Here is a 72,089-nt window from a genome sequence, read left to right on the forward strand (position 1 = left end):
CAGAAGTTAACAGATTGCGCCTGCTAATAAGCTGCACTCGATGTTTCGATATTCCTAGTATGTCTAAAAACTGTTTTTGGCAAACCTGCACGTCATGGTGTCCACTTTCCACTCTAAATCTAGGGACAAAATATCTGTTTGTACATACCCGTTTGACTAAATGTTCGGCAGGACCAGGATTATTGTTACCTTTACGATGACTAGGCCCAGGCCTGGTTGGCGTTTCATTGCTAATGTATTTCAACAGGAATGCATCCTGTGTTATTTTATCACAAGAAGCATAGAAGGCCTGATGAAACTTTCGTACGTCTTGCATGTTCAAAGTGTCACATTTAAACACAGATTTCTTCTTTTCATCATGATTGCACCTTTTAAGAGTAGGCAGTTTCTTAGAGACATGTCTTTGTCTCTTCTTAACATTTTTTCTTCCACTTAGTATGATCTCTTACCTTTTTACGGCTTTCCTTCCCACACACACTTTTAATCACTCCATCCCTTCTTACTTCATCTTCCAAAATTATATTTGTACTCATTTTCACAAATTAAAATTAAATCAAAACTGTTACCAAGCAAGGAATAACCTACAAACCAAACTGCACACTTTTCAATGATCTCAAGCCAAGATAAATAATACAGGCACAGAGTGAAAGTCAGTGTAGCCAACTGAAGAAATTAATGAACTTTTGAAAAAACATTGGTGTTACTATAAAAAGTGTAATAGATATTGTTGTATTAAGAATTTTTGAAAAGCTTACCAGATGAGTCAGTGCACATTTTCTGCTACATCTAGCTAGTTTTGTAACTGACCCTTATAAATGTGCCATATTGAAAGCCAGGAACTAGCCAGTTTTGAAACTGCTTATGGCATTTGCAACTGGGCAGTTTTGGAAAAGTTTTCAAATGCAATTAGACCGGTTTGAATCTGTATCCAGTTTTCACATTGAATTTTAAAAGGGAATTACCTACTTTTGCCACTTGAAAACTATTTGGACATGCGCAATTCAGTCTAATGAACATGTTTCAATAACAATCAAATCTTTTTAAATTTTGTCAATTAGCCGGTTTTGGAATTGGAATCCTCAAATAAAGTAATAAAAAACTGGAAGTTGAACACTACTATATTCGTTTTCGTCACTGAGAAACGCAAAGCGAAACACCCGGTACAGGAGATCTCAACAAACTTTCACTAACTGAAACATCCGGTACGTCAGACCGGTAGAGTTTTAAAAATCGATAAGTAACGGTAAAGGCCTCGTGTAAAACTGAACAAAACCGGGTTGTTTGAGACGAGTGGTGGGAGGGGGGAAGCTACTGGGACCGTCGAATAGATTTGATAAGCAGTATTGCCAACAAGTAGAAAGAAATTTCCCAATTGCTACCTGAGACCGGTGTTTCGGTTAAGGTGTTAGACCACGCTCTCCTTGCAGTACTTCCATCGCACAACACAACACGAAAAGATCAGACTATATAGAACACGATGCTTCTGGTAAGATAGACTAGCATCGAATAAGATATAGAAATGGGGATCAGTTAAGTTACGTTCAAAAGTTGAACTTTGACCGAAGAGGAGTGTAGAGGGGGGACTCGGACTTCTTGTGAGAGTTTCCTGTGAGAACGGAAACTTCAGGAATTTCAAAACATCCTGTGGGAACCATAGTCCAGATTTTTTCCAAGAGGTTTATACTTAAAAATAAAAGTCGAAAAATAACAAAGATAATAATTCAGTTATCATCATGGTTATTGAAATTGTTACTGCTACTTTATGGGTAGTTGTTTTTTAATATATTAATTATTTAATTAGTTACATTTAATACCTGTTTTGCAACCATAGGCGTAACTTGAATAACCTAATCTGGGGGGGGGGGGATTTCGATTTTGATATAATCTGAGGCTGAGGCACGCCTCCGGGATATGGTTAAATTCCAAGTTAAGCAGTCTTCTGAGAGTATGTTATTCTTATTTCTGCCTCCCAAAACGGTTACAACTTGAGTAAAAATTATAGGTGACCACCTGATAACATATAAAGATAAGATGACAACATTATTTTATAGGGGCTTTCGAAAATTTCTATATCTTAAGAATTACAAATCACATCCTCTATCTTTTCCCTTGATATTTATAGATTATAAAATGGAATTCTTGAATATACATCTTTTACTTGAGAATTGTAATATATTTTTATTCTAATTACACGTAATAAACATTTCAATGAGGGTTTTTTAGTTAAACTAATAATATACTTTTTATTGAAGATATTAATATCAATATACGGGTTAAGGGCACTTCACGAACACAAAACTATTCAAATTTCATGAATAATAACGGGTTTATATGCTCATTAATACCAGCAGAATAACTGACCCGAGTAAGTCTTGTTTGGACCGCATTTTTATAAAATCCAAAAATATAAATACATTTAGTACTGCACATGATGTCTAACCGATCATTGTGTTCTAGGTTTAAATATAATTAATAAATCGTATAAGCCAGATAAAATCAATAGTTTTTTTTACACGTAATTTTAAAACAAAAGTGGATTATTAGGGTAAGTGTGCCTTACTTGGGGAGGTTTTTTTTCAATCAACGGAAGTCAAAAAAATAAAGACACATTCATTTCAATAATGGTGTGTTTTACACATTGGATTATTACCCATCAGTCTTTCCTCATCCAAATCAAATATAATTATATTTAAGTGGCTACAGTAAAAAAACGAAAAGTATACAATTTCCCAAAATTGGGCGCACATGTTCCTAATTTGGTGAGGTATTAATTTACCATATAAATAAATGGAAATATAGGGACTTTTAAAGGAAAAATAACAAAATGTATGTTATATATTTAATGCAAACTTTGGTGTTATTTGATACAAACAAAAATAGCTTTTTGTCTATTAACTTATGCAAAAGAACTAATTTTGTAATAATTAAGCAATCATACCACTAATTAAACTACGGTTCAAAAATGTAAAATGAATTGAAATAATTTTGACAAATTTTGAGATTTATACAAGAACAAAAAATAAGTAGTCTATTACAATCTTGACATTTAGGCATAAAATTTATTTCAAATTTTACTTCCTTTTTGCACAAAAATCACACACGAACACTGCCTTTACTACGTTAGCACAGTTAAAATGTGACAACCGTGAACACGCTTTGCAGCGGATCCAATCTTCTCCGTTTCTGTCCTCTGAAAACAAACCAGTGCAGTATAAACATTCTGCATCGCCCTCTTCGTAATCATCATCCGCAGAATCGTCAGCAAAAACAATCTGCTCCTCTTCGTCAGATTCGCTTGAAGAATCCCACAGCTAGCGAAAAACTTTTTTCTTCATAGGCCTATCTCCCTTAGGTCTAATAGCACTTTTTTCACAGGTTCCTTTGTAACTTTTTTTATTGTCTTCTAACGTTATCACACTTTCCTTCTTCACTTTTCTGATTGGATGTTTCCTCTTGTCATTTTTCTTTGTTTCATTCTTCGCTAATCCAACAAACTTTTTTTACGATTTTTAGTTTCTGTTTGGATTATTTTTCCAACTTCTTCCTGTTCTTGTTTTCAACACATTTTGTATGTGGAGTGCTGGTTATTATTTCTGCTACCTGACTGCGAGAATGTTTTTTTAGGTCTTGCTCACTCATTTTTGGAATTGGAGAAATGTCTGACGCCCTGACCATTGCGATAGGCGAAGGTTCACTTTGCATATTTACATATTCCCTTTGGATTGTAATACACTTGTAGAACTATTGCTGCATGAAGGCAAAAGTGGATCAATCGAGTGGACTTCAATAGATCTATTAAGATCCTGATTCGGAACTTGATTGGTGGTGTTTGTACTTGCCGATTCAAGTGCGCCTACAAAATGCGGAAAGTCTTGTTCTCCAAAAATGTGCTTGTTGATTGGGTAAAGACCGCTGTTTTTGAAACCATTAGCAGCATTCTGAGCAGTCGCAGCTTTTAAATATGCGTTACCAAAAAGTTCCCCTACTTGATAAATAGTTACCACCCTTCCAACATTTCCCCTAAGCCAGGTTTCAATTTCTTTGTCATAGAATGTTTTTAGGGGTTTTATGAAAGCAACGTCTAGTAGTTGCATTCTATGAGAGCTATGTGGGGGAAGGCTTACAATTGTGACGTTGTTGTCTAGGGCTGTAGTGATGACATCCAGGTTTCTGGTGTGATTAGTGTGACTATCAAGCACCAGTAAAACTGGATCGTCTGCAGTCGGTTTCACGTGGCTGATAAAATGTTGCATCCAACGTGTGTATATTTCAGATTGAATCCACCCTGAAGGATGACAATCGTACAGGTGGAGTTCCATTCATAAGCTCAAGCTTCATATTTTTTCTTGGGAAAATAATTAAAGGTGGGATGTAGTGTCCTGTTGGGCTCATACATGTCACAACCGCTATGAGTGCGCCTCTCTCAGCAGATTGAAGGGAAGCTACTCGACTTTTCCCTTTTAATGCAACTACTTTCGTATGTTTGCTTTGCACTATAGTTATACCCGTCTCGTCACAATTATACAAGCGAGCCGGATTGTTCTTGATTCTTTTCAAAACTAGGCTCATACAAGTTAAAGAATCGTTTAACATCATTCGGATTAAAACCCTTTGCTCTTGCCAAGGAAAGTCCTTGCGGTTGCCTTACGGACAACCGTGGATTTCTTTTGAAAAAATTCTTTAACCACTTCCATCCAGCTTGTTCATTCTTCTTTGAAAACGAAGTATTAATGTTGTTTCTTATGGCTAGTTGGTATGCCATTGACTTAACATCCTTAACGCTTAGTCCATAGAATCTTCCCTCCATAATTTTACAATATTCGACAAGATCTGTCTCTAAAACTTAAGCAAGGGCTTGTTGTCTTCCAATAAGCTTGACTTTTTGGTTGTTTTCGGCTAACTTTACATATCTTTCTAGTGTTGTTTGCGGAACATTATATATTCTGGCTGCTTTAAAGCTTCCCATTTCTTTTTTCCTCACCACATCCACTGCTTCTTTCATCCTTTCTTCGTCCCATTTCTTACGAGGAGCAATCTGAAAACGAAACCCCCTTAATTTAGTTTTATTTTAATAACTACTCAATTTGGGGCTCCTCAAATTAGGAAAAACCACGTTGCACCATTCTAACCTAAAAACTGTTTTCTGAACGTAGATGAAACTAAATACAGTTATAAGAGGAAATACGCCTAATCATGCTCTACAATATTTTATCATTAAAAACGCACAAAGTCTTACCTTTTGTTCTCCAGATCCACTATATAGCTTATAAATAATAAAACTTTTACACCGCACTAATACTTGTTGATGTTATATCAAACAACCACTTTTTGACTAACGCAGTCGCTCTAGCGGGGTGTTAAGATACTATAATAAGCAATAGTTCTGGTTTTTTATGAAGATGAAATCGGAAAAGATTTCTGGAATACTTAAGAATTTGGAATAATAATTATAATATTTTAATATTTACAAAAAACAATCCAAATTTAACTAACACAAGCGACCAAAGTATTAATTTTAAGCTTTTGTATGCATATATTTTCTTGATCGGGGTAAAAATATCTAAATCAAATATATTACTAGAAATGTTGTAAACCGGAAATAGACGCTGCTTTTCATGTACGTTATCATTCGAAACCTACATGTGTACATATTTTCTTGATCGGTGCAACAACGTAAACTCAAGTATGAAACTGTAAATTAATTAGACAAGAAGTGAATTTAAACGGCTGAAATAGATACATTTTACCACATTAACTTTTCAGCCTTACGAAAGTATATTTATTTTTTTCGACGTAATAAAAAGGAAAACCAAATTATGGCATTTGAAGTATCTTAGACCGGAAATAGATTACAAGGGTCATTAGTAGACGTTTTGACAAAAGTACGGCTTGAAAACCAACATATGTGTATATTTTTCTTTATAATGACAAGGCAAACTGAACTGTGTGAAATGTGGGAATAGGCGCTTTTAGACCGTTCGTTGGTAAAAAGGCCGTAGACCGTCTTTGAATTTCTTCGTATACATAGTTTCTTAAAGGGACAATAAGACTAAGTCAACTTAAACACTGGAGATATCTTTCAACGGATGTACATTAAGAGGGCCGGAAGGATATGTATTTGACCAAACCAGATTTCTGAGGCCTGATTGTATTTCCTTGATGGAAAGAGGCTCAACTGTGGCGTCAGAAATGTAATTTAATTAAACCTAAAATATATACTTCGACTCACGCAAAACCTGAAATAAGCCAGTAAAAATGGTATTTGACTTTTAACAAGGGTTAGTAGTTCTAATGTCAAATGAACTGGCGAAGCTGATGTTCTTCAAACTAAAGAGTGAATAAACTACATTTTTTATGGCAAAACAAAAGGCATTATACAATAACCATGAAGCCTAGATGTTCTAGAATCACATAGTATTCGAATAATCTCGATATCGCTATTGACAATCGGTAATATCGGTAGAAAATTACTGTGTTGCGTAAACGTCAGAAATCTGACGCAAAACACTCGGAGGGTTAAATCTCTTAACCACGGGCATAAAAATTATAATTACTAGATATATGCCTACATTTGAGTGAAAAATTGTCATAAGACTTTATCATATTACATCATAAATTATTTCATTAAAAAGGACGCTCTTAGACCTTGAAAATTGCGTGCAAATCCGTAGATAACTGTAACAAATATAATAATAATTGAGGCTGTAGGTGCAATAAGGGCCTCTCGTGCAAATATGTGTTTTGAGATATATAGCTTCAAAGTTTTGCCACTTTTCTAATAAAATCTAGCAAATTGTTTGAAAACTGTGTTCTTAGTGTGTATATTAATCAATTCATTATAATTATATTTATATACTTTTTAAATACTTACACATATTTAAAATATTAGGAAAAAAGGAACACGCACAATATTTCATAGGCCCGTTTTACGAGAACATTATTTAGTTTGTTCTTTACAAGAAGGGCCTATTAACTTAAAGAGTCGAAGTACATTAATTTGAACTATGTATGTTGATATTGAAACACAGGAATTAAAATAAAACATTTAATTAGATAGTTTAGTTTATTTTAAATTAAACAAACAAAAGCTAATCCAGAAACCTTAAAACATTGTATGAAATAAAAATGAAAAGGTATCGTACAATATGCTACCATATAGAAACATTTAGTTTCACACAACAAGAGATAGTCAGTGCATAAAAAAGTCTTAATATATTTACAGTATCTTAATCACTGCACATTTCCAACTCCAGAGTCATTTATTTCTTCATCTTCAGGTTGAGCACTTTTAGTAAAGAGGGATTCAAAAAAATCTTTATTTTCATCTTTGAGGTATGGATGAAGATCTCTTACATCCTTGATTTTGGCTTTTTTTCGACACCTTCTGGAGCTATATCTAGAGTCAAAGCATCTGTAATAGGCCTATTAGCTGTCATAAACTGAAAAGGCTCATACATAGGGTGGTAGCTCTTTGATGCTGCAACAGTTCCAGTAGTCTTATACACCAGCATGCAGTAGGTCTGTATTTTGAAGGGAGTGCCTTTCTTAAATGGTGTTTTTAAGAAAGAAATGTTGAGTTAAACCTTTCTCCCAGTCAAAAATAATTGTAGGGTCATGAATAAGTTCAAATGGCGATGAGTTAGCTCGGCATAAAAAAATTTTTGAGAAGTATGGGTGCATAGTTTCTATGTATTGTTTACCTTTTAGGCTAGATTTTATCACACCACCAAAGTTTCGGTCGCACTGACCAAATGAGTGCCCGCGAACAGGAAATAATTGAAGCACTTCAAGGTTGTAAGTTTTGGATATCCAAGAACAAAATTTCATGACTGTTATATGTTTATTCTGTCCACCAGCAGCGTCGTTCAAAAAGCACAACTTTATTCGTGTTGGGATACTTTTCAATCTTATTTTTAATAAAATTGAATAAAAATGAAGTGACAGTGTTAGGGCCTTTTTTGCCTGAGATTATAGAAATGTGTAAAATGTAGCAGAGTCATCGTTATGACAATGTGCATTAAATACATATAACCAAACTAATCGTTTATAAAACTGTTTACAAACATTAAGTTTGGGTAGTGGCAAATTTTGCGCATAGTCAAATTCTATAACTAGATTTTCTGTGTCTTCAGATTTAGACAAAGCAATATATTCATTTTTTAATGCCTTGTGTTTTTCTGCCTTTCTCTTGTGAACCATATACAAGGGACGACAAGGATCGTTGTTATTCTTCTCAAGCTTGACGTCACACTCCTTACAGTAATCACAGATATCTGATTTAGGTGTTGACCCGTATTTTCAGTAAAATATTTTCCTAAAGATCGATAGATTTGTTTTATATTTAAGTCAGGATTTTCAAAATATACACGGTTGGACTTAGTATAATGACTGAGTTTGTTAGGTATACTCTTTAACCCTTTGAAGCACGTTTTACAAAAAATTAATATTTTAGTGATTTTATATTGTTTCCCTATAGAAATAACCTTTGTAAGTACAGTACATTTATTTTTAGATTTTGTCAATCATAATTTATATTTATTTTTGAGGTGGTTTCACTGCATAACCACTATGCAAGTACGGTCTTTGGGTGTATGCAAATAAAATTAAATTTTCTCCACCAACTTTTATTTAATACAATCAATAAATGACTATTCTAACAATCCAAAACTGATTGTGTTGATAATGTTATTATTACTTCATATGTGGACACTTTTTATTTATTCCTTTCGGTGATAGGCTCGGAAACAATCTTTTAGTTCACTCAAACAAAGGGCAACACCACACGTTTCACATACCCATTTCGACCGATGAACTTCTTCTTTGCTGGAGCATTGAGCACAACGTCGAGACGTTCCTCTTACTGGCATGTGTGCATTTTCCGTAAAACGAAGTTCTTGTGGAACCTTTGGTTTGTAGTTGTTGATTGGAGTTGAAGAACTTCGTCTTCCTCTAGTTTCTCCACGAGGTACTCCCAGAAGGGCTTTTGACACGCTTCTCCTAAACTCTTTTAGTGTCAGTGGTTTTCCCTGGGATAGCATTGAAAATATGATAAAAGAGTTTACTATGGTTGTGTCCAGAAAGTGCCAGAAGATTCTGTGCCACCACTTTTTGGACTTGCGATCTATTGAGTAGGTAGATTTCAAACATGTCTGCCTTATCGACATAGCCCATGTGAGCATTGTAGTCCTTTACTAATATAGGGCATGGAACAGCTACAATTTCACCGTTTGCCTGTTTTCTGTTTACAGTTGTCACTTCGTTAGGATTGTGGTAATTAGAAAGAAAGTAGATACCTCTCTTGTCTTTCCATTCGACAGCTACAATTCCAGTCATAGTTGACATGAAGTCATGTTCTCCTTGATTCATATGTTTCCCTTCAGGCAAACACTCTTTTGGAAAAAAATTGTCTGTCAGCTCTTGTTGTACCACAAGCTTGAATATTGTTTTTCTGTAAGTAAATCATTAGATTGACTGAGCTAAAAAAATTGTCACAATATATTACATAATTCTTATTTTACTAATTCTTCAGTGAGTTCTGTTACTACCCTTTGCCCAAGATTCTTTTCAACTATTCCAGCCCTTTTACCTTCGTAGATTTGAAATTGGCTGATAAAGCCTTTTTCATCAGCCCTCACCCAAACTTTGTACCCACGTTTGGTTGGCTTATCTGGCATATATTGCTTGATTCCACTCCGACCTTTGAATGGAATCATGCTCTCATCAATTGATTGAAATCGAGATGGAGCATAGCATGCTTTGTAGGTTTCTTGAAGCTTGTTTAGGAGAGGCCTGATCTTATATAGTTTGTCATAATTAGGAGAATCTCGTTCGGGGCATGTCATTATTATTGTTTATATGTAAATTTGTTAAAAGCCAGCCAAATCTGTTCACAGACATGTATGAAGATATGTAGTCATCTCTCAAATCTGCCTCTGAAGACCAGTAATCACGGTAGGAGGGAAGTTTTTTTATTCCCATTAGGATATTTAGGCCTAGAAACACTTTCATTTCTTTCCTTGTTGTTGGAAATCTGATAACGCCCCCACCTATTTGGGTAGCGTAAACATTGGTTTCAAACACAAGTTTGTCAACTAGATCGTCGGGAAAAAGAGCTGAAAACACATCAACTGGGGTTGAAGCGTCAATTAGGGGACCTGTGCGTTCATTGAAATCATACGACTTATTGGGTAAGTAGTACTTTTGATACCACGTAACATTATCTTTGTAAAGTCTGTTAGCCAAAGGCTCAGAGTCCTCATCAAATTGAACGTCCATAGGCTGATTTTGAACGTCCAAGACTGCATTACCTTCGGGAATGCCAGGCTCTACCCCCTCTGCACTATGATTATCTTGAAAGTCATTTTCATTAATAATTAAAATCGGGATTTCATTACCTTCAGCTGTTTGGGCTAGGTCCAAATAATCTACCTCTAAGATTCCATTTTCTGCAACTGTGTATATTCCTTCAGCAACATCCGGGTATACTTGATCTTCGTCGTCCTCTGATTCAGGGTCAGATGGGATGTCTTCAGTTTCCGCCAGCCAAGCCTCTATGGATTTGTTCTCCATGGTTATAGTACCCCCTGAAATCAATAAGCAGTTGTAAAAAATGTAATAAGTAGTTTTATATAGTAAAAATAACAATATAAAACAGGTTTAGCAACTGGTACGTAGTATAAACGACGGCCGACCCCAAATGCATGGTGGTCATGTGGTGAAACCACCACAATAACGCCTAATATTTATTCGCCTGGCATCTCAAATCTAATTATTATAGTTTATATGTATATATTTAAGTACATTTTTACTGAAAATATATGTTTGTACTTACCAAAAGTGATCAAAGCACAAAAGAAATACAAATATGTCACACTCAGTCAAGGCATGGACTCTTCTTTCACCCAGTCGTGGCAAACAACGCTCCTGCCGGGATTTGGGCGAATCTAGTGGAGCGGTTACGTAATTTGCCGCTAGAATGCGTCCTAAATCACTTCTGGAAGGTGGTTTCGTATATGCACCACTATGCGGGAAAGGAATAGAAATAAAAACATAGGTGGTTTCACTATGATGCCACTGTGCTTCAAAGGGTTAAGTGATCTAAAGCCAAGGCCCAAACATCACAGCTGATCTTATTGTGGCTGTCATGTTTTCCTCTTTTTTAAAAAAAAGTATGTCGCTTAACTACCTTATCTTGTACAGTGTGGCGCAGAGAAACGGGAAATTTTTAAATAATCATAATAAACCAATGAATTGTACAAACAACTTTTTAATGCTTAAAATGTGTTAGGCAAGAGTGAAAATTACATGAGAAATGTTGGAAATAAAAATAAAGTTAAAGTCACTTTTAAAAAATAACATCAGTTAAGTAAGTGCTGTCGATTGCGCCTAACACATTCATTCAATCGATTTCGAAAACTTATCATTGTGCGACGCAATGTGTTCTCTGGGATGTTGGTGACGTGTTCTTCAATCTCAGTCTTGAACTCAAGAAGATTTATTGGCCTAGTCCGGTACACAACGCTCTTTAGATGTCCCCATTGAAAGAAGTCGCATACTGAGAGGTCTGGAGACCGTGGAGGCCAAGTGACGTTAGCGTTCCTTGAAATTATGCGCTCCCCAAACAAACGCATCAATGCTGCCATTGACAGATTGGCAGTGTGTGAGGTGGCTCCATCCTGTTGAAACCAGGTTTGCTGAATGTCAATATCTGGAAAAGCATGAAGCCGTGGAGCAAAAAATGTCTTCAGCCAGGGCCGTGCGCAGAATTTTATTTAGGGGGGGGGGTTCTATACTTATTTTATGAAATAAAAAAGAAGAAACTTAAATAAGTAATAGATTAAAAATTAATACGTATGGAAAATGAGTTTATTATAAAATTGTAAAACTACATACTTTTAATACATTTGTAACTCATTCTTTAAACAAAGTAAAAACTTTTACAAATAAAAACATATGTGATCTACTCTTTCAATAAGTTGATGCGTCGAGGTACAGAAAAAAATCTAATACTGAGTTCACATCTACTTCAATGTCTCGATGAATGTTCAGTGATGCCAATCCGTTCAATCGATTTTCACTCATGATAGAACGCAAATAATTTTTCAACCTGCGTAATGTTGAGAAAGAGCGTTCGTTTGTCGAAGTTGTTACTGGTAGTACAGCCATTACCCTCAAGATTTTATGGACATTAGGAAAAGCATCCTCATTGCAGACATCAAGAGCATAGAGAGAATTTTTGATTTTGCGCGTAAACTGACGGCGCAATAGAGCATAATTAAACTGATATATGGAAACAATATGATATATCCCAATCTTAAAGGGGGGGGGGTTTGAACCCCCAAAACCCCCCCCCCCCATGCGCACGGACCTGTCTTCAGCATATGAATGTAACGTTCAGATGTGACAGTTACAGTGGAACCATTACCATCCTCGAAGTAAGGTCCATTTTTTTTTTTTTTACATTCCAACGGCAACAAGCCAAAGTACAAGCGGGTAATACACATATATAAATATTTACATATCAACTGTAAGAAAGAAACAATGGGTTAAATAACAATAATGTTGACAGTGATAACAATCTAACAAAAACAACAACATAAATGATTAAATATAACAATTAATAGTACAAGTAAATAGTAACAACAAACGGCATAATACATACCAACAAAGAAGTAAACTATTCAGGAACACAACAATCAATATGAGGGGTAACAAGCATAACAATGAAATCAATTACCATACAACATGTGAAGATTAGAAATTGTGTTTCTACACAGGACCGCGGAGGGATGCCAGCACTCTTCTCCGGATGGTCGAAGCACTGTCGTGAAAAAGATCGACAAGGTGGCAGAAGTTATTTCCCAGCCTCATCATTCGGGCGAGGGGACCGTGAAAGTCATAATCCCGCCGAGAGTGACGCCTGCCGAACAGATCACGCGACCGAGTAGCTGAAGGAATGCGGATATCCACTTGTGCGAGGAGAGAAGGACAATCAAGCAGACCATTCAGCAATTTGGCAAGGAACAGGACATCTGCAGCCTTTCGTCTGGCTAGGAAATCTGGTAGGAGTAGCTCGTTCTGCAGATCCGCGAGAGGAACTTCCCTGAATTGATGTCCCCGCCTCGTTCCCACCAGCCTTAAGAACCTCCTCTGGACAGCCTCGAGTTTCCAGATGAGAGTCAAGCGGTAGGGAGACCAAACGGGGCTAGCATATTCCAATAGTTGCCGCACAAAGGAAGAATAAAGCGTTTTTAAAACAACAGGGCTGGTCATGCCACGATTCGACCTTGAGATGAGACCCAACATCCTGTGTGCCCGTCTGCACAGATCATCCACGTGAGCGTTAAAGGAGAAATCAGCAGAGAAGGTAACACCCAAGTCCCTCACCGTGAACACTCTATCCAGAGCTCGGCCATCCAAGGTGTACTGGAAATAGCGTGGATCGCGCAACCGACCAAAGGACATCACAGAGCACTTGGAAGAGTTCAACTTCATGTTGTTTGTATTGCACCAATCAAGGACACTATTAAGGCTAGTCTGCAAACCTTGCAAAATCCTCTGGGTGAGAGATTACTGTGAAGATCTTGACATCATCTGCGAAGAGAAGGGCCTCTACTAGCAATTATCCCTCGACAAGGCACTGCAGACTATACAGTAACTCTAAGGCTGTGTAACGAACTTTGATGAAGTTCACCGGGATTTCTGCGAGCCCAGTAAAGCATGTTCTGCTTATTGACATGTTCATTTAAATGAAAGTGGGCCTCATCAGACATCCAAAGATTTTCAAGGAAATTAGCGTCCTCATTGATTTTACTCAGTAGCTGTTCACAAAATTGTAAGCGTAACTCACCGTCATTTGGTTTTAGAGCTTGAACAATCAGAAGCTTGTAAGGATGAAACTGCAGGCCGTGCAATATTCTTTACACACTCCGACGCTCAAGTCGCAATTATGAGGCGATTTTTCGTACAGAACGAAGTGGACTCCTTTCCACAGCGACTCGCACTGCATCAACATTTTCTGGGGTTCGAACAGTCACTATACGCTCAGGAAGTTTTTTCTTTAAGACCGAAACAGTCTCTTCAAAATTCCGAACCCATGATGTTATGGCATGTGAAGAAGGAACTCAACCGCGGGGAGGAATATCATAATGGCGTCGGAACACTCGTTGTGCAGCTGTTACACTGTCGCCATTTTTTTAATACGCCCTCACGGCAACGGCACGCTCCGCACCACTCCACTGCTCCATCTCAACTAAATGACCGTTACTACTTGGTATCATGACTTCCGTCCCCCACTCCTACGAGCCTTACAGGTGTACCAACAACAACTTTAAAATTTCCCGTTTCTCTGCGCCACCCTGATCTTTTTATTAGGGAGTTAAAACAGGCTTGTAAGTAATAATCGACAAACAGGTTTTACAATACCACGATCATTTAAGGTGTAATCCCAAGTTAATTGCCTATCAACCTTAGCATTTAGTCATTTTCTTGACTTATCGACAACGTGTAACTTCATACAGCCTGCAAGAAAGTTATCTTGAGATTCCTTTATTTGCCCATTCTAAAAGGGGTTGTAGATATGTTTGTGTTAGGCTATCAATTCTTTCAAAACACTTTTTGTTGTAACAAGATTTTACAACAGAAAAGTCTTTGACGGCTACAGGTTTTCTTACTGTGAAGTGATACGTGCCCTTGTCCAGTATTTCTCATTTCTTTCGCTTTAGTGCGATTCCAGTTTTCAGGACTCTTAAGTTTAAACTTTGCTCCTTTTTTGATGGATGAAGCCAATACTGTGTCCATGTTGTTAGTGTAACAAAACAAAATATATTTTCAGTCCAGTAAACAATCCACTCACATAAAACTACAGTTAAATCACCTACTTAACCTCACATTTAACTTCAAAACAGCACTGAATACAACATTGACTAGTACACATTGGGTCTATGAAAGAAGGACCTATAATGCAATTTGGTAAAACACGTGTACCAACCGTATGAAACAAGATAATGATTTTTGTACACATATATATCAAAGTATGGAGAAACCAGTTTTGAATTTTCCCAAAGAAGATCCTATACTCCCATAGGCCCTTATTGCATCTATAGCCTCAATTTCTGAGAGGGCCATAAGAAACTGTAAGTAGCAATCTGGCTCGTTCTTTGTCTCCAGATCAACGAAGTTTTTAAAAGTATGCAGCCTTTCATCTTCGTCAATGTTTTTGAAGCACTTGTGTTTGCACCTATAATAAAACATAAAAATTAATTGAGCTTAGTAATATAATGCAGGAACTCATCAAAGACATAGCAATGCAATAACTAAGCCTAGACTACTAAACTATGCTGACCTAATATATTATAGAGACGTTAGGTACATATATTTAAGTAAAAATGTTCTTTGGTTACTTACTTGTAACTATTTCCAGGTGTTCTTTCAGAAAAAGATTAACCAGAATAGCTTGTATAGGCTGATCCAGATATTCTAGCCTTCTTTATAACTTCACTTTTATAATCATCTTTGTTAATCACTCCCTTTTTCCTCTTCTTCTGTTGAGAAGTTTCTGGTTAATTATTTATATTAACTTCCTCCATAAATGAGGAGCAAACTTTCAAAACGTGTTTTGTCACACTCCTATGAACGTTGGCAAATTGCAAAAAACCTGTAAGTAAGTTATTGTGTCAAGTATATAAAGTGGTATATGTTTATTCACACAATGATACAATTTTAAATGAATATGAAGCAGTAAAAGTCCAAAAAATGTTGTAGTTTAGTTTAAGTTTGACTTCAAACGTAGGACAAAACGCCTTTTGAACGAGCAATATGGAAAAACCACATTTTGAACATTTGGAAACCGGACAAAACACTTTTTTAACACTTCATATAAAGTAAAAAAGTAAAGTAAATGGTACAAATAATATAATTTTTTTTTATTTATACATTGTTGTTCCAGTAGTAGAAAACATAGCAAAGTAAAATTATTTAAGTACCCTGTAGGAATTCACTCATTGAAAAGTTACTTAACATTGCATAAAAAAGCTTAAATCCTGACAGCAACATCTTCTTTCAAACATTCACAAAGTTCATCATCTTCATTACCTTCTTCAGTATCTACAACACTTTCAGAGTTCAAAATATTTTTGTAAAAATCAAACTGATCTCCTGGTAAAGTTTTTGCACTCAGGTCCGAACACGACACCTAACAGTTTGTTTGTCTTTTTTTATCATCACTTATACAGTGGTTGAGAGGAAAGTTTTTGAAATTTCACGTTCAAAATGGCTTCATCTTTAACACCTTTCTTGTATAATGACAAATAATTCACATTCTTTTGGAAACGATAGTGTTGTAGTCTCTTAACACCTACGGTTAACTTAAATGTCCGTGTGACTGTCCCAGTCTTCTTACAATTTGCTTTTCAACAATTGCATCCCTTTCGAAAATTATTCTTTTCATGTTGCTAATGTTCTCCAAATTCTTAAAATAATTTGCTAATGTCGATTTGGTATAAAAAATAAACCAATCTTCACCATGCTGTTAAACATCTCCAACAGTTTTTATATAGGGCAACATACTCTTCCTTTGACAAGATTATGGGATTCTTACGAAGGATTTTTTCAACGCGTCCAAAGACGCGGTCAGCCGATAAAAAAGCTGTGCCCTTTCACTGGAAAGTACATTGTTATATCAGTCAGTTCAGTTTTAGGTTGATGCATATAATATGAAAGGGTTTGTACTACAATATTGTTCCTATTTTGCGCTCCACAACCATCGTAAAATAAACGAAGCTTGGTTTTTCCATGGAAGTCCGAATTCTCCAAGTAATTTAACAAAGCAGAACTAATTTCGGTGCTCCCTTTTCCACCTTGTACATCAGTCCATGTGTAAAATACTGGATATTTTTTGGTCAAGTCCACTATTGCAAATGCATAAAAATTTATTTGGCGTAGATAGTAAGCCTCTTGAGCACATGACCTGGGCAAAGGCTGTATTTGTTGTAAATCAAAACATAAACTTACTGTATCTTCAGGCTCAATATTTTGAGCGTCATAAAAAGCTTTGGCTCTTCTCTTATGTACAGTTTTTTCAGCCATAAGAATATTTTTTTCGTGAGAATTAGGAGGAGCTCTTTTTATTTTCTCTTTTAAAAGTAGACATGTACTACAGACGTCCGATGCTGGAGTTCGAAAGCCAATATTGAACTCGTTAGTAAAGACATTTCTGAACATAGCAAAGGAAACTTTAAAACAAGATTCCTCTTCACTTAATGTAGAAAGATATACCTGATGGAGTTTTGAGATGCTACACTGGCTGTTTAAATAAACCCGTTTAGATTTTTTTTCGATTGTAGTGGCTCTCAGTGGATTTCAAAGGAGAAATAAATGCACGAACTTTCTCCTTCTTATGAACACTTTTGTGACTTTTGCGGTCTCCGCCTCTATTTTCTGCTATAACTTTCAACCGCATTGATTTTTTTTTTGTTATATTAGACAACCTTGTTCTGCCAATTTTTGTAATATCCAAGAAAAAACTTTTACAAACAGGGATCCTCTTACCATTTACTGCAGAAGGAATGAAATATGTTGTAGTAAATGCATGTTTACCCTTGAAGTTACCATCACAATCTAGGTTTGCAACTGCTTTTCTAGGTCTACGCCTTTTGATATGGCTGATCTGTACTAGATGTGAAACAATTACATCTTGATGAAGTTTTACAGGTTGTTTATAAATCTTTTCCCTAATTAATTTAGCATCTCTAGGTCTAATGTTTTTACACTGCAATTTCCTGTTATAATGATTGCAAGGGACAAATATATTAACTCCTGAAGGAGTAGAATACCTTTTGGTTTTGGCAGCATCAACTTTTCTTGCTATTTTCTTCCTTTTCCTGCATCCACTGTTAATGGAACCTAAAGGAACACCACCATCCAATTCATCAATACTAAATTGATTTTCCATGCCTCACAACTGACTCTTACCTCACAAATAATTGATCACTTTCACTAAAATAATATGCTCTCCAGATCAAAATGCACATTAACCTCCAATTTCACAAATAAAACTGGTGTATGGTCATGTGACTAAGCTAACCAATCAGCTGCACTGTATAAGCTGGTTTACACGGGTAGAGTTGAGGGTGATAGTAGAGTATCTAGTAGAGTAACTCTACCCGTGTAAACACTCACTAGCGGCTAGTATCTAGGCAAGTAGCTAGTAGGTGGTAGAGTAGAGTTACTAGCAACATGTGACAAAGTAGCTCTACTCTACTTCCCCCACCACTGGCCAAATGTTCACTTTCCTCCACACTATACTTGTGTAAACGTGATTAGTCAGTAGTAGAGTAGAGTTTCTAGTAGAGTGAAGCTGTCTTGAGCTGTATTTGAGACTTGTATTGTTTAACTTTCGTGTGTTCAGGCGTGTTCTGTCGTTCTGTGTGAATATGAAGTTTACTGAAGAGCAAACTTGTAAACTCATGGAGTTGTACCATGAATATGACTGTCTGTGGAATCTCGGTACTATTCATTATAGAAATCGAAACAAAAGACAAGCCGCAGAGGTGGAAATCGTACAAAGGTTGGGAATTGCTGGCTTTGGAGTTAACGAGCTGAAGCAGAAAATAAAAAACCTCAGATGCACTTACAACCAAGAGTGCATTAAAATACAGAAGTCGAAGAAATCTGGATCGGGCTCTACTGAAGTTTATGTACCTAACCTAAAATGGTTCCCTGTAATGGATAACATAGTTAAAAGTGCAAAAGGAAATAAAAAAACTGAAGACTCTGTGGTGAGTAAACATTGTTTTAATATATTATATACTACACAATACATTAATAAACTAATATTCTTTATGCATACTTAGTAACAAGCAAGATCAAAACACATTTTTATACTGCCATGGTACAGCTCTTCGCTGCTAAAGTAATCTTTTAAATGGTTTCTCATTTTTTTTAGCCATTTTTGTTGACTGAGGACCACCATAAGGCTCAAGATTTCGTAGTTCACCAATTTATTGCCGCCAATTGCCAGGAATTACAACTCCGGTATCCAAATTTTCACTTTCAACTGAACCATGGGCACAATATGTCGCAGGGGACGTGTGTGTCAGTCAGTTATGAAGGCAACATGAAGCGCTAACTACTTTGTTTACCGTAGTAGTATGCACTGACAAGGGTCGCTCAAAAACCCGAAAACGGCTGACCAGTATTCCAAATGCGTTTTCAGAAATTCTTCTTGGCCTACTAAGCGGTAATTGTACATTTGTTCCGTAACAGTAAGGCGTCTTCTGTATGCAGTGTAAGGTTTCATCAAATAATTTTCAACGGAAAAGCGTCATCCCCGACAAGAAATAGGCCATCAGGTAATAAATTTTTTTCTAATGCTTCGTACAGTCCACAATTTTGAAATACACCTCCATCAGAGTTTGATCCTTTAAAACCCACATTAATATGCACAAAGCGGTACTGGTGGTCAACTTCAGCCATAAGTACAATGCTATTGCTTCCCTTGTAGTTAAAGTATTCACTACCAGAATTGGAAGGAGCTTTAATTATAATGTGTTTTCCCGTCTATAGCCCACAACAGTTTGGGGAAGTTCCAACTTTTCTCGAAACCCTCAGCAATATGTTGCCATTCTTCTTTATTTGGAACCTGTAACAAAAACAAGAAATTAATGAGACTATAATTATTATATCGTTTTATTCTTTTTCAGGAATCTTTTATACAGAAGACCCAAAACATAGAGGAAAAAGAGCTTGAGCCAATTATCGATGACCCTGATTCCAATTTGGAGTCAACAACTCAAACACAGGCACAGCCCATCCGGGATATATTTTCCGTCAAGAGATCGGCATCAGAAAAGGCCAAGAAAAGATTAAGAAGAGAAAGAAGCTGATGCAGTACAGAATCTCCGTCATGTCACCGAATCTGTATATGAAAACGAAAACAATACAAATGAACATGACGCATTTGGCAACTTTGTTGCAGCTAGCCTAAAAGTATTACCAACGGCAAAAGCATTGCTAGCTCAAAGTGAAATCCAGGGTATTTTAATGAAACACAGATTAAGTATTATCTCTCAAGAGAACACATGGACGCCTACTTCAACTAATAGCTACTCAGTCAACGATAGTCGCCCTTCAACAATCTCTGGTCTGGTATTTATCGACCAAGGAGGCATCCCTCAGGAAGTAATTTTGGAATTTGACCAAACTGATTCCATTGAAAATGGATGTAATATTAACAACACCACTTCTGATGTAATTAAACGAGCAATGGAAATGACCGAAAACTGAAAATGTACCGTCTACCAGTTCAATTAATTGTCAAACCGTCAATTAATTATCAGTAAAAGTGTATTTTGGAAAACAAGATTTTTATTTAACCCAATTGGTACATGTTTAATTTTCATTAAGTTGCCTAGTTTATTGGATTACAATACCTGAGGACGTAACTAGAGTTAACAGAATTTTTTTTCTTATATTTATCACTATTTTAATTATTTTTGAAATAAACTACATCTATAAACTTGTATTGCTACTTACCTTTATTGAATCATTGAGTACTTCGGAGATCGCTTCACAAACCTCTGGCACAAATTTAGAAATTGCTGGTATTGAAATTCTAAAGAAATGAGATAGGCTCCTATAGTTGTTACCCGTTGCTAGAAAGTTTAATGTAACCTCGAGTTTTAACCTAGAAGGTATCGCTTCACGCATCATTGTGTCTTCCCGTTTAATTTTGTCACTAACCATGTCCAACAGTTCGTTAAATTTTATTGGCGTCATCCTCAAACATTTCTTGTATTCTTTCTCATCCTCCATGGCTAGCTATGTTAACAAGAGAGAGGATGCTCCGTATGTATTCCTTCTTTTAAGCCATTCCCTGACCCATTCTGTTCGTTGTCTATTTGCCTCATCATCTATAGCCTCAGCAACTTCTCTTAGAAGCACATTTAAAAACCTAGGAATTACTGATCTAATTAATTTCCTTTTTTTACAACAAAACTCATTTTGAGGAATTTAAAAAGAGGCACACACTTTCACTATCATCAACACTCTACTGTGTGTGAACAGCGACTTCTGTAAATCGGTAGAGTGAACAAGATAGTGGCTCTACTAGATACTCTACTATTACCCACAACTCTACCCGTGTAAATATAGCTTATGGCTCACTCTGATTGGCTGTGGGACAAAACATGCTTTGACCTAAACTGGTCAGAAGACAAAACACTTTTTGATCGAAAGTGTAATATTTGGACCTTATTTTATAATAGGAGAGAGTTTATTTTGAATGATATTGGCTTGAAAGACCTTCCTTGAAGCAAAACAATTACTTCTCAATACATAACTCATTTTTTTATTTTCGGGACAAAACGTGTTTTGAAAGTTTTCTCCTCAAATAAGCAATGTTTAAGTGTATGAGGTAAAAATATATGTCATTTACAACACAAATAGCCTGTTATACAACAAACATAACCTAAATGAACACGGCAATAGCAGAATAGAACAGTGATGTTGAGTAGCCAGCTGATTGATGCGTCACATCTGTTCCATAGAGAAACAACACAAGTCCTGGACGTATGTTGTTCCCCTAATCAACTATTTTCCAAAGGACACTTGAAATAGGCTTTGGATGTGTAGGACTTATGTTGTTTTCTCAATGGAAATGTGTAAAATAGCCTTATACTCAAGGAATCAACAATAAAATCATTTTTGCCCAAAATGGACTTATGTTGTTTCTCGAAAGACCTGTCCAAATAAAAATATAGACTCTATTTTAAAGACTCAAAAACAGGCCATAAGAATCATTTTAAGATTGGGTCATAGTTATTCAGTTTAAACAACATTTTTTTACATTAGGAATACTGACTGTGTATAGTCTTTACGTTTTTGAAACTGTTTTAAGCATAAAAGAAACATGTCATAACCATTTAAAACTAGGATCTCATCATCAATATTCAGCAAGAAAACAAAAAACAAGTTGTGCTTAGAAAAACATAATTTATAATTTTATTGTAAAAAAACCCTCATACATAGGAGCAAAATTGTATAATAATCTGCCTTCTAGTATTCAATGAGAGCCACATTTAAATAAATTTAATGTCCTTCTGAAACAGTATTTAATAAAGAGAGCCCTTTATAGCCTGGAAGAATTTTTTGAGCCGTGTATAATACTTACTTAACTTTCTTTAACTTAATTAGTCACATTTAATATAGTTTACATTAGCAAAAAATAAACAACTTTGATATTTTGATACACTTAACATATAAATAAATAAGACAATATTAACTAAATAAAAAGCTAACTAACAATTAAAAAATGCATTATCTACAGTTAATGCATTATTACCATTAAGACTACTTTTATATTAGATAACCGGCACCATATTTTGATTAGGTATTCTATAAATCTGTACATTATGTGACACAATAATTTTGACACTATTCTATGTACAATACCTGTACTGTCTTATGAATAAAGAAGTTTTGAATAATAAATAAAAAGTTAATATCAAAATTATACTCCAGATCGCGCCAGTGACGAATTTAAACCATCTAATGCATTTTAAATATTATTTAAACACTGCTATGTAACCAACCTTAATGAACAAAGTTATGAAGTTTTCACGTAAGTTACTTTAAACTGGTAGGCTTCCATGACATTGTGATATGGCATTTTAACAATGGTTTTTTTAAAAAACAGAGAATTGAACACTAACAAGCCTCAACAATTCATTCTTTCCCTGGCTACGAAAAAACGCTCCAAAAAACTTTGGAATGTTGCATAACCTTAATAAGTATTTCCCTACGTATGTATATTTTCTTCATCAGGACAACAAAACAAACAACTATGTCCCTGGAAATATTTTAAAACTCATAATAGATTAAAGAAAACCGATACGGGATTTTAACCAAAGTAGATGTCCGTGAACTGCATAATCGAACGTATCTAGAATTTTATCGAAAAAAATATTGCAAGCTGAAATGTGACATAGTAAATGAATTTAAACGATCTGGAGTAGGCACTTTTTAACCGAAGTAGGCTTCTCGGTCCTACGTAAGTATATATTTTTACTTCGTTAGTAGAACAAGGTAAACTGTACTATAGTCCGGGAAATATATATGAACCTGAAATATACGATAAGGACTGGAAATGTACGCCTTTTGACCGAAATAGGTTTCCGAGACTTGTGTGGTCCGAGAATTGTGTTTTCTTGATCGGGATGACAAGGCAGATTCAGCTGTGACGTAATGTATATACTTAATTAGAACCAGAAATGCTCTTACACGTGTCGAACATGATATAATAATTAAGTTAAACTCTGATACTATTTAACACGAACTTAAATAATATCTACCTGATGTATGCCTACTTATGTTTTAAAATTTTTATAGGACTCCTATCATATAACATCATAATTGCTTTTACTAAGTAATATAAGGACTTCAGTTCTAAACATTGCTTGCGAAGCCGCGGGTAACAGCTAGTTAATTATAATACATCTTTATTTACTGAAATAAACACATGAATATAACAAAAGCATACAGTTACACATAATAAAGTAATATATTACTAAGACTCCTCTTTCGTAAATACATTACATAAAGTATAATAAATAAAGGACTATTTTCAGTAGTCTCATACTAAACTTTTTTGACAATATGATCAAAGCATTTAATAGTTTGAAGCCGAAGAATATGGTTTTCGAAGATAAGGCATTAGAGTTGTTGGAATCATATCTCTCTTGTCGTAGTAGAAATGAAGATTAAAAAACAAATTTTCATTAAATCAGCTTTTTCATCATTACAAACAATTCGTTATTAGTACCTCAAATTTTGTGTTATATAACAGGACTACCACAAGTAACCACTGATCTAAATAATGCAATATATCTATGCTGATGATGCTAACCTAATAGTAATTTGAGGAAATTGACTATATAGAGAGCTCAGCACAAGAAAAATCTATTATCGCTTAACAAATTCTTTATTGAGAAAAATCTTCTTATACATGGATCAAAATCAAATTATGTCTCATTTTGCGTAAAGCGTTGTAAAACTAACTGGGAACATAACTTACAAATTAACAACATAAAAATACAAGAGATGAAGAAAAACAAGTTTCCTGGGACTTATTATTGACAAAAATCTAAGCTGGGATGATCATATCATTTACATTAAAAAAATTCCTCTGGACTATATGCAATAGTAATATGTAATAGTAACAAATGTGCAGGGATAGATTCTACTTTCACTTTTTCTCCTGTATCCGAAAGTAAGGTAAAGGAGTTGATGAACAGTATCACAAGTACTGCATTTGGTGTGGATGGAATAATCCATAAAAATGGTTAGAGGCCTGAGTCCCTTTAACATTGGAGCAGTTTGTCACCTGGTTTAACAACACGCACACAGATATAATAAACAGAAAAATACAGTTGGCTACAACTCCAATACTAGAAAAGGTAAAAGTACATGAAAAAACTGTTGTTATTTGAGTAAAAATAACATTATGTCTACAACGAGTACAACATAAAAACAATAGATAAAAAACGTTAGGCCTATATATCAAATTACGATTAAGACATTTTTATTGTTTTTTAAGATAATCCTACAACGGGAAAAACAAAAATACCATAATAATAAAACGTTACTTTTCAAATCGTGATATACACCAAACTATACAGTTATAACAACTTATTGTTGTTTTAAAAGCTGGTTTTACAACCAGTAAAAACAGATACGAAAATTGAAAAAAAAACGCTATACTGGTATATTTTAAATGGTACAAACAAAATTACAGTTTTAACGTTATATTGCTTTTTGTAAGAGAATTCTACAACCAGTAAATGATACATTTAAAATATTACAAAATAATGCAGAGATGTAATTGAATATGTATTTTACTTACAGTGATAAACTTACACTCTTTTGACTGGGAGAAAGGTTTAACTCAACATTTCTTAAAAACACCATTTAAGAAAGGCACTCCCTTCAAAATACAGACCTACTGCATGCTGGTGTATAAGACTACTGGAACTGTTGCAGCATCAAAGAGCTACCACCCTATGTATGAGCCTTTTCAGTTTATGACAGCTAATAGGCCTATTACAGATGCTTTGACTCTAGATATAGCTCCAGGTGTCTTGAAAAAAGCCAAAATCAAGGATGTAAGAGATCTTTATCCATACCTCAAAGATGAAAGTAAAGATTTTTTTGAATCCCTTTTTACTAAAAGTGCTCAACCTGAACATGAAGAAATAAATGACTCTGGAGTTGGAAATGTGCAGTGATTAAGATACTGTAAATATATTAAGACTGTTTTATGCACTCACTATCTCTTGTTGTGTGAAACTAAATGTTTTTATATTGTAGCATATTGTACGATACCTTTTCATTTTTATTCATACAATGTTTTAAGGTTTCTGAGTTAGCTTTTGTTTGTTTAATTTAAAATAAACTAAAATAATTAAATGTTTTATTTTACTCCCTGTGTTTCAATATCAACATACATAGTTCAAATTAATTTACTCTTTATGTTTATAGGCCCTTCTTGCAAAGAACAAAACTATGTTCCTCTATGGCAGTTCACCTATTCACACACGTTTTCAGAGCTGCTTAATATTTCATTGAAATTTTTGTAACTATACATAATTTATGAAGTAAAACATTTTAATATGGTGTGAAAGGATCTGTTTTATAAATATAGTAAAAAGGTTTGTACTTAGAAATACCGTCTACATTGATAGCAGAAGAAAGTTTTCTCTGGTACCTTTTGAGGTTATAAGATTGAGGTTAGACATTACAGTCTTCATTACTTTTTTTTTTTTTCAAAAGCTTTATTTCTGGTTCAATTACTACAAGTAAATAATTATACACAGAAGTTTGAATCATAGAGAACAGAAGAACATAGAAATATTAACATTAGTGGGTTTGCTCCAATGGAGACACCCTATAACATAATACAGTTAACAGAAAATAAACAATAAAATTAGTACTTGACAAACAATGTAAGTTTCAAATTATAATAAAATGTCTTGAACAAGACGTGCTTTCAGTCTTCTGTTGACAGTTCTTTGGCCAATGTTAAAATGGACAGCACCTGTTGATTGGTCCAGAGTTTCTAGAAATGTAGCACTTAGTTTTCGGATGTAGTCACAGATGGTCGGAATTTCTAATTCATTATGAATCTGTCGGTTTCTAACAAACCATGGAGAATTTGTTGCTATTCCTCAAAAACTTGTTTTGGAATACTTGAAGTTTGTTCATTTTTGATTTATGGAGGCAAGGACCCCAAACTGGACAAGCATAAGTTAAGAGGGGTCTGAATATTCCTTGGTAGATTAAAAGAGCGCATTTAAGTTTAAGAGATGATCTTTCTATTGATAATTGGGTACATTTGTGCCAATCTTGTGTTTGCTTGATTTAATTTTGAATTTTATGTGCTGTTTATAAGTAAGTTTAGAGTCTAATAAGACACCCAAATATTTAACAGTTCTGTCCATTTTCATTCCATGGTATGATGTTATCTTGAATTTCTATATTCCTTAAGGGATTGAATTTTCTTAGCGAAAATATTTTCGCTTCACATTTTAGAGGGTTAAGTGCGATTTTCCAATTAACGAACCAATCCAACAGTAGGTCTGTATCAGTCTGAAGCATGTCAACTGCTGTGTCAATGTCTTGATGTTGGGAAATCAAGGCAGTGTCATCAGCGAAAAGAGCAAGCGTAGAATGAGCTGGAATGGGTAGGTCATGCATGAACATATTAAACAGGATAGGTCCTAAAATTGAGCCTTGTGGCACACCAGCCCGGATCTGTCGAACAGTGGAATGAGTAGAATTTATTTTTACTGAAAAAGTCCGGTTTTCTAAAAATGATTCGATGATGTTTTGCAAGTAATTTGGAAGTCCAGTTTGAAATAGCTTATACAGAAGGCCTTTGTGCCATACTTTGTCAAAGGCCTGAGCAACATCCAGAAACAAAGCAGCAGAGTGTCTTTTATTTTCAAACCCTTGCACTATTGTTTGTGTTAACCTCGCAAGTTGCTGCGTAGTAGAATGTTTTGCCCTAAAACCGAATTGGTGGGGAGGAATACATTGAGCATCTTCAATGAATCTGCATAGTCTCTTCTGTATTAGCTTTTCAAATAACTTTTGCCAGAGTGGGTAGTAGGCTGATGGGTCTGTAACTAGAGGGATTTCTAACAGGCTTACCGGGCTTGTGGATAACAATAACTTCAGCATGTTTCCAGGATTTAGGAAAGTAACCAAACGATAGGGGTGTAGGCATGCATTAAATAAAGTTTTTAATAGCTGATGGGCTGTTGGCGGGAGTTCCTTTAATATTAAGTTTGTTATCAAGTCATACCCAGGAGCTTTCCTCAACGGTAGGTATTGGATAACATTTTCTAATTTCAGATGTTGAGATATACTGAGTGGGAAGCTCAGCAGATAAGATTGTTGCTATTTTAAAAACCTGTTGACTTCATCTTCAGTTTGCAAATTAACAGTAGGGTTAGGGGAAAAAGCATTTTCAAAATAATTCGCAAAAACCTCACATTTTTCAGAGTCACTCTGGTACGTCCTCCTGGCCTTGTTGAAGGGGAGGGATCGTAGAAGGCGTTCTGAGAATTCTTTTGGTTGCCAGCCACATTGAACTATCGCCTGGGTTTATTTTCACTCAAATATTTCTGATAGTCATTAATTTTGAAAATATCTAATTCTGATTTTATTTTCCTGATGAGCCTGTTGTTAAGCTGCATGCGATCTTCTGGATGCCTGTGTCTCTGCCACCGTCTCCTAAAAACATGTTTTTCTTTAATTAAATTAAGAATTCTTTGCGGAGGGCGATTAGGACAAAACATGGTTTGTGATTGTTTTGCGACTGCTTTTTTAAACCGAATTTTTAATCAGCTCAGTGAATTGTAGTACACAGTTGTCAATATCTTCGAAAGACTGTAAACAATTCGGCAAGATAATATTAGTTTCTAATTCGTTATGAAATACAGCCCAGTCAACTTTACCATTTATTAGTTTCAATGGAGGATTGGTAAAATCGGGTTTAATTGAAAAAGTTACAATTACTGGTAAGTGGTCAGACGTTAACTCGCATAAGGTTTGCTGTACTATCGGTTCATTGAAATTATTAAACAAAACAATATCTAATATGTCAGGTTGCTGGTTTCTCTGCCACGGATAAAATGTTGGTTCTACAGGAGCAGATATATTAATAGTTGTATGCATCAAGTAGTCATTCAATTTATTACCCTTTGGGTTATTAGTGCGACATCCCCATAAAGTGTTTTTACTGTTTAGATCTCCCATTAAAAATAGTAGGACTATTATTATAGAGAATCCTATTAAAATCTTCATCAACAAAACGTTTGTTAGGAGGTAAGTATGCTGATACTAATGAAAAGTTGAGTCTAATCAAACAATAAAAACATATTAATTGTCAGTCATACGTCTTAATAACGTAAAAATGTTTTGTGGAAGCTGTAAAAAGTCAATATCAGGTGATGGAGATAAAGTTACATGTGGTAAATGTAAGGCGGAATTGCACTACACCTGTGCAGGGCTAACCAAAACGTCTTGGAAGGCTAAGACTGTAAAGTATAGGTCTGAGTGGGAATGTTTGAAGTGCAGACCAATAAGTAAAACACGTACAGAAAGTGTAGAGTTGACAGACGAAGCAATTGAATGTGATGATCCTACTTACATAGCCTTGAAAAAGCTGTTGGATAAAATGTTCCTGAGGCAAGAGAATAAAATTGCCTCAAGAGTCGATAGTATAATTGAAATGATTAGTAAGCTAGAGGCAACTATGACTAACATCATAGACCGAGTCAAGGAGATGGAAGAAGAGTCTGTGCTGTTGAAGAATCAGGTGCGGGATTTGAAAATGGAAATGGAGAAACAGTATGGGCGGAGTAGAAATTTTATTGTGACCAGTATTCCTCAAGACGACAAAGAAGACGTCCCAGTGAAGGATTGCTCCAGGCCATGAATATCGAGCTCATAAAAGAAGACATCACAGCGCACAGACTACCTTCAGCACACTCGCCGGCGCCGATCATAGTGCAGTGTACGACTAGAGCCATCAGAGACACAGTAGTCCGTAGTGCACGTAAGTCTAGGCCAAGTACAAAACTAATAGGAAATTCTCATCCAGAAAGGGCAATATACTTCAATGATCATCTAACTCCCTATTTCTCAGAACTAATGAAACAAACCAAAGAAGTGAAGGATAGGTTAGGGTTTAAGTACATATGGCTAAATGGAAATAGAATTATGTTGAAAAAAGACAACCAGTCAAAAGCTTTCAGAATTCTTACGGAATCAGATCTGGAAAAGGTAGGATAAGGGGTTGCACAAAAAGTAAAGATCCCTCACACTAACAAAAAAAATAAAAATTCAATCAGCCTAAATTTCAACGTCACATTAAACCAGTATCAACAATTGATTTAGAAGAAATCGATTTGATTATTCACGGGAAACTTTAATGTAATATCTGATTGGAAATATGCATCAAATTTATTAAATAAAAATAGTATACAAACAGAATCAAAACTAAATTTAATAAGTACAAATATTAGAAGTTTGCGAAAACATTGGGACAGTTTAATTTTAAGTTTGTGCAACACCTTAGATTCTGTGGATGTCATAGTACTTACAGAAATTAATGTAACTCAGGAAGAAAGTAATTTTTATAATCTGCCAGGTTTCAATTCAGTAGCTAAATGTAGGCCTACGGGTCGTAGAGGTGGGGGAATTATGGTTTTTACTAAAGAAGAATTGCAAATAAAAGATATAACATTAGAATTCCATTTCAATTCAACAGAGTTCCTTGTTATACAATTAAGTTACAAAATAGAATATGTTATTTTAGGAGCTTTCTATAGACCCTCCAAGTCAAAATGTTAATAATTTTAATGAGGAATTGGAAATATTTCTCACATCAAATCTAGTCACTAGAGCTAAACACCTATTTATGGCTGGAGATATCAATATATGTTATTTAACGGGCATGTATGGATCTGAAGAATATTTAAATGTCCTTTATACAAATAGAACGTTAAATACAATTCAAGAACCCACAAGGGTAGAATTTTATGGTAATAATTTAGTAGCAACTTGCCTAGATCATATCAATATTAGAACCATAGCTAAAGAATATACAGCATTTATAGTAGAAGAAAAACTATCAGATCATTAACTGGACAGGATTAACAATTAATCTTAAACATTATAACTTAAATAGTAGTGTTTGTAAATACAATAGAAAATAATAACGTCATCATAAAAGATAGACTAGTCAATGAAGGTATTCGAGGTGAAGATTGGTTATCTATTATAGCAATTAGAGATACCGAGCTCATTTATCAAACACTAGTTCATAAGTTCAATACAATCTATGCAATGGCTACTACAGAGGTATCAAATAGAAAAAAAAACCCAAAGAGTCAACCCTTGGATGAATAATGAACTTAGAGCTCTAATAGACCATAAAAAGTATTTATGGACACAATGGAAACGAGATAGGTATAACATACTTTATATGAGGCTGTTTTAAAAATGCCAGAAATAATTTAACAAACAGAATTAGAATTGTAAAGCAAAATTATTATTCTAAAATAATTAAGGAAAATATGAAAAACAGTAGAAAAACGTGGGATATAATTAATAGTGTTGTTAATAAAAAGAAAAAAACCGTCAGTTTATGAAAATATAAAAAAGAGTTTTAGTCTAGATAGTGTAGCAGATGTAATAAATAAGGCTGATGACTTTAAAGATTTTTTCAAAACATCAGTTGAAAGTATAAGCAATGAAATGACTGATAGCAAATTTGATATTATTCAAGACTTTCATGACGGAAACCATGACATTGGATTAACTCACAGTATGTATTTTCAAACCAATAAATGAAAATATGATAATTAAAGTAATTAATAAATTAAATGCCCAATCGGCACTAGGTCCAGACCAAATTAGACCAAAAGATATAAAGAAAAATATTGTATATCTGCAGCCTATTTTGTTACATTTGGTGAAAAGTATTGTTAAGAATGGTAAAATACCTATTGACATGAAAAAAAACTTACTTGAGGCCAATTCATAAGAGCGGTAGTAAAAAGATGTTACAATGTTATAGGCCTATAGGTTCAATTTCAGTAATAACAAAGATCCTAGAAACACTATATTTGTGAACAGCTAAAAAAAATATCTAGTAAATAACTCAGTAATTAATAAATCTCAATATGGATTTATGCCAAACAGATCAAGTATAGATTTATTAGAATGTTTAACCAATGAAATTAACAAATCACTAAATGAAAACAAGTATGTACTGGCAGTAGCAACTGATCTTTCAAAGGCCTTTGACCTTGTTGATTATACCATTATGTTAAATAAATTAGAAAAAATAGGAATAAGAGGTCCTTTATTAGAATTGTTTAAAGATTATTTTAAAGATAGAAAGTTGTTTGCTAGTATAGGGCAAATTGTCAGTAGTGGATATGAACAAAAATTTGGTCTGATACAAGGAGGAATCCTATCTCCAATATTATTTAACATTTATGTAAATGATTTAGAAAGTTTAAAATTAAAAGGTAAAATACTTCAGTATGCCGATGATAATATATTCTATGTAATTAATAAAGATCTAAATATAGCCCTAAATAATATGCAACAGGATCTTGATTTGGTAGTAAAGTATTTTTTTAATAATTCAATAAAACTAAATTCTCAAAAAACAAAAGCAATAATATTCAAAACTCCAAGAAACACTATACAGAACAATAATGTCAACATTTTATGTCATTCTCATAAATGTTTTAGAACAATAACTGGTAGAGATTAATGCAGCTGTCAAAATCGAGTTTTTCATCAAACTATCAAACATCTTGGTATACTTTTTGACAGTAATATGAAGTTTGAATCGCATGTAACCTATTTAAAAAATATGTTAAAAATGGTTCTGTACAAATGTACTAAAATTACTGAATATTTTCCAATGGCTACAAAGAGAATAATATACTTTAGTGTAGTGCAATCTTTGTTTGTATATGGCATATCTGTCTACTATCAGGCTACAGAATATAAACTGATCCATCTTAAGAATATATTATGTAGGATATATGAAGTGTTGTTCCCTTGCATTGAACCTAGACTGTTGGGAATTTTGATGTTTGATAATCTTGCAAAGTATATAGATATAAACAGAAACTTTCTAAATGAAGAATATAGGATACTAGAAAATGTAGATTATAATTTAAGAAGGAGACTTTATATTGTAAATAGATATGCAAATAGTTATGGAAAATGTACTTTGCAAACTAGGATATCAATGCTTTTAAATGCGTTACCTAAAAAAATTTTGAACGAACTTAGAGTAAATAAATTCAAAATCAAGTTAAAAAATCATCTTCTATCTATAAGCAACAACTAAAAAGGCTTACGCATACTACATGATAGTCTACTTACCATATTCATAGGATATTAGGTAAATTGTATCACACGAACACAAAATAATAAAGCCACAATTGGGGAAACATTAACACACCGGGGTTTTCTCACAACACTAGGTAGACAAGAGTAAGGACAGATTTTACACTCAAACATAACACATTTGATTTATTTCAACACGGTAAACAAACATGTATAAACACTCAAAAATACTCTATAACATAGAATAACATAAAACATATTTCAACATAAATTAAACAACGGAATAGGCAAACATAAAACAACAACCAGCAAGCAATCTAATTCTGTCAGTCAACAAAACAAGTTCAACGTCATCACGATCAAGAAAGACTGCAAGTGAGTTGCAGTACCAACCTCTCTCACGCACAAAACGAAAATCCCCAACGCACAAGCACTGTAAAAACACGCCAATACCACAATCATCAAACATGAACCATCCAATTAAAATAACACACACGCACACATACACAGTTTTAACTGTTTAAAATATCTATATCTTTCCTTAATTTAAGTAAATATGTATGTTCCAATCATAAATATTCAATTACTGCTATATAAATGTTTAAAATGTAAGCAATAGGTAAAAATAAAATATTATGTAATTTAAATGTAGATTTCCCCCTCAAATAGCTAAGCTAGAGGGGATAAATTGTAATAAAAACTGCATGATCTGTATTACGTTTTCTGAATAAACGTTTTTGAATTTGAATTTGAAATAATGTTCTCTTAAAAAAGGGCCTATGACATATTGTGTGTTTTCCTTTTTTTCTAATATTTAAATATGTGTAAGTATTTAAAAATTATATAAATATAATTAAATGAATTGATTAAAATACACACTAAGAAACAGTTTTTAAACAATTTGCTGGATTTTATTAGAAATTTGGCAAAACTTTAAAGCTCTATATCTCAAAACACAAAATTTGCACGAGAGGCCCTTATTGCACCTACAGCCTCAATTATTATTATATTTGTTAAAAGCAGTTATCCGCGGCTTTGCACGCAATTGTTAAGATCTAAGAGCGTCCTTTTTAGTGAAATCAATTATGATGTAATATGATGGAGTCTTATGACAATTTTTCACTCAAATGTAGACATAAATATTGTAATTATAATTTTAATGCCCGTGGTTAAGAGATTTAAAAGTCAAATAACATTTTTACTGGCTTATTTCAGGTTTTGCGTGACTCGAAGTATATATTTTAGGTTTAATTAAATTACATTTCTGACGCCACAGTTGAGTCTCTTTCCTAATATTTCAATCAAGGAAATACAATCAGGCCTCAGAAATCTGCTTTTGTCAAATACATATACTTCCGGCCTTCTTAATGTACATCCATTGAAAGATATTATCCTGTGTTTAAGTTGACTTAGTGTTATTGTCCCTTTAAGAAACTATATATACGAAGAAATTAAAAGACGGTCTACGGCCTTTTTACCCAACGAACGGTCTAAAAGCGCCTATTCCCACATTTCACACAGTTTGCCTTGTCATTATAAAGAAAATATACACATATGTTGGTTCTCAAGCCGTACTTTTGTCAAAACATCTATTAATGACCCTTGTAATCTATTTCCGGTCTCAGATAGTTCAAATGCCATAATTTGGTTTTCCTTTTTATTACGTTGAAGAAAATAAATATACTTTCGTAAGCCTGAAAAGTTACTGTGGTAAAATGTATCTATTTCAGCCGTTTAAATTCACTTTCTTGTCAAATTAATTTACAGTTTCATAGTTGAGTTTACGTTGTTGTTTGCACCGATCAAGAAAATATGTACACATGTAGGTTTCGAATGATAACTTACATGACAAGCAGCGTCTATTTCCGGTTTACAACATTTCTAGTAATATATTTGATTTAGATATTTTTACCCCGATCAAGAAAATATATGCATACAAAAGCTTAAAATTACTACTTTGGTCGCTTGTGTTAGTTAAATTTGGATTGTTTTTTGTAAATATTAAAATATTATAATTATTATTACAAATTCTAAAGTATTCCAGAAATCTTTTCCAATTTTCTCTCCATAAAAACCTTTATCGCACTCCAACAGATGTAAAAAAAGAATTAGCCGAATTGGCCCAGTATTTTTCGAGATTAGAGCCTAGAAACACATTTAACGATTCATTTTTATTGTGTCAGCCTACAGAGAAATAGGCTTCAATGACGTATTCAGTATGCCTTATTGAATACAGTTCGTTCCAATGTACTTCAGATAGTCTGTGCCGTAATAAATCATAATCCACTTTTTGTTTTAAAATTACGTGTACAAAAACTATTGAATTTACCTGGCTTATACGATTTATTAATTATATTTAAACTTACAACAAGTTCACGCGAGCACTCCAGTGTTAAAAAAACAACTGCCCATAAAGTAGCAGTAACAATTTCAAATAACCATGATGATAAATGAATTATTGTCTATGTTTATTTTTCGATTTTTATTTCTACGTACAGACCTCTGGAAAAAAATCTTGACTATGGTTCCCACAGGATGTTTTCAAATTCCTGGAGTTTCCGTTCTCACAGGAAACTCTCACAAGAAGTCCGAGTCTCCTCCTCTACCCCCTACACTCCTCTTCGGTCAAAGTTCAACTTTTGAACGTAACTTAACTGATCCCCATTTCTATATATCATTCGCTGCTAGTCCATCTTGAAGCATCGTGTTCTATATATATATATATATATATATATATATATATATATATATATATATATCTTTTCGTGTTGTGTTGTGCGATGGAAGTACTGCAATAGGGGGTGTGGTCTAATCTACCACAAAGACGGATACCTGTATCGTAATAAGGTATTTCAGAACGGAAGAAGGTAGTCCAGTGTCGAGACGAGGGTTGTGGGAGCACCGCGATATTCCGCGAGGGTGAGGCTGCGGAGATTCGGCCCAGTCCCCACAACCATCCACCGGACGAGGTAGAGATCCTGAGGTTTAAAGCAGACCTGCAACAACGAGCTTTGAACGAAAGAAGGCATCAAACACGTCTCGGGAGGTGTTTTGATGCCGTCAGTCTGCAGTAAGTGTTGATGAAATTATCGAATTAAATATTTTAAAAGGCTTATTTTTCCATCTTCGTTCCAATACATCATAGTGGTCATATTTTTCATTAATTTTCTATTAATTACATAGTTTACGTAAATATGTAAAGCCTGTTCCTTAATTATTAAATAATAAAGTTTGAAAGTACTTAATCACTACTTACGACTAATATCATCAATGGCCATCAGAATTGATAGATATAAAAAAACTAAAGAAGTTTTATTATGAAACTTTTTATAGTTTAATATGTTACAAAATTTAACTATGAAAATTCTAAATCTTTAAGCTTTTTTATTATTAATATATTTATTCAATTTTTCTTTCTCAATAATCCAGTTTTTTTTTTTTAATTCTGGATGAATTAAAAAATAAAGAAATATTACAACTGATATTTTGTCTTTCTTGCTAGTCAAACGATATGTTTTTTAGCCCGTACTTGACTGTTTTTGTTACAATCCTTAAACAGTAAGGTTGATTTCCCAACTGAATTTAAGATTAGTAAAGCCATCCTAATCTTAAAAAGTTGAAATTTTCAACCTGGATAGATTGAGGATTGGCATCAATATATTAAGTTACAAATTTTCGGATTACTCAAATTAAAAAAAAAAAAAATGATAAAATGGTACATTTATGCACTACGGAAAATCTGCTCTACATTACCGTCCTGAAATATATTACTTAAGCTCTAGTACTGTACTACTTTCTTCAAAACCAGTAATTTAATATTTTCATCTCCATCTGGGTTCTATTACAATATCTCCACAACTTCCGCCACCTTTGTTTGAATAGCAGTGACTTAAGTCAATTTATCATAATTTTATTCTCTTTTTTCTATTTAATTAAGGCTTTTGACGTTGTCGACCACAATACTGTCAGGGTAGCTTAAGGTGGAATATTTGAAGACGTCAGGGGAAAAACAAGCTCAGTCACATTTTGCAAACTTTTCAGGAAATAGATTTTAAAGTTTAAAGTCTAGTTTCTAAGTTAGTTTTAAGGTCAGGTTATTTTTTAAAATGCTATTGTTAATATTTAACTCTTTTAATTTCACTATTTAATTGTGTATTTAAAAAAAAATAAATATTAACATCAACGTTTTTTAAAATATTTGGTTAAAGTACAGTTTTTACAGTGAAAAAACAGGCTCAGTCCCGGACTGAGCCTGTTCTTCCCCATCGTACTAAACGAGGATTGAGACTAGGATAGTTAACACAAACCCAAGTCCAAAATAATACAGATATTTATTTTACATATAAAACTTAGCACATTGAAAATATAATTTAATTTGGATTGTTTCATTTAAGACCCTAATTTTATTCATCCAAATGGGGAAGATTGGTGAAGTATTCTTGGGCAGCACTACTACAAAATATCTTTAAATCTTTCAAGTCATTGTATTTGGCCTTCTTGATAGGCAGTGGACCTGTAACAAAATAATAAATTGCAATAAGGCCTAGCAAGTTAAAATTGTTTAACAGTTAAATTAGGTTCTTTAAAATGTTCACTTACCATCATAAGATTTTTCTGGCATTAGAAATTCATTTTCAGCACATACTGTTGAAGAATGGGTTTTTTTCTTTGGCAGGATTGAACATTTGTCCCACGCTGCATAGTAAGAACTCCTCAGCATCAATTTTTGTTCATTACCATTGCCTTCCTTGGAAATTTTAAGCTCCTTTATAGTCCTGGTAGCAAATGGGCATTTTTTCATATATAATGTGTCCAAGAATTTTGTCCACTGTCTACAGAATTGATTGTCAATACTCACAACTTTAAAGGGAAAAGGGTTCTTTCTAGCATTTTCAAAAACTTCAATCCAATCTGAAGGAAGTTCTGCCTTAGATTTTGTGTTGACAAGCCCCATATTCTTGTCGCATTCCATGTATGAATGGCCACGCACAGGGAATGTTACTTTGATGGAGTCAAGTTTCTTTGCTTCATAAACAAGATAATGTAAAAATCTTATCATTGTGAAGTTTTTTGTTCTGGCCCGAGCAAGAGTCACAGAATATGTGAAGGTGTCTAATTTTTTCATCCAGATGTTCATAGACAAAATTGTGTAGGAAAGAAGAAACATCATCACTCCCTTTCTTTCCTTCAGTCTCAGGATATAGGTAAAAAATACTTTTCGCACTAGACAACTCATGTATGTTAAAAGCATACATTGATAACTGCCGCTTGTAGTAGATGTCATTAGTGGTAATATTCGGCAATTGTAAATTCTTACCAAAGTCCATACTTATGGCCTCATGTTCCACTGATTGCTTACATAATTGTTTGGCACGTGTTTTCCTTTTGTAGAACACATCTGCTTTGATTTTTGTGGAGTTTTGCTTCATTTTCAAGAGAAGTTATTTCCTTATTAATGTTAGCAACATCATCGGATTCTCTGTTATTTTTTAATTGTTTCTGTAGCCCTGTAATTTTGGCCGTTAGTTCATCGCACTTACTGCAAGTGTCAGTTCTGGGGTAGCCAAAAACTGATGTTAAAGTCACTGCAAAAACATTGTCTATATGTTTCATATGATACCTTTGCATTTGGATATTTTGTCTGAAACATTTGATGCATTTTCGAAACATTCAATTCTTCAGGTAGGTAGGTTTTGTTACTTTTGTGGAGGCTATAGTGCGATGATCTTCCTTTAAATGATTTTATGTGATCACGTATAAGATCTACAGTTTCATTAGATACTCTATGTGGCCTATTTAAATGTTTACCACGTTTGTCCTTTGGTGATGTGCCAGCAGATTTAAGACTCTTAACCAAGAACTCAACTTTGGCTTTGGAAATTCCGTGAATAGAAATGAATGCCTTACGACAAATGCTTTCTTCTACTAACATGTTATCTTTCAATACTCGTACTTTATAGGCATAAGATGCTTGATTTTCTCTAGCATTTTCTACTCTAGGCCTTCTACGCTGAACAGGTATGACAGTTATTAACCCACATAAATAGCTATTTTGTTCATCATGTGACCTCATAAGATTAAAGTCGGAGAGAATCTTATTCCGAGATGTCTCATTTACTCGTCTGAAACAGCCACGCAAACACTGACAGTCACTGCCCATTTCATGGCTTTGAATTTTTAGCATTTTACTCACAGCCGACATCCTGCCATATTTTTTCCGTTTTTTTGAAAGCTGCTCGTTGGTTTGCTTTGTTGCAGCAAGGCATTGCACTTGAGGAATATCGTCCTCTCCACTATCCATGCCAATAACTTAAATATACAAGGCCTAAGCAATATATCTACAGTTATCTTGCTACTCACACAACTAATGTTTGGAGGTTATGTTGAATTTGCACTTGTTTCTGACACATTCACTAAAAAATTAGCCTACATCACATTTCCCTCTTTAGCTCAACTACAAACATAAAAACATAAGCTTACTATCTTCACTTGCAGAGGAACTTTACAATCATAACAGAGTGAACATGTTAACAGGATTAACTTTTAAAACAACACCACCAATCCAATCCAAGAAAGACAAAATAAACAGATCAGCTGATCCCACTCCCACAGTTCTCAGCTGGACTCAGCCTTTTTTTCCCCACAAAAGTAGGACTAAGCTCGTTCTTCCCCAGGACGTGGATTTTTCTTATTCTTATTACTAGAAACTGAGCTTGTTTTTGCCCAAAATTGATGTATAGATATGTTTAACAATGTTCAATTTTATTATAAATAGAAAAAAAACGTATTTTGAAAAAATGGACTGAGCCTGTTTTTCCCCTGACGTCTTCATTTGAGTCTATGCTGACATTTTGTTGTACTTTGTTTTTTTATCTGGTCTCTGGTGTCTCGTACCATGAGAGAGTGTCAGAGAATATTTTCCGTCACATAGTATCTTAAGACTCTCCTCTTTATTAATTTATCATTGTATTTATTTTGTTTCGAATAACAACAATTTGTTTAAAATTCCAGGGTAAAGCCCTACAAATATAAACCTAAAATCATTTGAAAATAGAAGCATTGAAGATACACATTTATAAAAATTAAATTATTTGATTTAAGTTACTTTAGTATTAAAGAATTTCTCATCTCCAAACTAGGACGTTGACTGGTTGGAAAGGGCATATTACCGCTTGCATGAGGTTCTCGAGTTAATTTTAATAGGAGCATAACATTGACTTTCTAATAATGTTTTATAATAATTATAGTAATCTTGGGTAGTTAACAACATAAATCAGAATTGACACTTCAAGAAACCTTTATTGTAACTGATTTTCAATAACGTTTCAAGATGGCGACCATTTAGAGTTTGAGACGTATATAAATGCATGGTTTTAAGGTAGAATGTTTTTAATAATATAATTTTGGAGTGACTGTTACCAAATTAAAAAATTATAAACAGACGGACAGAAAGTAGATTGAGCATATTTTTAATTTAATGCAGGAACGCTCATTATTTGTCAGAAACAATAACAGAAAACATCTCCTAAGAAATTCCAAATACTTTATTTTAGTCAGAATTCATGGAACATGTAACGCCTGCAATCATTATATTACTTTATTCTCCTATAGGTATCCTCGAGCTGCGGTGAGGATTGGGTTCCCATACCGAATTCTTTGCTGGATTTGCAAAATCCGCGATGGGAGGAACTTGGCCGCACTCTGGCCGAGGATGGCGTAGGACAAACGTTTTTTCAGAGGTGTGATCGGCCCAGGTGGACAAGATGGATGGCACGCTGCAGTGTACTTGTCATCAAGGCTGCAGGCCGGTCTTATCAATACGCGGCGTGTCCACCTTGATGCCACATACAAGGTGTTGCCTGTCCAACTGGGAGCACATCTGCAACTGTTGACTCGCACGCAGAATATTTAAATCAATTTTCACGCATCTTACTATGACGATTTCACTGCTAATGTATTATATTGCCCGGTGTAATTGATTAAACAGTTATATAACAATAACTTTATTAGTAATTTGAGATATTATGAAGTAATATTTCTTAAATAGTTTAATTCAACATTGAATTTTTCTATATAAATACCAAAAGTTAGTTATCAGTAACAGTGAAATGTATATTTTTACTGAAACAGTTGATATGAGCATTCTGTCTAACATAATAATAATTATCATGAATCACTGTTGGTGTTCAGTATTTGTTTCGTAGTTAACGGCTGGTGTTGTTACTGGCCCGAGATGACGTCACCGACTCGCAGCCCCTTCTCCAACCCCTTCAAGATAAGAAGACGCGGCTCTTTATTCTCTCCGCAGGCGGCGTACTGGACACACGCTGCTGCCCGCATTCCACCCCAATACATGAACAGTTTCACGTTTATACAGCTCTATTTTGTTTTTATGTATTTCAAGTCAATATAGTTACTTTATTTACCCTCTCGGAGTGAATCATTCCCCTTGTTGTCCACCGCTCTCCATCTACAAGACCTACCCAAGACTTCTGGTGATCCTGGACTCCCCGCTGCCCTGGCCGAGGACCTCGACGACCCCGTTCTACGAGACTCCCCCAAGGTACATCACCAGTCGTTTTTATTTCGGCTATACCGCGGTTACGGCTCTTCCTCAAAGACCGTACATTTGGTCCTTCGAGCCGGATCAGCTGGTTCTATACGAACGCTTCAGTTTCATGCAAAAAACAGTCCACTAAGTTTTAACATTTAATTTGAGTTCAAATCAAAACTCAACCGCCTCATGAAAACAAACCTGATTAGCATTAAAAATAAAATTAGCATTTAAGTAAGTTTCGTGAACTGAACTATAGAGCCAGACAGACAGGTACAGAACTGCAGGTTATGTTTATTGATTGCGCTGCTTATCGGTCGCTATGTGATTGTCGCTCAGCTGATCGAGTATTTCTGTCCGCCGACCGGACGCTCTTATCTATTTTGAGCAACTTATCTGTCAGCTGTTTCTATTTAAAACTAATAATTTTCTATCACTGAGGGAATCATTCATATTTTCTTAATCACTCACTATCTAATATTATTTCTGTGTCACTGTTTTGTTTGAAGATTACTTGTTTTATTTTTGTCAAGGTTTACTAAATTAGTTTGTAAGCAGGTTAATTTAGTAAATAAGGATTCTGTCTTCTGTACGGTGTTTTTCATATTTTGTATTTAATTAGTGTTTAAAAATATGGCTTCTACAAAACTAGAACAATGTGTGAAAAAGAGAGAAAGGTATTTTCAAAGGTTACAGCTGTGTTTTGATTTAATCAAGGAACTTCCAGGTGAAACTAATGATTTTGTCCCTAGGTATTCAAATTTAAAGTCTTTGTACTCAGACTTTGAAGCCCTTTCAGAACAGATGGATAATCTTAATCTTGAATTAGATGACCCCAAGGACACTGTAGATACTAGTTCCGCCTTCAAGCAGTTTTATACCATGTACTATAAATGTAAAGCCACCTATGATGTTATTGTAGCTACTAAGACTAAAACTGTCGATGTAGATCTCTCACAAGCCTCACTTGTAAAACCTAAGCTTCCGCAAATAGATATAAGTAAGTTTGGTGGACAGTTAGAGCAGTTTAATTCCTTCAGATCTCTGTATGATAATTTAATTCACAATACCTCCATGGCCCCTATTGAAAAGTTTAGTTATTTAAAAAGCTTACTGGAAGGCCCTGCTCTGTGCATTGTTGAAGCCATACCCTTTGATCCAGCTAACTACACTCTAGCCTATGACACTCTAGTGGAACGCTACACTAATCCACGCCTCCTAGCTAGTTTTTATCTTAATAAAATACTTGATCAACAACCTGTAAAGACCCCTAGTCTAAGTAGCCTAAGACAGATCGTAGATGTGTTTCACATAAATGTTCAAGCATTGAAAAGTCTAAATATCAGTGACTTGTCTGGTTTTATGCTCTTGCAACTAGCTTTACGCCTCTTAGACAATAATACTAGAAAAGCGTTTGAACTAGAAGTGAAATCCAAACAGTTTCCTATATTGGAAGACCTTATGGAGTTTCTTCGCGCTCAGTGTACCGTCTATGAACTCACCAAAGAAATACACAAAGCTAATGTAGTTACGTCAAGACCACCCGCACCCCTTCCCCGCAAGGCGTTGTTCTCAGCTCAACACGGTGCTTCACATTCAGAGAAGACTAACTCGTCGCCTTGTCGCCCTGCCTCTCAGTGTCCTATGTGTAAAAATAACCATCAACTTTACCGCTGTGACCAGTTTATTGCTTTGCCCTTACATGAACGTTATAATTCTGTGCGCTCATTTAAACGATGTTTTTCATGTCTTGGGTCACACCATGTGTCTGCGTGTACTTCAAATGCGAGTTGTAGATTTTGTAAACATCACTCTCTACTCCATGACAAGCGGGTCTCCACTCCGCCGCCCGTCCACTCAGACGCACCTCACTCTCACATCTCTACACCTGCGTCACCCCCCTCAGTAGTCGGCGCTTCCGCCGTCCTGGGTATGACGTTAAACTGCCCACACCCACCTAACCATTTCCTTCATTCCTACCCAATCCCTCTCCAGGGTCTTATTAGTACCCGCTCTGTTCGACCGTTCCAGTACATGGCTCGCTGGGAGTGCTTAAGCCGGCACTAGGTGCCCTATCTGGTGTCGGTGAGAGCTGATGTGAGCTTGTCTCTGCCGAGGCGTAAGTCATGTATTGGTTCAGAAGCCAGCCACTTCGATGTCCTTGGTCAGGAAGTGTGTATTGAGCAGGAGTGTCGGAGCTCCTGCTGCAACGTGCGAGCCCAGGCCGTGCGAGCATACCCAGCCTGGTTAAACGAGTCAACACCGGGCCCCGGGGATCTGGGGTAGATTAACCTGGGCTCCCACGGGACCCAGTTTTATCGAGGGCGTGCCCGTTCCCGGTGTATCTCGGCCTGCACCCTTACACACGATGCGCTGGTTAAAATACCTATGGAAACCGAAACCACCCCAAAACTAGGGCAAAGTGTAGTAGCAAGAGATCAAAGTGATCTGGAGAAGAAACGGCAGTTGTCTGACTCAGACTGTGAGCTTGATCAAAACAAGCAAAGAAAAATGGAACATAAACAAACCGACGATGAGATAAACATTCCTACTCCCTTATTTCTTTTGCTAAGTCATAAGGAAGATGGAAAAACCTTGACTAAGGTGAGCCCGTTCCTTATCCACAAATCTTTAGTAGCCTGTGGAGGGCAACCTAAATCTACAAGGAAGCTGAGGAATGGAACTATCCTGGTGGAGGCTGCAAATTGCATCCAATCCAAGAAGTTCCTTAAAATGACGAGTTTTTTTTTTAAACCAGGTAGCGATTACTGTCCAGCCTCATGCCTCTCTGAACTCTTCCAAGGGAGTCGTTTTTTGTCGAGACCTTATGGACTGCAGTGAAGAGGAAATACAGGTTGAGCTGCAGTGTGAGATGGTGACAGATGTGGTCAGGATTGTTCGGACCGAAAACGGGGTAAAGGTTCCTACCCCGGGTCTCATTATAACATTTGCAAAACCCCATCCACCAGAAACCATCAAAGCCGGATATTTGTCTCTGTCTGTGCGGCCGTATTTTAAAAACCCCCAGCGGTGTTTTCCGCTGCCAGAGGTTCGGGCACTCAAGTAAAGTGTGTTCGAACCCGGAGACGTGTTCCCGCTGTGGTGATGAAGGACACCAAGAGGAGGGGTGCAAAAAATGAGACGCGATGCATAAATTGCAAGGGAAAAACATCCGGCATATTCAAGAGATTGTAATATTTTTAAAGAAGAAAAAGAAATATTAAAAATCATGACTATAGAAAAGCTTTCGTTTAACGAGGCGCGTAAAGAGTACAGGAGGAGGGTCGCCCCAACTCCAAAAAAAGGAGTTTCCTACTCTGAAGCTGTATCTGTCCCTGTTCAGACCGCACAGTGTTCCTCATGTACAGTCTTGGAGGGTATGGTGCGTGCATTGACTGAGCAGGTGGCTGCTCTGGTTCAGCACCTCGCCGCAGGTGCTGGGGAACAGTCTGTGGTCCTGCCCAGTAAATCTCCCCGAGAATTTCAGACCTCATCTAAACCTAATGTACAGTCTTATGTTAAACCTTTTACCAGGAGGTCTTACATGCAGAGATAAAGTTCAGCAAAATTTTAAACCTGCCTTAAGTTTAGAAGAGAGAAAGAAATTGTCAGAAAAGCTTAAGAAGAATATTCAAAGTAAAAGTCGATAACAGGTCAAAAGCGCCTGTTAAGAACCTTAACACGTCATCATCCAAGTCATCTCAACTGTCCATCAATGATGATGGCACAGCTCAGGATCCTTTGGAGCTCCGGACGGAGTTCCAAAACGTTAGGTGGAACTTTCCGACCTGTAACAAAACAAAGAAAAAAAATCACTATGTAGTAAAGAAGTAAAATATTGGATGCATTATAATAATAAAATAAAAACATACTTATTCAATGGATAAACGCTGATAAACAAAATATTAGTATCGTGTTAAGTTTATCTATTTCGATTATTAACTGTTGTTAATATTTATTAATTTTATTATTTAATTTCTATTTATGACAGCTGCCAAATTAGCCCCTTTACAGCTACCTTGGTGGCAGTAAAATTTGTTAAGTTTTTACAGTTTATTTAATTAATATTATGTACCTTGTCCTTATTTATGTTATATTTATATTTTTAGCTCCTATATGGGTTAAGACCTCTCTACAGTCTTTCCCTTGTTACATGTATTGTTATCTAGTTCTAAGGTTATTTTAAATTATTTACTCACCTACTTGCCTTGATTCCTATTTATATTTTTTCTTACAGAATGTAATCTATGTTCGCCTAATTGACACCACCAAATACGAGTAGGTGCCAATTTTCTCTTGAGGGCGATGATAACCGCTGCGTTTTTCGCCCCTTATAAAAAAAAAAAAAAAAAAAAAAAAAAAAAATCGGCGCTTCCGCCGCCGCGCCTACACCTCAGACAACCGCACCCGTTCAAACACTGTCCTGTCAGTCTCAGCGAACTAACACAAGAAATGTTGCTTTGTTAGGCACCGCTCAAGTACTCATTCAAGACGATTTAGGTCATTGGCAAACGTGCAGAGCTGTCATTGACGGAGGTAGTCAAATCAACTTTGTCACTCAATCATTAGCTCAGACTTTACGACTACCTATCAAAAGGTGTAATGTTAACATTTCAGGCATTGGTCAACAATGTGGCATAAACACAAAAGGCCTCGTTACTTGCAACATAGCCTCTCGCTACAACAGCGACGTCCAACTACAGTTGGATACAGTTATCATTTCTAAGATAGCATCTAATCTTCCTACAGCCCCGCTTTCAGAATCTCTAAGGCAGAGATTCAATTCTTTGATTCTAGCAGACCCTGACTTTAATCATCCTGCTAAAGTTGACATTCTCTTTGGAGCTCAAGCTTTCACAGACATGCTTACCAATGAACTTTCCATCATCAAAGGGCAGCCTACCGCGCTGCACACAATATTTGGTTGGGTTCTCATGGGTGATGTCCCCATGGAATCACCTTCTCACCAACGAAACTCTCTCTTTGTTTCATCGTCTCTAAGCACTGATCGACTCCTTGAACAATTCTGGGAAATGGAAGAAATCAATTTTCCCAAAACCCCTCAGTCCCGCTGATCAGTTCTGTGAAGATCATTATCAATCAACCATCTCTAGAGACGAAACCGGACGATATGTAGCCTCATTACCCTTAAAAAATGGCGTTCCCTCTGACCTAGGCTCCACACGAGAAATAGCTCTTCGCAAGTATCTCCAACAGGAAAGACGGCTTTGAAAGAAAGCCGGGAAATCTGGCTCATTATTCAGACAATTTACAAAACTATGTTGACCTAGGTCACATGTGTCTCGCCCCCTCAGCCCTCTCCATATGTCCTCACACATCACGGAGTTGTAAAAAGAATCATCTTCATCTTCACCTCTTCGAGTTGTCTTTAACGCCTCTGAAGTAAGTGACACGAATCAGTCTCTTAATAAATTGCTGTTGACTGGACCCAAGCTCCAAGCCGACATCGGAACTGTTATCTCTATGTTTCGATTGCACCCCATCGCTCTGACATGCGATATAAAACAAATGTATCGAGCCATAAAAGTTGCTCCTTCTGACCGCAAATACCAACATTTGTTTTGGCGTTTCTGACCCTTCTGGCCCTGTCCAAGAATGGGAACTTCAACGATTAACTTTTGGTCTCTCATCAAGCCCTTTCATCGCCCTTCGAACTTTGAAGCAACTAGTTCTCGACGAAGGTCCTAACTACCCCAATGCTGCAGAAGTGCTAAACTCGTCCTGCTACATCGATGACATCGTCTGTGGTGCCTCTTCGGAAACACGCAGCCCTTCAATTGTTTGATGAACTCAATCAACTCTGCGTATCTGGTGGTTTCGAACTTCACAAATGGGCTAGTTCAAGTGTTTCCGTTCTCAACACCATCCCTTCTGACCACAGAGAAAGACCACATCCCCTTGGATCCATTCACTCCATAAAAGTACTAGGACTTGAATGGGACCCTTTCCACGGATTGTTTTCACTACGCTATTGCCCCTGTAAATAAAACTCCGACCAAACGAAATGTCCTTATCTCAAGTTGCCCGAGTGTATGATGTCAACGGTTTCATCAGTCCAGTTATCTTCACACTAAAACACTTGCTTCAGCAAATATGGGTTGGGAAACTAGACTGGGACGATCCACTCCCAAAACATCTACACATTGTTTGGGATAAATTTGTCAAAGAACTTTCCACTTATGTCACAAATAAAATATCCCTCGCTATATCCTCAGTACGTAAATAATAAGAAGACGCGGCTCTTTATTCTCTCCGCAGGCGGCGTACTGGACACACGCTGCTGCCCGCATTTCCACCCCAATACATGAACAGTTTTCACGTTTATACAGCTCTATTTTGTTTTTATGTATTTTCAAGTCAATATAGTTACTTTATTTACCCTCTCGGAGTGAATCATTCCCCTTGTTGTCCACCGCTCTCCATCTACAAGACCTACCCAAGACTTCTGGTGATCCTGGACTCCCCGCTGCCCTGGCCGAGGACCTCGACGACCCCGTTCTACGAGACTCCCCCAAGGTACATCACCAGTCGTTTTTATTTCGGCTATACCGCGGTTACGGCTCTTCCTCAAAGACCGTACAGTTGGTTTTCCAGCTCTTCCCAGTTGCATTTGTCATTATGACCAGAAAAACGCAGATAGGTTATGAGGGGGTGCTCCAGTACCTAAAACGGTTAGTGCCACAGTGGGAGCCGGAAGTTGTGATGGTTGACTTTGAGACTGCCATCAGAAATGCAGCCAGCTTAGTTTGGCCACATGCCAGAGTGGTGGGTTGTTTCTTCCACTACGCTCAAGTTCTAATATTTTATATGAATTCGGAGCAAATAACCTTGTTGTGTAGCTAAAACTTTTAGTAACAGCAAATTTGCTAACATTTTGATGAATGTTAAAACAACGAGAATTAACATTTTGATATTAAGAAAAAAGAATAATTTATTTACACAATAGAACTCAAAAGTTTTCTGTTGAGCCGGGGCTCAGTTTGGATAATTTTGTCAATTTATTTCCCACCTCGGCCACTTTTGTCAGTCTGTGGGGGGGGGGGGGTGATTCCGTTACTATATTGATTATTTTCTGCCTGGATGGACTGATTGGTCGAGGTCAGGTGGTTGACCTTGACTGATTACCGTCCAGCTGATTACCGGCAGCTGCTACTGGTCGGAGCGGTCGGACACGTTCGGCAGAGGCGACGTGAATCTCTTACTGTCCACTGGCCGTCCTGATGCCCATAGCTGGCTAGTTCTCCCGACTTTCGGCAGGTAATTGTTTTTTCTTATTCTCTCTCTTAACTTAGTTGGTGGTTTCTCTCCCACGCAGATTTTCGTTGATCAGTTAAAAGTAGTTTATTTATTATTTTGTAATTTGTGTTCCTTGTGTACGTTTTCTTGTCGCAAAGTGTTTTGTTTCCTCGTGTTTTGTGTTGCGTGCAAAAATTGGGTGGCAACATTCATGATTTCTTTTTATTGTTTAATGAATTAATTGCTTTATAGCAGCGTGAACTGCTTAGTTTTGGATTATAATTTAATTATTGTTATTTGGGAAATAATGTACTGTTATTATTTGTAAATTACATAATATACATTACAATTAATATTACAGAATGAATAAAATACAGTGAATTATTTTACAAGTAAATGTTACCAAGCTGAATAATTTAGTATGGCTGTTCTAGCCTATAAGTAAATGTTTAAATATTTGAAAATTTGTTTTGTATGTAATATTTAAAATTGTCACCAAGTAGTGTATCTTATAATACTTGGTGTCTTGAGTTATTTTTGGGAAACAGTTTTTCGATACTTAAAAGGTACTGTTAGCTACAGATTGTTATTTTTAATTGTTAAAGTTAAATATTTTATATATACTTTGTGCCAAACATAGTTAAGTTTTTATTATTTCTCGGGTTATAGTGAAACTTTTCTGAATATCTACTAGTTATGTTGGGATTCAATAGGGTCCCCGTGAATGCCGTCAACATGACTGGTGCGGCGAGTCTGCCTAATAGAAACAACTGGTAAACCAAAATTGAATCCCCGCGCCCTGCCAGGGTTACTGTACCGTCCTCCAACTGGACTGTCTCTGTGTTTCAATTCATCTTGAACAAGGTTGGAGCTAAAATTTTTTTTTCCTTCTTCTTTCACTGGACTTGAGAGGATCGGGTTTTATGGAGCGCTGCCAGATATTATATCTGGAGGAGGGCCAGTGTTATGTTACCAAAGTATTTATTTAGTTTAGTGACATGATCTGTAGGGGAGGATTTCATCTTTAATTCGGATTCGTGGAGGCAACTAAGTCCCCGCCTCCTTCGAAAATCGGCTTTAAATATTTTTTTTTAAATATTGGCAACAAACTTGAAACAAAATTACTTTTTAAAAATAGTGGGCCTAGAAATTCGACACCTTTTCCCTCCCCTCAGTTCATAATAATTACCAGTTTAAAATGTTATATTTATTACATGCCGCACCTGAAACTATGTTATTTATATGTCACATTTCTATTTATTATGAAATTGTTAATATTTGAATTCTATTTATTTTGTTATTTAGTTTGTAAGTTACTCGGTGCACCGTGGTGCTGCAGTTAAAATATTTAATTTACTTCGTTGGCAAGAGGATTTATTTTATTGTATTTTGTGTTCGAATGTTTGCCATCGGATTAATTATATTATGTACTGGAAATGTTGTCTCTCTTTGTCTCTCTTCCCACTAGTGGCATGTTGTTGTTTTTTATGCCTTGCTCCGAGTTTGGGAGGAGCGCGCTTCCGAGACCTCCTGTTGCGGTTGAGGAGACTTCCGGTGAAGTCTAGTTTCACTAACTCGGGACACTGTGCAAGTCAAAACATCAGTATTAACAGGAAGTATAAAAAAAGCAACAGAACAACTGTTTACAATAGAGCATACAATTTAAAGGTAAAAAAAATTCTTGTAACAATTTTAAGTTATTCATACTACAAAAAGGTCGGTCTAATCAATACATGGGTATCATGAGAGCCTCGTGGGGACTGTAGATAGCCTTCCCAATCAAGTAAGCCTTTACATAATTTTTTAAAATGTTTAAATTTGTTTGAAATTTGATTACATCTGGAAGTAAATTGTAGAGCTTAGACCAAAAAAAATTTTGAGTTTTTTGAAAAGCTTGAGTCTGAAAAGGTCTACAACATCAAATGCCCTACTGAGGTCACAAAAAGACCAATGTTGTGCTGTCTAGAATCAAGAGATAATATAATTCCTTTATATACAGTTAGCTATGGCAAGTTAATTGTTTGATCAAGGTTTAGAGCTATATTGATTTGAGGTTAACACTTCATTAATTTCCAGGAAATCATAAAATCTTTGATGCATGATTTGTAGAATCCCTTTCCAAATATTGGGATTATGGTTATTGGTCTAAAGGAATCAGGATCCAACTTTTTCCGACTCTTTGGTACAGGTTTAATTTTGGTTACCTTTAGATCAGATGGATATATCCCTTCACTTAAAGAAGCGTTTAAAAAGATGAGTGAGAATAGAAGAGAGTTGAGAAACAAACTCAATAGAAGAGAATTTTTAAATCTCAAAATATCTTATGATTGCTATTTTTTAATGAAATAAATGCCTGTGTGATTTCACTGTAGCTTACATTAAAAGATAGATTGGCTGGTATTTAAAATGACAAAGGGTTGATGTTGAGAGTGCTTAGCGCAGGGGGATAGTGAATGAGCCAATCTATCGACCACATTGGTTAAAGTATTAAATAAGTTGAATCGCAGATGCTTTATTTAAAATTTGTTTTTTATTTATTATTTCATGCTTTTATAGGCCTATAATCTACTTAAAGTTTAAAAAAAATGATTTTATGTTGCAGGCTGTGTATAGAATGCACAAAACGTTGCGGCTGAGACCTCTTACTGAGGAGCACCTTGAGGCAGGGAAGGCAATAGAGATGTTAATGTCATTGTGCCCACTCCCTGCTGAGAGAGTTCAAGCGGGCTAGGACGTAGTGTGCCACTACGTAAGAACACATGGCATATTTCAACAGTTTAGGCCACTCTTGATGTAAGTCCTCTATTTTTTGTAATAATGTTGAAATTTAGGTCAGTCTGAGACATTGTTATTAATTTAGTAGAAGTGTACTTAGTGTTGGTACATCATTTATAACTTTATTCTATCCTAAATCAATACATCAGATGGGAGAGTAAATATTTATGGAAGAAATAAACTTATGCATTTTACTGTTTTCCAATTCTTATACTGTATAATTATAGCCACTTTTCAATTGGTATAAACAATTGGTATAATTGGTAAATAATAAATAAAAAACAAATTTTAAATAAAGCATCTGCGATTCAACTTATTTAATGCTTTAACCAATGTGGTCGATAGATTGGCTCATTCACTATCCCCCTGCACTAAGCACTCTCAACATCAACCCTTTGTCATTTTAAATACCAGCCAATCTATCTTTTAATGTAAGCTACAGAGAAATCACACAGGCATTTATTTCATTAAAAAATAGCAATCATAAGATATTTTGAGATTTAAAAATTCTCTTCTATTGAGTTTGTTTCTCAACTCTCTTCTATTCTCACTCATCTTTTTAACGCTTCTTTAAGTGAAGGGATATATCCATCTGATCTAAAGGTAACCAAAATTAAACCTGTACCAAAGAGTCGGAAAAAGTTGGATCCTGATTCCTTTAGACCAATAACCATAATCCCAATATTTGGAAAGGGATTCTACAAATCATGCATCAAAGATTTTATGATTTCCTGGAAATTAATGAAGTGTTAACCTCAAATCAATATAGCTCTAAACCTTGATCAAACAATTAACTTGCCATAGCTAACTGTATATAAAGAATTATATTATCTCTTGATTCTAGACAGCACAACATTGGTCTTTTTGTGACCTCAGTAGGGCATTTGATGTTGTAGACCTTTTCAGACTCAAGCTTTTCAAAAACTCAAAATTTTTTTTTTGGTCTAAGCTCTACAATTTACTTCCAGATGTAATCAAATTTCAAACAAATTTAAACATTTTAAAAAAATTATGTAAAGGCTTACTTGATTGGGAAGGCTATCTACAGTCCCCACGAGGCTCTCATGATACCCATGTATTGATTAGACCGACCTTTTTGTAGTATGAATAACTTAAAATTGTTACAAGAATTTTTTTTACCTTTAAATTGTATGCTCTATTGTAAACAGTTGTTTCTGTTGCTTTTTTTATACTTCCTGTTAATACTGATGTTTTGACTTGCACAGTGTCCCGAGTTAGTGAAACTAGACTTCACCGGAAGTCTCCTCAACCGCAACAGGAGGTCTCGGAAGCGCGCTCCTCCCAAACTCGGAGCAAGGCATAAAAAACAACAACATGCCACTAGTGGGAAGAGAGACAAAGAGAGACAACATTTCCAGTACATAATATAATTAATCCGATGGCAAACATTCGAACACAAAATACAATAAAATAAATCCTCTTGCCAACGAAGTAAATTAAATATTTTAACTGCAGCACCACGGTGCACCGAGTAACTTACAAACTAAATAACAAAATAAATAGAATTCAAATATTAACAATTTCATAATAAATAGAAATGTGACATATTAAATAACATAGTTTCAGGTGCGGCATGTAATAAATATAACATTTTAAACTGGTAATTATTATGAACTGAGGGGAGGGGAAAAGGTGTCGAATTTCTAGGCCCACTATTTTTAAAAAGTAATTTTGTTTCAAGTTTGTTGCCAATATTTTAAAAAAAAATATTTTAAAGCCGATTTTCGAAGGAGGCGGGGACTTAGTTGCCTCCACGAATCCGAATTAAAGATGAAATCCTCCCCTACAGATCATGTCACTAAACTAAATAAATACTTTGGTAACATAACACTGGCCCTCCTCCAGATATAATATCTGGCAGCGCTCCATAAAACCCGATCCTCTCAAGTCCAGTGAAAGAAGAAGGAAAAAACATTTTAGCTCCAACCTTGTTCAAGATGAATTGAAACACAGAGACAGTCCAGTTGGAGGACGGTACAGTAACCCTGGCAGGGCGCGGGGATTCAATTTTGGTTTACCAGTTGTTTCTATTAGGCAGACTCGCCGCACCAGTCATGTTGACGGCATTCACGGGGACCCTATTGAATCCCAACATAACTAGTAGATATTCAGAAAAGTTTCACTATAACCCGAGAAATAAATAAAAACTTAACTATGTTTGGCACAAAGTATATATAAAATATTTAACTTTAACAATTAAAAATAAACAATCTGTAGCTAACAGTACCTTTTAAGTATCGAAAAACTGTTTTCCAGAAAATAACTCAAGACACCAAGTATTATAAGATACACTACTTGGTGACAATTTTAAATATTACATACAAAACAAATTTTCAAATAATTAAAAATTTATTTATAGGCTGTTCTAAGCCATACTAAATTATTCAGCTTGGTAACATTTACTTGTAAAAATAATTCACTGTATTTTATTCATTCCGTAATATTAATTGTAATGTATATTATGTAATTTACAAATAATAACAGTACATTATTTTCCCAAATAACAATAATTAAATTATAATCCAAAACTAAGCAGTTTCACGCTGCTTTAAAGCAATTAATCATTAATTAAACAATAAAAATAGATAAATCATGAGCGTTTTTTTTGCCACCCAATTTTTGCACGCAACACAAAACACACCGTTTCGGAGGAAACAAAACACTTTGCGACAAGAAAACGTACACAAATTACAAAATAATAAATAAACTACTTTTAACTGATCAACGAAAATCTGCGTGGGAGAGAAACCACCAACTAAGTTAAGAGAGAGAATAAGAAAAAACAATTACCTGCCGAAAGTCGGAGAACTAGCCAGCTATGGGCATCAGGACGACCAGTTGACAGTAAAGCGGTGTCCTACATGAGCGACCAGGCGCGAGCGGCGAGATATTCGCGCGTGCGACGGGACTGTCCTACTTGAGCGGACAGTGAAGCGACAAGTCCAGTATTGAGACCACGTAAACATGTCACTCCTCCGTAAGATTATGTTTTGTGAAAGTGTTTATTTAAAGTATATACTAACAGAAACGGTTAGAAACCCGACGGATGATATTTATTTGCAGAGGCCTTGTCACGGGGAATATCACCACCTCTTCCATGAACTGAAAAGTGCTGAAAAGGATCCAGTGTTGTTTTCATTCATACACTGGAATGTTACCGACCACTTTTTTTTATATAGCTGATGTTATAAGAAGTGAATTCAAATACAAGGAGACGAATTTTCAAAACCCGATCTCCGTGGAGGAACGACTCTTGCTGACTTTGAGGTAACTAATAAGATTACAATATTTATATGTGAATTTGTTAATTTACTTAGAATTATGAGTAGGTAAATGGCTCTTTTCAATATCAATATAGACTTTTAAGTACAAAAACCGCTGTAAAATAGTACTTACGTGTTAAAGTTATAAACTTTAATCATGTTATGGTATATAATATATATCCTCTGAAGGTATAAAAAAACGAACAGAGTTTAGGAAATCATTTTAATTGCTCCATCAATATGAGTATATACAGAATAGGAAAACACAAAAGAACGATTAACATTTAAGATTTGTAAGGTTTTAAGTGTCAATTTAAATTCCATAGCAAGATAGATTGAGATTGAGTCTCGTCTGTGTTTAAGATCTTGATGTACAATTACGTCAGGCGTACTTGCTGGCGTCCTTCCTGAACTAGTAGTAGCATGAGAAGTAGTTTCTGGCGTAGTTACTGGCGTTTTGTGGAGTAGTACGAACAAATGTATTTGGAAATGTAGCGTAATGGGGCCGGTTGGCGTTCATCATTTCCTCAGCAAGCATGTTCTGAACTTTACTGCGGAAAAATAATTTATTTACTGCTGGTAGAGTTTTCATATGTGGCAGCAATGACTTGAAGAAATTTAAATCGTCATCATTCTGGTCACTGTCTTTTTCGAGCATGTTAATCTTTTTAGCCTCTAGGGCCAAAATATCAGCCTTAAATTGCTCTGAACCAGTTAATTTACGTCTTTTAGATATATAAGGTGCCGTTTGTACCTGGTCATTGTTGCTAGTATATAGATTTTTAACGGACCGTGAAACTTCTGAATTGCTACCCAGACATCAACATCATCAACATGAGATTGAATTGAATTACCAGGGTCATCAGGATCGGATTCGTGGGTTATGGTATCAATGTTATTTTCATTTCGCTCTTCATCAGTAACTGACATGTTAGAATCAGTAGGCCTTGGCGTCATTACACCTCTGAGGAACAGCATCCTTTCAAAATATGGCCAATGTCCAGTGTATTTGGGGGCTTGGTCACCGTCACTTCCGGACCGATAACCAGGGACTATCTTCAATTCCCTGCGAAATGTGTCCCTTAAATTTTTCTTTATTTGCCTTTCACAGTACAGTCTCGCCTGTAACAAAAAAATAAATAAAAATAGGCCTAACCTACTAGTGAAAAGTATTTTCATGATATTGTTATATTTGTTTGTTACAGGTACTTAATAACGGGAATGAGATTCAGGCAGCTTGCATTTACGTACGTTCAGGATTTCCAAAAGTCGAGTAGCCATTATTGTTATTGAAGTATGCAAAGCAATTTGGAATAAATTAGTTGGGATACACATGCCGCAGCCTAATACGGAGATGTTTGAAACAATTGCAAAGGACTTTTGGGAGAAGTGGCAATTTCCAAACTGTTTTGGAGCGCTCGATCTGAAACACGTCAGAATAACACGTCCTCCAAAATCCGGTTTCGATGCATTACTGTCATCACGCTTACTATTCCATCGGTCCTACTCACACTAACTGAACGCTAATTACAAATTTATTATGGTAAAATGTTGGGTCATTTGGAAAAGAAAAATGACGCTGGAGTATTTACTAACTCTACACTCCACGACTCCATTGAGAGCGGGCAGACTAAACTCCCAGAACCAAAAATATTACCAGGAAGTTCGATAAAGGCCCCATTCGTTATGGTAGCAGACGAGGGTTTCCCCAATGCGGGAGTATATTGTCAGGCCATTCCCCGGCCCAGCTCTGCTTAATAGTGCAGAAAATAGAACTTTTTAATTACAGATTATCAAGAACTAGAATGGTAGTAGAGTGTTCGTATGGGGCTATTCATTCTAAATTCAAACTTGTTTGGAAAGTCCATTGAAACTAATGTGGAAAATGCAGTACAACATTGTCAAATCCATAACTTTGTTTACATAACGTCATTACAGATCTGGAAGGTGGTCTACAGTCGAGGAGTGTTGGGTAGTAGGCGAGGGAGGAGTGCCAATGCCGTCTCAAGGCTTGCTGCAGCCACGAGGAGTACTTCAAGGAACATCCCTCACTGTAGCAAATAACTGCCACATATGCCAGCTACTTTTTTATTGTCAAAATAACATTGTACTTAAATGTTTGTATAAATTATACATACTATTGAAATTTAAAACGCCTTTTAATGTGTTGCAAAACATGGTAGTCCATACAGCATTAGTTTATATACACTTACGTACTGTGTCAGTCTTACGGCATATACAAAATGGAAGAAATTAATTCATAACTGAATGTCGTAAATTTAACATTTAACAGATATAGTTTTAGTTATTACAAATAAACTTACTTTGTTTTCCCCAAAGCAATGGGCCACTGCTTCCCATGCGCGATTCGAAGCATGCCTATTGTGGTAGTTATTGTCCTTCATGTTCCCACAAAATACTCCTCTTTTGTACTTCACAAATTAGACATTCTGTAAACTCCGACATCTTTACACAATAAAACACGTACACTCAATAGAATCTCGACACAATGTCAGACACCACAACTCAGAAGATGGCAAGGAATTGAACAGAAGTCTAGCGACGGGGCGACGCGACAACCGATCCAAAACAAATATTTTGTTCTAAATCGCGTCGCGGAGTGATCTCTCGCTCGCAAACAATCGCAAAGCAGGACACATCCGCATGAAAACATAGTTTGTTATTTTCGCGTCGCTCGCATCGCTCGCGCCTGGTCGCTCAGGTAGGACACCGCCTTAGAGATTCACGGTCGCCTCTGCCGAACGTGGTCCGACCGCTCCGACCACTAGCAGCTGCCGGTAATTCAGCTGGACGGTAATCAGTCAAGGTCAACCACCTGACCTCGACCAATCAGTCCATCCAGGCAGAAAATAATCAATATGGTAACGGAATCACCCCCCCCCCACAGACTGACAAAAGTGGCCGAGGTTGGGAAAAAAATTGACAAAATTATCCAAACTGAGCCCCGGCTCAACAGAAAACTTTTCAGTTCTATTGTGTGAATAAATTATTCTTTTTCTTAATATCAAAAATGTTAATTCTCGTTGTTTTAACACTCATCAAAATGTCAGCAAATTTGCTGTTACTAAAACTTTTAGCTACATAACTAGGTTATTTGCTCCGATTTCATATAAAATATTAGAACTTACTTGAGCGTAGTGGAAGAAACAACCCACCACTTTGGCATGTAGCCAAACTAAGCGGGCCGCATTTCTGATGGCAGCCTCAAAGTCAACCATCACGACTTCTGGCTCCCACTGTGGCACCAACCGTTTTTAGGTTCTGGAGCACCCCCTCATAAGCTATCTGCGTTTTTCTGGTCATAATGACAAATGCAACTGGGAAGAGCTGGAAAACCAACAGTGATTCATAATAATTATTATTATGTTAAAACAGCATGCTCATATCAACTGTTTCAGTAAAAATATACATTTTCACTGTCACTGATAACTAACTACTTATATTTATATAGAAAAATTCAATGTTGAATTAAACTATTTAATAAATGTTACTTCATAATATCTCAAATTACTAATAAAGTTATTGTTATATAACTGTTTAATCAATTACACCGGGCAACATAATGGCATTAGCAGTGAAATCATCATAGTAAGATGTGTGAAATAGATTTAAAATATTCTGAGTGCGTAGTCAACAGTTGCAGATGTGCTCCCAGTTGGACAGGCAACACCTTGTATGTGGCATCAAGGTGGACACGCCGCGTATTGATAAGACCGGCCTGCAGCCTTGATGACAAGTACAGCGCAGCGTGGCCATCCATCTTGTCCACCTGGGTCAATCACACCTCTGAAAAAATGTTTGTCCTACACCATCCTCGGCCAGAGTGCGGCCAAGTTCCTCCCATCGCGGATTTTGCAAATCCAGCAAAGAATTCGGTATGGGACGACTTCTTAGCCGTCGGCACCGAGCAAGGGTTGCCCTGACCTGCGGGAACCCAATCCTCACCCGCAGCTCGAGGATACCTTTAGGAGAATAAAGTAATATAATGATTGCAGGCGTTACATGTTCCATGAATTCTGACTAAAATAAAGTATTTGGAATTTCTTAGGCGATGTCTTCTGTTATTGTTTTCTGACAAATAATGAGCGTTCCTGCGCTAAATTAAAAATATGCTCAATCTACTTTCTATCCGTCTGTTTATAATTTTTTTAATTTGGTAACAGTCACTCCAAAATTACATTATTAAAAACATTCTACCGTTAAAACCATGCATTTATATACGTCTCAAACTCTAAATGGTCGCCATCTTGTAACGTTATTGAAAATCAGTTACAATAAAGGGTTTCTTGAAGTGTCAATTCTAATTTATGTTGTTAACTACCCAAGATTACTATAATTATTATAAAACATTATTAGAAAGTCAATGTTATGCTCCTATTAAAATTAACTCGAGAACCTCAATGAGAAATTAGATCAGAAATTCTTTAATACTAAAGTAACTTAAATCAAATAATTTTAATTTTTTTTATAAATGTATATCTTCAATTCTTCTATTTTCAAATGATTTTAGTTTATATTTGTAGGGCTTTACCCTGGAATTTTAAAGAAATTGTTGTTATTCGAAACAAAATAAATACAATGATAAATTAATAAAGAGTCTGAAGATACTATGTAAACGGAAAATATTCTCTGACACTCTCTCATGGTACAAGACACCAGAGACCAGATAAAAAAACAAAGTACAACAAAATGTCAGCATAGACTCAAATATTCCACCTTAAAACTACCCTGACAGTATTGTGGTCGACAATGTCAAAAGCCTTAATTAAATAGAAAAAAGAGAATAAAATTATGATAAATTGACTTCAAGTCACTGCTATTCAAACAAAGGCGGCGGAAGTTGTGGAGATATTATAATAGAACCCAGATTGAGATTAAAATATTACATTACTGGTTTCAAGAAAGCAGTACAGTACTAGAGCTTAAGTAATATATTTCAGTACAGTAATGTACAGCAGATTTTACGTAGTGCAATAAATGTACCATTTTATCAAATTTGTTTAATTTGAGTGATCCTGAAAAAAAAGTTTGTAACTTAATATATTGATGCCAATCCTCAATCTATCAAGGTTTAAATTTCAATTTTTAGGATTAGGATGCCTTTACTAATCTTAAATTCAGTTGGGAAATCAACCTGATTGTTTGAGGATTATAACAAAACAGTCAAGTACGGGCCAAAAACATATCGTTTGACTAGCAAGAAAGGACAAAAAAAAAAAAATAATCAGTTGTAATAATTTTCTTTATTTTTTTAATTCATCCAGAATAAAAAAAAACTGGATTATTGAGGAAAGAAAAAATTGAACAAATATATTAATAATAAAAAAGCTTAAAGATTTAGAATTTTTCATAGTTAAAATTTTGTAACATAATAAACTATACATTTTTTCATAATAAAACTTCTTTAGTTTTTAATAACTATCAATTCTGATGGCCATTGATGATACTAGTCGTGAGTAGTGATTAAGTACTTTCAAACTTTCCATCGCACAACACAACACGAAAAGATATATATAGAACACGATGCTTCTGGTAAGATAAGACTAGCAGCGAATGATATATAGAAATGGGGATCAGTTAAGTTACGTTCAAAAGTTGAACTTTTGACCGAACAGGAGTGTAGGGGGTAGAGGAGGAGACTCGGACTTCTTGTGAGAGTTTCCTGTGAGAACGGAAACTCCAGGAATTTGAAAACATCTTGTGGGAACCATAGTCAAGATTTTTTTCCAGACGTCTATACGTAGAAATAAAAATCGAAAAATAACATAGATAATAATTCAGTTATCATCATGGTTATTGAAATTGTTACTGCTACTTTATGGGCAGTTGTTTTTTTTTTAACACTGGAGTGCTTCGCGTGAACTTGTTGTAAGTTTAAATATAATTAATAAATCGTATAAGCCAGATAAAATCAATAGTTTTTGTAAAAGTAATTTTAAAACAAAAGTGGATTATGATTTATTACGGCACAGACTATATGAAGTACATTGGAACGAACGGTATTCAATAAGGCATACTGAATACGTCATTGAAGCCTATATCTCTGTAGGCTGACACAATAAAAATGAATCGTTAAATGTGTTTCTAGGCTCTAATCTCGAAAAATACTGGGCCAATTCGGCTAATTCTTTTTTTACAATATTCGTTGGAGTGCGATAAAGGTTTTATGGAGAGAGAAAATCGGAAAAAAGATTTCTGGAATACTTTAGAATTTGGAATAATAATTATAATATTTTAATATTTACAAAAAAAAAAACAATCCTAATTTAACTAAACACAAGCGACCAAAGTAGTAATTTTAAGCTTTTGTATGCACATATTTTTCTTGATCGGGTAAAAATATCTAAATCAAATATATTACCAGAAATGTTTGTAAACCGGAAACAGACGCTGCTTTTCATGTCATGTAAGTTATCATTCGGAAACCTACATGTGTACATATTTTCTTGATCGGTGCAACAACGCAAACTCAACTATGAAGCTGTAAAATTAATTAGACAAGAAGTGAATTTAAACGGCCTGATATAGATACATTTAACCACAGTAAATCTTTAGCCTTACGAAAGTTATATTTATTTTCTTCAACGTAATAAAAAGGAAAACCAAATTATGGCATTAGAAGTATCTGAAACCGGAAATAGATTACAAGGGTCATTAGTAGATGTTTTGACAAAAGTACGGCTTAAAAACCAACATATGTGTATATTTTCTTTATAATGACAAGGCAAACTGAACTGTGTGAAATGTGGGGAATAAGTGCTTTTAGACCGTTCGTTGGTAAAAAGGCCGTAGGACCGTCTTTGAATTTCTTCTTATGGTACTTTGGGATTATACCGACCACACCCAGACATGAATCGTTATTTAACATTTTGCTTCTACTGATTACTAGATTAGCGTAGAAGAACTATTTCGTCAGTATAAAACAGGAATTGTCTTATCGCAAACCCCTCCCCATCCTCAGACAGAGGTCAAAGTCGAGCGTCTAGTAGATAACGTGATTGCAGAGCCTCGCCGCCCGTTCAGCTGGTGCATCGCTTTGTTGTACTTTCGTGTTTTACCTCTACATTTCTCCAAACACAAAAATTTAACAAAAACAAACATTTACCAAACTAAACTCTTTATTAAAAAAAACACTCAAAACTTGTTTTTATTCTTGATCACATTCCGCCACCCAAAATGCGAGTGCCTCCGGCCATCAGCGCGGGCTTCGACAGCACCTTCGGTGCTGCCCCGCGCTGATGTCGACGAAAGAAAAACATCCCTCGAGATAGTACCTATCAGTAAAATATCAAATTCTAGAGGGCTAATCAGAAATATAAATTGAATTGAAATGGAAAGGCAATTATGTACCGTGCAAATCACGTGATGCCGCGCGGCCTGCCGTAATCAGGATTCTCGAGAAAGATAAGATAACAGCGACAACAATACCGATCACAATACCTGGAAATGCTTGTAAGTTTGTAATTTTGTAATTGAAGAGTTGTTTTTTTTTCGTTCTATCATGTTTGTTTCTATAAATTTCTATTTTTGTGTTCTTCATACTGGTGTGGTCGGTATAAATCCCAAAGTACCCTTCTTATATATAGTTCTTAAAGGGACAATAACACTAAGTCAACTTAAACACTGGATAATATCTTTCAATGGATGTACATGTATTTGACCAAAGCAGATTTCTGAGGCTTGATTGTATTTCCTTGATTGAAATATTAGGAAAGAGACTCAACTGTGGCGTCAGAAATGTAATTTAACCCTCCAATGGTTCACTGTATTATACCTGGTGGTTCAGCCTATTTTGTGCATTCTGCAGACGTTTTTTAAAAAAAAATTCCAAAAAATATATTTTTTTATTTGGGTAAGCAGTATTATATATCATTTTGTTCAGGAAATTCTAAAGAATTATAAAATATGGTAAAAAATTACTTACCATGTATTTGTCATTGTTCATTTCTGGAGAGAAGAAAGAAGAATTGCAAAATGTAAAAAAACTTTTTACTTTTCACTCTTACAAAATAAAAACTAAACACTTTTTAGTATTTCTGAAATAGCCAGTTTAACACCAGTGTATTACTGAATAAGAAAATATCAACTTTTATGAACTTATTTACAAAAACAAAAAATATATGTACAAAAAAGTAAATATGTGCACGTTGTGGAAACCGTTCATTCTGACGAACTCCCACTGCCAGGTGCTGCACTTTTCCTACCTCCCTTCTTGGGGTCTCCAGAAGTGTTGTAGTTGGTGGTAGCACTCCCTGTGGGACTCCACAATTACAACCTGGACACCAGAACCTGGACCTCCCCCTTTTTTTCAGTGGTTTGCAAACCACACAAGTCCACTCTGACTTGCCGGGCAATTTTATCAAGTTTATGGCTTCCATCTCCAGCAGGACCAGGAGCATGCACAGGATCTTCTTCGATTGCTGCCAAAGATTCCACTACGCTAATTATAAAATCTCTGCGTTGCATAGGCTTGTCCGTGTTTAGTTTTGTAAAGCACGTACGCATTGAAGAGAGCAATGTCAATGATGTTGAAAAAAATCTTTTTCCAATATTTTGTAGTGTGGCGGTTGCAGGAGTTATGGTACACTGCCTTATCACTGGCATCCACACCACCCATATACTGATTGTACTTGTGAATAACAATAGGCTTTACCCCCTCTAATATTAGTTTTTTTTTTACTCTGCACTACTTTATCTTCAGCATGGGTAGCCGTAGAAATGAGAATGACAGGTTTTTCGCGTTGCTGTTTGTCTAAAGTTTACAACTAACACATCTCCTTGCCTGAAATATAAACTTTCCCTAGCAGGTAACTTGGCTTTTTTCACAGTTTCTGGTAAATATTTAGACCTAATATTTATAGTTCCTGTTAGGTAGGTATTTCTGTCCATGAGTTTTGCGAGCTAGTGGTATTTTAGTATAAAAGTTATCAGTAAATAAGTGATGACCTTTATCTAGCAATGCACTTTTTTCCATGAACCTCAAATATAACTCTTTCTGTAAAAGGCTGGTCATTCTCAGTTGCTAAATAATCTTTTCCACTATAAAGCTCAATGTGATGTACATTAATTTGTTTGGCTGTCGCAACACTCAAATTTTTTTATGCCATATTGTTTGTGTTTTTTATTTGGCATGTACATAATAAATGGGCATCTGTTTTTCATACCTATAAGACTTTCGTCAATGCAAACATTTTGCCAAGGATGAAATAATTTTTTAAAAATACTGTTGAAATGATCCAAGAAAAAATCTTACTTTGATCCAAGGATCATAGCCCGGCTCACCTTTGCGAACTCCTTCTCTAGCTGTAAGGTGAAAGTTAGACAAAATTAATTCAAATCTGTTTACATCCATTGTTTTGGAAAAGAAGGAATTTGTGTTGGAGAACGCCTTGTGTCCCAAAAAAGCCTCCTAGGCTTAGTACTGTCACCATTCAAACCCATGTTTATCAACAGAGAAAAAAACTTTTTTCATTTCAGTGTGTGACACATCAAACCATTTTTTAATCCTACTAAACCGTTTCATCGTGCCAGAGTTTCTTTTTCTTTCAATAATTTTATTAGCATACTTATTAGTTTGGTCAACAACAGTAAATCCAAAAATTAGCAGTAAAAAATAGCAATGCATAGGAGATGGGTGGACTGTTTTCTGGGTTAAGGTATGTCTAGGACCTGGTTGTCTCACTTCTAAAATTTGGGCCTATAATCTAATTCTGGCTCAGGTGGATATGCTCGTAAACCAAGGAGTCAAAAACAGGAATGTTTTGAGGGGTAGGTAGGCCTAGGCATCAAAGGGCTTGGAGGATCATTAGTCACATCTTCCCTATCTGAAGTTTCCATTTCATCAATATCCGGAACGTACTCCTCTTCACTTCCAGACGAAAAATCCAGTAAATCAAAGTCCGAAGGCACATCTTTAGCTCCAATGTCACTTTCACCATCACTCGAATCAATTAGATAATTATCTAACTCTCTGTCAATCTCACTTGTATGTAAATTATCCATTTTCAATCACTATGAACACAATACTAACCTCAACTAGTCAACGTGACCCGCGAGAGCGCATGTAAACAACGACGGCGCGAACAGCTGGTAGTTTTGTATTGTAATATTTTTGTCTAGTCAACCGTCAGGACCATAGAATGTTCACTAAATGAAGAGCGAAATCAGCTGTTTTTTAACGATACCAAAATACACAACATGTTTACGGATAGTTTGTTGGGGTAGTTGTGGGTGGTTTGTTTATTGGTTTAGATGAGGTGGGTAATTTTAAGGGTAGGTTGAGAGGGAAGGTTGAGAGGGGGATTGTTTAATGAGTGGTTGTTGGTTGATGTTTTGTGTGTAGGAGGTAGTAATTTTAAGAGTTGTTTATGTGTTGGTTGGTAGGGGTTGAGAGGTTTAATTGGAATGGTTTTGGTGTGGGTAGTGTGGGTGAGTATGGGTGGGGTTTAGGGGGGGGATGTGGTAGAATGAGGGTGGTTGATGTGGTGGGAGGTTTTTTGGGGGAGGGAGAGGTGGTGTGGGTTTTGGGGGGAGGGATTTGGGGTTAGGGGGGGAGTGTGGAGGGGGTTATTTGGTTGTTGTTGGGGTGAGGGGGGGTGGGGGATTGTGGGGAGAGAGGGAAGAGAGGGAGTTGGGGGGGGGGGTTGTGTTAGGATTTTGGGGGAATTGGGGTGTTGGTTTGTATATTTTTGGGGTTTTTTGGGGGGGGAGGTGGGGGGTGGGGTGGAGGGGTGGTGTTGTGTGGGTGTGTTGGGGGGTTGTAGTATTATGGTGGGGTTGTGGTTTTTTTTTTTTAGATATTGTAGAAATGTGAAGGGGGTTTTTTTGGTGGGTGGGGGGAGGGATTGTTGGGGGGACGTTTTATGTTTTGGTGTTTTGGTTGGGTTAGTGGGTGGGGGTGTGGGTTTATATGGGTGGTTTGTTTTATGGGTTGGTGGGGTGGGGGTGGGTTTGGTTTATTTATTTTAGTTTGAATTTAAGTTTTATGGGGGTGTTTGTTTTTGGGTTTGGGAAGGGGGGTATTGTGAGTAATGTGTTTTTATGGGTGGGGGTTATATTTGTGTGGTGGATGTGTTATGGAGGTTGTGGGTATGGGTGAGGGTTGATAGGGGATGTGGGAATTAGAATGTGGATGTGGGGTGGGAGATGGATGGGGGGTATAGGGGTGGTTTTGGGGTGGATTTTTGAGGGTAGGGGATGAGGGGGTGGGTGGGTGTTTATGGGAGGTATGAAGGGTGGGGGGGAGGGGGGGATTGTTAAGGTGTGGAGTGTGAGTTGGATTTGATGATGGGTTGTGAAGTGGTGGAGGGGATGTTTAGGTTTTAGTGATGTGGGGAGTAGAGGGGTGGAGGGGATTATGGAATGGTGGGGAGGTGTATAAATGATGGATGTGGGAGGGTGGGGGTGGGTGGGGAAAGGGAGTTTGGGGGGGGGGTTGGTTTGGGGGTGGGTTTAAGTGAGAAATGTATTTGATGGGTTGGGTGTGTATAGGGTTTGTTTTGTATGTGGATTGTTATGAGAGGATGGTGGGGGGGGTTGTGGGTTTGGGGTGAGGGTAGGGGTGTGGTTGGAGAGGTATTTTTGATTGTGTTTTAGGTTTTAGTTGGGGGGGGGTAATGGGTATGTTAATGGTGTTAGGGGGGGGGGTTGGGGAGGGGTGAGGGGGGGTAGGGGGGGGGTTTTAGTAGGGGTTTTATTATTGTTGGTGGTTGTTTAGGGTTGGGGGTGGGTTGTGATATGGTGAATGATTGTGTTTATTAATATGGTATGTATTTTTGTTTTTCCACTTCCCCTTGGTTATTTTCTTAAAAACAATATAAAGTCATAATCGTAATTTGATTGTATAATTTGATATATAGGTCCTAACTTTTTTTTATCTATTGTGTTTTGATGTTGTAGCTCATTTTTTTGTTACATAATGTTATTTTTACTCAATAACAACAAGTTTTTTCTTTTATGTAGTTTACCTTTCTAGTATTGGTTGTAGCCAACTGTATTTTTTCTGTTTATTATATCTTTGTGTGTGTTTTTGTTAAACGTTAATTCAAAGCAAATGTATGGCTTCACATTCAATTAAAGGGTTAAATACAGTATAAGTATTTATATGTACACTACTTTACCCTCCCCATTTCAATAACAATTTAATTTAAAACAATCAATAACATTAAATTTACTATGTTAAACAAACTAAAAATGTTTTTTACTTTTAATCCAATCCAAAGTTGTATAAGCAACAGTTCAACATTTTACTTTACAATAAGCATTTTAGGACTGATTTTCTAAAACAGCTCTTATACGTTTTGCTTGAATCTGTCCCTAAAAAAACCCCATTGGATAGAAATAATGTTATTAATTTAACTGACATTTCAAACGCTGCTCCCATACTCAACCAACAGCTTCCTTGTCAACGTAGTGTTCTTGACGTTTTTGTCTTTATCATTCCGACAATGATGAGCGACACTGAACATCAGCATATAGAAACTGAATTTGAGTATCACTAAGCTCTTCAAAGCAACAATGTCCTTTTTCGTAAGTTTTGCCGGAAGCTCACGTGGTTCTTGCGCCTCTGCCATCCTTGAACTAATTGAAAACCGTGTAAAAAAAGCATGACACCATCTGAGCGCGAGCGTCGTACAAAAAATTAACCGGCAGGTTTGGCGGGCTTCGATTAGCTTAATGCGCGCGTCTCACTGGTCGCTCACCGCGTCACAACCGCGTCAACCTATCGATATTGACGACCCTCTCACATTTGCACGCAACATATGGGCTATCGAATGCAAAGCGGTGCAGAGCGGTGCCGCTCGGTGACGCTCGGCCGCTCGTCACCGTGCCCGGGGCCTTATCGGTTGTGTGAGGTCGTGAGCACTCGAACAAATCTGTGGCACTATGAGCTGTGGCGCTGTAAAAGCATGATCCGATTATTTAATGCGTTGTGTTGCGCGTGACACTCGAACAATAATCTGTGGCACTATAGCGTGGCGCTGTACAGCATGGTTCCGATTATTTATCGGTTGCGTTGGCGCTGTAGCACTTGTCAAATCTGTGCGCTAATGAGCTGTGGCGTTGTGAGGAAAATTAACGTTGTTGCACTGTGAGCAAATTCACGTTGTGGCGCTGTGAGAGTAGGCACTAAGAGCCACCACCGGAAAACCCCGCCGATGCCATTATGTGTTTTTTTGGGAATTACGAACATATACTTTGTTAATTTCATATGTTATATAGTCGTTTAAACTGCTTCGCAACTAAAGGAACTCCTAAGAACCGTAAATAAAGCATTTTGGAGTTGGGTTGTTCTAAATTACTTATGTAAATTTGTGTCAACAGAGCATGAAATAACAACCTGGAAAGAACACAAATATTATGATGTGTTATATAATTTACTTCCATGTAAAACATAACTAATCATCTGTTATTTCTAAAGAAGATGTTAAGTAATTGTTTTTATTACATTCGCATTGAATATCTAAGGTTATCTATGGTGAATTTTGTTGATTAAAGCCTTAAGTTTGGTAAAAAGTATTTTCATAGTTTCATTACAATTAAATCATCAATTTTGCTACAACTATCTTCAATATCTGTAAATGGAAAAACACTGATACCTGAGAAATTTGCATGCGCCCTGAAACAAACAAATGCTTCTAAACACTGAAACATTGGTTTCAACGTTCAATAACATTCATAGAAAATGCTGAAGTTAAAGAAGATAAGAAACTTGGAGACTAGTGAACTTTCTAACCTATGAAAACTATGAATTTATCAAGATGTAAGAAAGATACAACAATGCTATACAAACTTTAAGAAACATTATTCATACCTAAGAAAAATGTACTTTTGCTAGACACTTGCTTGCTAACCAAAACAACAAGAAGGAGAATCAATAAATCACTATTTTGCAAACGCTAAAGTCTCTTAGTGAGGAGTGGTGATTTCGTAAATGCGATGCTAAAAACCTATATATGAGTCAGCAGAGAAGCCTTTATAAGTGGTTTATGATCTTCTCAATCAAGACAACGTATTCTGGAACATAACGTTATTAACCCTTAGGAAAAAGTTGAAGAAAATAGCTCGTTCTTAAGTCACTCAGAAACCATGCGACGCCTATTCCATGACTTCAGAGGGTACCCAATCATAATTGTCACAACGTTATACGAGTAGTAATTTAAAGATTCCTTCAGACGAAACTAAAAACTCGGAAGACAATTCTACTGCTGCAGGCGGTATCAGCACACGGACTCCGACAGAATTTTATTTTTGTGGAAGAGCAAGTACATATTTCAAGAGAGACTGCCCTGCAAAAGAGCAATATGGTAAAGGTTGCTCGAAAACTGTTCCATTTTCTCAGAGTTTGTTTATCTAAGAATCTAAAAACAAGTAAGATAATTCACCTCTTTAACAAACATGTCCCCATAATAACTTCAGGCAGTAACACCCAAAAGTATTATCTAAAGCAATTGTAACCGGAAATGTAAACGGAAATGTCTGCTAAGATTTTTAGTGATACTGGAAGTTTCTGGATAGTTTTGATTGATAGTAGTTTTGTAAAAGGCTAACAAACCTTAAAACATTCCAGAAAGTCAACACTAGGTGTCGATGGGCATCTACGTCCTTCGTTTCACACCAATTAAAGTATGTTACGGGTAGATCTGTATGTACAAGACAATGCTATACATAACAAATCAAATGCTTGTAATTGAAAGGATAAGTACTCGTATGTACTGAAAGTACAAGATATCATGAACTACAATACAAATGTTACTGTAGACATTGTGGGGACCAATAATCATCTTTCTCCCGTTTTTGTAACGTTGCCTGTGCTAAGTGGAACCACCATCATTATTTCAGCAACATGACTAAAGGATTGTCGCTCTGTTGTGACTAAGACAAGCGTGTTTTTCTTTGTTGAGTACATTGACAGTATTCCTTCTCTGATTATCGACACGCATCTCCATGTCACTTGTCCCCCGCTGAATACGACCCCAGTATGACAAACTTGCAACACTCCCCATCAGATAGCCAGAGTTGAAATAGCCCAAACAATGAGATGCCTGTTTGTGTCGCTGTCTTTCACCATTTTAAAGAACCAGACGATCAGTCCAAATCCAGTCCCTCCAATGAAAGAGCATAGGAGTGGCCGCCAACCGAACCCTTGACTGCTCGAGAGACCTGACCTCTATAACTGCATACATGCTGACAATCAAACGGAAATACCTATGGACTGGGATTGAAAGAAGTTGCTGGTAATGTATTCAGAAAGCAGCATGTGGAGGAGGAAAGTTGATGTCACTTCAAGTCCAGTTACTCCAGTATAGGAATGTGTACTTTTTTACGGCAATGTGCTCACTGACACCGGAAAGGTTCTTTTACATGCCACGAAAACAGCGATCGACCACCAAACAGATCTGACGAATGGCTTCTAGTTTGTTTTCCTCAGGACTATAAGCTGAAAGCTGCCAACATTGCTGCAGACCCATCAGAAGCACTGTTTGTCGATCACATCGCACAATCTGGTCTTGAATTGCCATATGTAACACTTTCAGCAGCAAGCCCGTATTGATTACATATCTCATAACCGAATTTCCTGCCCCTTCAGGGAGAGACCCCAGTGCGTCGGATTTGCTGTCCCGTTGATAGACATAAACTTCACACCTATAGAGACTACACTAGTGCAGATAACCCGGAGTTGAGGAGGTCTTGAGGATTGTTTTTGCAGGAATAAAGCCCAGAATATTGTAGAGAAGGAATCGAGGAAGAAGAAAAATTTATACAATGTGAAATACCAGTCTCTTCTGAAAGATGGGTGTTATCGAGGAAAGTGTTCTCCATGGCGAGCCAAGTCTCTTGACCAAAAATAAAACCACAAGAAACGACTTGTAATAGACTATCTCAGACAGTAAATAAATTTACATTATTGATGCTTTATTCCTTTGCCAATATCGAATCACTTGGTGTTAAAAATTGCTAAAATTTGAATACTTTCATTCATTGGATTTGTCTATGCTATCGATCATACCAAATCCCCTTTCCCCCCCCCCCAAACACGAAACGACAAAATCAAGCGCTGGCGCCAAGAGCGTTCTCCTTTCCTCGTACGACATTCAATATCGACCTGGTAAATGAAAACGTTTCTGCAAGACCAACTCTCTCGGATCTGTAACGCCTCTATGACTGACAACAAACTTTTTGAAATGCACCAGTCTCTTTGGTCCATCCAGAATTAACGCGTTCTATCACTGGGTACGCAGCAAGAATTTGCCATATTCTTTGAATGAATATCAAATCAAATGACTTTATCTTAGTTCCTATTTGTTCAGAGGTCCCAAACCTAGATTCCACAATCAAACCAACACATCTTAAAGCAACATTACTTGTTGAAAGACTCATATTGATTTTAAAAAGACCACTACCATCGTCCAAGTAGAAATCGTTTATATGTTTAAATATTGTTGTTTGACGAGTACGCTCGCTTCCCATTCTCTTACCCTGCAAAGCGAGATGACATCGAATACTGTGATAGAATGTTTTGGAAAACTTTTCTCTGTTTATGGGATACCATATTACCTCCATTCTGATAGAGGCAAATCATTTTGTCTGATGAAATAAGGACATATCTTCATCAAAGGGGATTGCTACAAGTTAAAACCATCATACAACCCTGCAGAAATGGACAAATTGAGAGGTATAATGGAATTACATGGAAGACCGTTACACTGTCTCTAAATCCAAAGGACTGGACCAACGAATACAGGGAGTCTGTACTTCCAGAGGTCTCTACATTCGATAACGCTCTTTACTTTGCACAGCAACAAACTGCACTCCACACGAAGAATGTTCATACATCCACGCCGATCATCTAAGGGTACTTCACTACCAGCATGGTTACTGCAACCTGTCCAGTACTATCCAGCGAAATGTAAGAAAGCTCCATCGAACTCACTAGTTGATGAATTTGAATTTAAGTAAAGCAAATCCACAATACGCTCCTAATTCGTTACGCCAAATGGAAGAGAATCTCACTGTTTCACTAAACACTTAGCTCCCCGAGTGATAAAATCTATGGTGACAGACTTATCCAATTGGTCGGAAGAACAAGGAGTGGAGGATGAACATGAAGATGCAACACAGGAAATAAAGGAAGATTTGTTTAAAAGTCACTGTAGTTGCATCCTGAACAGTGTCAATCAAGAAAATAAAATAGTTTTCTCCTCGAAGAGATCAAGAATAAGAAGGATCCCTAACCTTTCAATGACTACCTCCTAAATTCAGTGGGGAAAGTTATATAATTTACTCATGTAAACATAAATTATAACTAGATCATCTGTTGTTTTAAGAGAGGTAATGTTTAAGTAGAGTTGTTTAATACATTTCTCATTGAATATCTATAGGTTATCAGTTGAGATTTTGTTGATTAAAGTTTGTAAAAAGGTTTTTCTTAGTTTCATTACAATGAAAACTCTTAATAATTATATGATGTATATACATTTTTAAACATTGTTTCTTACAACAATTCAGCTTCATCCTTATCAATAGTTTGGCCATTCATGAATCTTCGAATAAATCACTCAAAAAATGTCTGCGTACTTTCAAGTTTTTTTAGATCATTGATGTTGTTAATGTTTATAGGCACACATTTTTTGCGGATAGGACACTCATTGTTGAAGTTGTGGGTACCAGCTCCCTGTTTTTTTTGTGTGCGTTGAGTCCATGAAATAAAATGCTTTGCTTTCACATTGTCCCACATTTCCTTAGAGTAATTTAAACCCATA

General features: G+C 36.0%; 2 protein-coding genes across 2 annotated transcripts; both read right to left on the bottom strand.

Annotated features, from left to right (window-relative positions):
* Nucleotides 1–12,768: 12,768 nt before the first annotated feature.
* LOC124372364 lies at nucleotides 12,769–13,494 on the bottom strand. Its single transcript, XM_046830747.1, has one exon. It carries the CDS (start codon nucleotides 13,492–13,494, stop codon nucleotides 12,769–12,771), a length of 726 nt encoding a protein of 241 aa, XP_046686703.1.
* A 23,338-nt stretch (nucleotides 13,495–36,832) lies between these two features.
* Nucleotides 36,833–37,501, bottom strand: LOC124372361. The gene is made up of 2 exons (XM_046830744.1): nucleotides 37,036–37,501; nucleotides 36,833–36,949 (listed from the first exon to the last, which is right to left on the bottom strand). The coding sequence occupies exons 1-2, from the start codon at nucleotides 37,493–37,495 to the stop codon at nucleotides 36,840–36,842; spliced, it is 570 nt and encodes a 189-aa protein (XP_046686700.1). The 5' UTR covers nucleotides 37,496–37,501; the 3' UTR covers nucleotides 36,833–36,839.
* Nucleotides 37,502–72,089: the final 34,588 nt, after the last annotated feature.

Source organism: Homalodisca vitripennis, unplaced genomic scaffold (genome assembly GCF_021130785.1).
Source record: "Homalodisca vitripennis isolate AUS2020 unplaced genomic scaffold, UT_GWSS_2.1 ScUCBcl_2983;HRSCAF=8200, whole genome shotgun sequence".
NCBI lineage: Eukaryota > Metazoa > Arthropoda > Insecta > Hemiptera > Cicadellidae > Homalodisca > Homalodisca vitripennis.

Excerpts from the sequence above, each read along its gene's own strand:
- LOC124372364 (XM_046830747.1), bottom strand. The coding sequence starts at position 13,494 with ATGAAGTTGAACTCTTCCAAGTGCTCTGTGATGTCCTTTGGTCGGTTG.
- LOC124372361 (XM_046830744.1), bottom strand. The coding sequence starts at position 37,495 with ATGATAAGATTTTTACATTATCTTGTTTATGAAGCAAAGAAACTTGAC. Across the intron at positions 36,950-37,035 it reads GCCAGAAAAATCTTATGATG|GTCCACTGCCTATCAAGAAG; the intron begins GTAAGTGAACAT and ends ATTTTGTTACAG.